Raw genomic sequence first — 70,467 nt, 5'->3', positions numbered from 1 at the left:
ATAAAATTCCAGTGACTGTAAGAGAGCTTACCTTTTTCCTTGTTCTTAGTGCTGGTCTGATGCACATAGACAAACATGCTACAGTAGAGGGACCCCTCACATGCACTGTGCTCCTTAAAAAATGGCAGTGTGACGTCAACTAAAGCAAGAAATGTTGTGAATCAGTAGCCTTGAGGGAACATGTCATACATTCATGCAGGATTTACACTTCTTTGCATGCGTCATTGGCTTCTGTACCTCATGGATTATCAGTCATCAGTGAGGACAGCAGCCTTTGAATGGCAAAGCAGTAATATCAATCTTATTGAAATATTGACTGATTAGAGACATCTGAGTTTGTAACATCCACTGCAATATACATACATTGTAGATTACTACCACATGCACACATAGACATAGATGCGTGCAGTAAAACCACCCTCACACTCTATCTCATTTCTCAGTTTTGCAGAATCAGCTGTAGCAGAGGTGACAATATGATGGTGAAGGTGAAAATGACTGAAACCTGGCAGAGAGAGTGGACTGGTGTTTGGATTTACTGTCACCTTTTCACACTGATTAGAGTGGAGGTTAATGTTGTTCTGGGAGGAAAAAACATCATGAATACTAGCTCTACTAGTAAGCAGTACTGTCACTTCTGTATGAGGTAAGCAGGTCAAACTGGTTGACCACTGAATATTCATTTTTGAGCAGAATGCGAGAGTACAAATAGCACATTAACTGTAAAACTGAGGCTTTTAAGAACATAACATTGATAGCTATTATCATAGATTTTCCATCAGGCCTAATTTCTTCATTATTCCCCAGCTTGTACGGTGAGCATGGAAGCTCTAGATGACTGTGGCCTCTGCAGAGCTGCCACGTGAAACCCTTTCACTGTGCCGGAACAGAGAAAAGCAGTTTTAAAACAGCCAATTACTACACTCTAATAGTCCAGACTGCTTAAAATATCAGCTTTGATGGAAAAGGGCTCTTTGATGGAAAAGTTAGGTGTGCTTGTCTTAATAATAATAATGCATCCAGAGCAAGAATTATAGAGAAGATCATTTGTGACAGTAACTACAAGCATTATCTCCCATTTTCACCTGGAAAGGCATTGAATGAAGGACTTTTTTGCCCATGTCCGCTTTAGCTACTTTGACTGGATCTGGAGTCATTTTTTTCCCTGTTCAGTCGCCATCACTTTCCCCCTAAAATAGCAGACGACAGCAAAAACCTCTGTAGCCAATGTCCTCTTTCCTAGTTGGTCAGTATCAGCCTCTTCCTCGCTCTGCCTCTCACTTTCAGCAGAGATTAGGATGTATGAATTCATTGGGCTGGCTGTGGCTGTAGTAGTAGTATAAAATGAACACATGTGAGCTTTGCATCAAGCCATGTGTGCTACTCATGCACGGATACACTGTCACTTTATGTTGACCCCGTAATTCTCCATTGTCCATGATTTATAACTGAGAATTGCTACAAACCCCCCCCACACACACACACACACACACACACTCTGCATTCACATACAGAAACCAATGAGAGGCATGTCATAGCTTCTTATGAATAAAAATTGATAACATTATGGGGGCTTCATTTCAACCATGAAATGTTGCTGTCATTTCTACTTCTCGGAGCACCATGTATGCCACACCAGAGAAATATCCCCCAGATCCCATGAGAGAAATGTCATTCTCGCACGGCCATAAGTCCTGCAACATCCTCAGAATATGCAATCAGCCAGGGGGGCGGGGGTGGTGGTGGATGGGAACAAAATTGCTACAGGCAGACCTATTAAAAACATACTGCGGTCATGGGAGGAGTTAGTGTTGTAACAAGGTCAAAGCGAGGGCCAACCTAATTTACTCGAGCCAGTAATGTTGCCTAGAAATTATCTAGAATACTTACCTGACAATGTTGTGAGGTGAAAGCCTCTCCTAATGCATTAATAGCATGACATTACTAACTACTACATGACCTGTTATAAAACCAGTATGGATAGGGCCCTGCCAGGGATTTGACCCTTACAGAGAAACAGATTGGCAGAGTGACAACAGCATATGTGTTGGAGAGGGGGTTGGGGGGGGGGGGCAGAGAGACAGAGTTAGTTTTAGACAACACAACACAACAGATTAACAAAGCATCATATTAACCTTCAGGTGCATCTAATTGTTGGGAAATTGAATGCAGCTCTCAGTGAGGGGGGGATCAATATATCGAGCTTGCCAGGCTTACAACCTCTAATCCTGCAAATCTTCTTGAGGTCCTGAAGTGCTGTATTGAATATCAGAATGAGTCGGAGAGCACTGCTTAAGTATAATTTATGTAATGTGTCTGCCTTCTGTCCACATTCATTCCCACTAGTGCCCGGTGATTCTTTAAGATCAGTCAACCTTTCTCCCTTTAAGATATATTTAGCTGCAGTTTCCACTGAGTATGAGTTTAGATTACGGTCACATATCAAACATTAAAAATAATAATAATAATAATGATGGGTATCGTTAGGATTTTATCAATACCGATATTGATACTGATACTGCTTATCTTTTTTTGTTATTAACATTTTTTATTTTTATTTGTTATTTATTTTTAACACAACATACAGAACATACAATTTGCCTGCTTGGTTGTTTTGGGGAATGATTGTAAAGATTAACAAAGAATATGTTAACGGCATTTCCTCTCTAACTGGGACGTTTGGGACCGATTGGTGGGATTGCTGTGGACGAAGTACACACAGCGATACACTGGTCAGAGCAAATTATGTTTAACCATGTATCCAGCTAATTTAAATAGCTCACATTACTTCTATTGTGTGAACAATTAACTTTATTTAATATTGTATGTGGCGTTTTCTTTTATCCAGGTGCAAATGTTCCACCAAAACAAGTTCCTTTCCGAGACCGTTTTGCAGAGGCACCGTCGCTGCGTGCAGAGCTTAGCGCTGCCCAAGACCATTGCGATTGGTTGAAAGAAATGCAAACAACACGGAGCGTTTTTTTTCTCCTACCCCAGAATGTATGTGGTAGAGCCAGACCTTACTCCGCAGCATTGTGGAGATTGGGCTGGCAATGTGAGACTAGTCTTAAGGTGGACTAAGATGGTCCTTAGCAAAACTGGGAGGAGCAGTTGGTTTAATATAGTTTCCTAGCTGTTGAAAAACCGTCAGGAATCCTAGAATGCAAAGCTGAAAAAGCTTCTTTTTTTTTTTTTTTTAAAGCAGATTTGATTCTCTGAAAGACAGTTGAATTTGGAACATTGAAAACATTACACTGCAAACGTAAGAGTGAAGCCATTATTTTCTTATTTTATTTTTTTTTTAAATCTTATTTTTAAATGTTTGAATCCCATTTTTCAGTTTTAAAATCGTGGTTTACACTTTCAAAACTTAAGTTTAACATTTCAAATGTTTGTAGCCTTAATTTGATATGTAACATTAATTTAACCTCATAATTTAGGCTTTCTCTGCTGCTTGCCAAGACTATTGTATTCAGGGAATCTGGAATCTGTTCAAACCTTATCAGCCATCAGCTTAATCTAAATAGTCATGATAGACAGCTAGTTAATGAAACATCTGAAGCTATTGATCACAGTTGGTTCAGCCATAGACAAATCCAGTGTGGCACAGAGAAAGTGAAATATCTCCATTATCAGGAGCTGAGTAAAACCTGCACATACAGTATGCTCAACCTCCCACAATGTTTATCATGAAAACAAACTCTTCTTTGTTTAGATGCTGCATGAGCTGATATCAGAGGGGAATAACAAATGTACAGATTGTCTTACTTGCTACAGTTTTTCAAGTGCAGATCTGTTTCTTTTAATCAAATGATTTCTAATTTGTATATATCCAAACACATTTAGTATCTTTGAGCTTCTGAATTCACTGAGTCTTTGTCACTTATGCAGGGTGAGGCGCCCTAAAGCCTTATGTCTGTCCCTTTAATCACAGGTTACTGTGCCACTTGTCATCTGCAGTCAGGCCTGTTACTGATAGGCTTTACTTCAGGGCGCCTCTTTGTCTTTAGTGGCTCGATTAAATTAGAGTGACACCTGGCATGAATCCTCAGCTGTTATGGCCCTTCTATTCATCCCATCCCTTTTATCAGCATAATAGACCTCTGATGAAATATTACAAACCAACAGCTCCTTCTCAGTGCTTCACTGAACTGTGTAGGCTCGAAAGAAACAAGTCATTGTCATCATCACAGGCTTTAATGATATAGCAAATTAAAGGAATGTATTCAAATAGGTATGAATAACATCAGGAAATAGCAGTCCGTCTGCAATCCTTGCATATTAGAGTCATTGGATGAATTAGTTTTGAAATTACATGAGCACTCTAATCACATTAAATGTATGGTTAGTGACTCCTGCACACTTGTCATGTTGAGGTGGTGGTGGGTGGGGATATTTTTAACCTCTCAAAGGCAATGGTGGATATTGTGCAGAAGCTTCTATTCCTAGAAATTGAGGACTGTGTTGGAAAGACAGCCTACTTGTGGCGGTTCACAGTTACACTTTACCATATATAATGCATTGTGTGCGCCTTTGTTATGCAAAAGAGGCATGTTGAAAAGAATTTTATCATTGAGAAATGGAATTCCAGCTGCCCCTCCTCCTCCCCATGGTCATGAGTGCTGCTGGAGGTGCAGCGCTGCACACTGGAGGAAAATCCCCTCTACTCCAATCTTGTTGAGCTGACGTACATGGCCTTTTGATATTTCATGCGTCTCTTCTTTGCGTTGGAGGGATGGGCAGGGAGATGCTAAGGGGGCATGTCAAAACCTGTTTTGGAACTCATTCAGTTTTCTTGTAAACTGAGAATTCTGTGGCTGCAAAAACTACAGACTCTGTATTTTCAATGAACCCAGTGGTACTTGATAGAAGATATTAATTATTCACATAATATTATCTTTCTTACAGTATCAATGCACTTTTCATGACCTTGCACATTTTGAGCATATTTAACTATGTTATATTGTTCCACCTTCATTCACAAATGCTAATTCTGCAAGAATTGCAAGCAGTTGTATTTTAGCAGTGGTTTCTTGCAAATGTTCTGTTCTTGCTCTGCTTGCTTTAGTGCTGCTTTGGGTGACAACATAATAATTGAAAGCCTATGATGTCGGAATTAGATGTGCCACTGGTTGGTTGATATTACATCTCTCTGTTGACTCTTTATTGCCTTGGGGTGGTCAAGATCTTCTGCAATTTATCTGTCTGAGAATCCAAAGGATTCATCCTGTTTTGTTTTCTGTTTAGTTCTCTCAAGCATTGATAAATTATGCTCAATATGTCAATAGCAAATATGTCAATCCCAGCATTTATCATAGCAAAAATGTAAATCTCTCTTCTATGTTGTGGTTTACAAACATGATTATACACTTTGTTGTTATTCTACCTCTAATCCCACTGCAACCATCTACTAGATAAACATGACAGCATCACAGGTTCAGCGGAAATGCCACTGAAATGACATCTGCCCACACATTGACAATCATAGTGTTCATTCTCCTTTACAACCATGTGAAAAAACACATGAAGCATATATTCCACCTCCCCTGAATGAATAATGTTGATCCCACGCCTGTGTACATGTATGATTGCCTGCCAGTACAAACACACATTACTTACAGTCCTGCAGGCAGTGGGTCTGTTTGGGATGAGGCGCTTTAAATTAAGGTCTGATGCTCTCTTTATCTATTCATGCATAATTTCATTATTTTCATAGGACCTACTAAGCAGCTTTATTTATCGGAGCTGTCACCTGGCTTTCTTCTGTACAAAGCTTGTATAATACGTCAAGTTTAAGCTAGGCTGCCTGCGCAAGAATACAAAACACACCAAGTAAAACTCTGAAAACTTCCACAAAACACAGCACTTTTATTCATCTCATGTCCTGTGATTATTTCCAGCAGCTCAGCGAGAAATGCTTTGGTATCTCAAAGGGAAGCGGAAATAAGGGGAATGTAAGGCACGGTAAAGCTTAAATTGAGGCCATTATTGAGGGCAGCGAGGGAATAGTTTGGGGCTCGACTCAAAAAAGCATAGGCAGGAAGAGTTTTAGTTAGGTCAGGTGAACACTGATGGTAGCTCCTATAAATCTCTTGAAGGTTATATAAAGGTACAAAATACTGACCTACCAATTAGGCTAAATACAGGATCTGTCTTACATTTTGCTGGTAACGTGCAATCATTTGATGTTTCTGTGCATTGAAACCTTGACTGATTCAACATAAAGTAGTAACTTCTGACAACTTTGAAACTGGCTTTCTCTGACAGTTGAGGCAGCTGCAGCTAATTATCTTACTTAATGGTAGGATGAGAAAAGATTCTTTGCTTCACAAACATCAGATTCATATTCAGCTTGACAATTAGGCTGGGATCGTGCAGCTGCAATAATGTTGATGTGGACAGATATGGAAATGTGAAGCTGCTTTGTGAATGCAGGTGTATTACTCTCAATCCCTTTTTAATTGAACATAAAATCGCTACGTTATAACGAATTGTGCGACACATGCTTTTACAGTTTGCATTAGGACAGAATCACCTTGGTAATGTGTTTCTGAACGATGCTAATTGTATGGACGTTTAGATACAGTAAGTCCCTGTGGTAAGCAGGACATGAAAAAGGGCAGAGGAACAAGAGATAGCGCTCCACTTTTTAAATTAGGCCACAAAAGCAGGCTGGTAGAGCTCAGTTGGATTTCAAAGAACTTGGGCGCAATATCACTCTACTGTGGATGTTATTTTACTTCGTGCCATAATTCAGACAGAAATTGCCAGTGTGGGAAATGCGGTCATTTTAAGGTTACATTGAGAGAAAATATAGTCTGGCTATCACCAGACCAAGCTCAGTGTTTTAAGATGAACATTAGTCTGGGGAGTCTGATCTGTATTTTCTACTGCACAACGGGCATAGTTCAAATGACTCTGTACGCAATTGGATAGTCCTTTAACCAATCAGACCAACGATCTGGGTGACGTAGCAGCGACAGCGGCATCAACGGGTTGCTGCACTTCGGTGGCCGAATGTAAACAGGAAGCTGCTTGGTCGCTTCTCTATCGTCATCATGTTAAACCTGCCAATAGTGCGCCAGGTGGATAAGCCAGTTTGTGATTGGTCCCCGCAAAATTGTAACGGAAGCAGGATAGATAAACGTACAGGTTTCCAGCCTGAGCTGCAGGGCGAAATCAAATCGCCGGCAGATCGGGCTGGCATTGAAAATAGGCATTCAGCAAATAAAATTCACCCTTGGAAATGTGTATTCAAGGACAGGAATTGCTTTTCTTGCTTTAGCACTGTTACATTGTGCTGACTCCTAGTCTAGTTGATATTTCTGATTTGTTTGACAAAAGAAATGCCTTCTTCCCAGTATAATGTCTCTGTTGATTACCAGACTCCCTGCTGCCAAGTGATAAGATCCTAAAGCAGATAAAGACCGAATGTGAGAAATAGCAGTTAAAGCATTATTCTGGCAATAACTATACAGCGCAATTTTATTCATATTTACAAATGCAAATCATGAATGCAATCATGTAAAATCTGCCACTTCACATTTTCTTTGTGCTTAAATAATTAAACTGGAAAACCAGATTTTCCTATGTTCCTGTTTTGAATGAACGCTCACAAAGCTAGACTCCTGTGCCTCTCTGTGCTCTTTCTCCATCTCTGAATCACTCCACAACACATTAAAACACATTAGCCCTCCCTGATACAGCTCACAGAGAGAGAGGGAGAGAGTGAGAGCATGTGTACAAGTGAATCAGTGCTGTTTGTTGTACTGTTTCGGGCTCGAGCTGTTTCAAGTAGCTTATTCAAGAGAGCCGCAGATCATGTTTAGTAAGCTCACCCTCATTATATCAGACCCTGGGGAGAAAAGGGCCCTCTCGCCCCATACTATCAAAGCCATGGAGCTGCCTTAGAGGACATTCTTCAGTATGAATAGAGGCTCGAGAGTACATACAAAAAGTAGCATGCTCAGCCCTCATCACCTCTCTCAGTGGGAAGCTGCCAACATTCAAGGTTTTGATCAAGCCTTGCCATAATGGCTGTGGGTGACAGGTATACGATACCATGGTTGTGGGAATAAATAGCTTGATTAGCATAATGCATCACCAACAAATTCAGCATTCAGTGCGCGTGAATGAACTACTTTTTGCCTGAGTGCAGCATTCATATACCTTCTGGGATCGTATTTCATAGGACAAACACACAATTATGTAAACAGGGTATTTACCTCTGCACCATTGGAAGGTAATATAATAGAGTATACTTCCAGTGTGTGCCTGATACCCTGTCACTATGTTTTGGCTGATTTGAATAGGCCCTGCAGCTCCAATTGTCCACCAAAAGCGTATTTCCACTCTTTTCAGCAATCATAATTCACCTGATACAGGGAACGCTTACCTCCAGAAATCCCAGCCATATTGATCCATCTGGAGCGACATATAAACAGACTAATCTAACATAAAAGCTGGCCTTTCAATGCCCTGGCCTGTTGAAACGATTTAGCTATGCCTGATAGCAATGAATAAATAAGTAAATAGATAAATGAGACACACAATCGCAGACTCGATCCTGCAGTGCATCCCGACAGCATGACTGGAGGCACCAGCTCTGAGATAGGAGATTATTTGGAATAATATCCCTTGCATTTTGCAGGTCTTTGTCACCACAGGGTTGGACATGAGGAGGACAAAGAAGTGAATTTGGCTATCATCAGTCAAACTCCTGCTTTCTAACTGCTTCCACCCACACCTTGAATCTGAACTTTGTGACCTATTGCAATTTTAACATGTGATTAATTGCCACTTAGACTGTCCACTAATAATCTATGTGATAATTGTAAAGGGAATGAGCTCTTTACCTGAATACTAGTCAGACCAGACTTGCCACTTACCTCTGTCTCCCTCTTTCCATTCTCCTCTCACCCCCTGCCTTGTTCCTGCTTGACTGGCTGCCAGTAGGTTGAGGTTAGCGCAATAAGGGTAGTGGGGGGCTCAGATACCCTTACATCTGTCAGGATTACAGCAATTCATTGTAACCTTCAGCAGCCCTTGCCAGATGCTCTCATAACACTTACTGGGCAGTTTTTGCACTTGGAATGCACCAGTATACTATGTTGTACAGATTCATGTACACCTTTAGAGAAAACATATGTTAAAAGGGAACGTAGTAGAAAAGGGCTTTGAGATTTGTTGAATTTAAAAAAAAACGATTTTTAAATAATTTTCTTTGATGAATTCTTTAAACCCACAGCTGTGTTTCCCTCCTCTCTTTGGCCATTATTAATTCATTGACATTTTGCAAGGATGGAAATTGTTGGGATGTTGAGGAGTGGATATGTGATTGCCTGCAGTGAACAGACCGATGTTTGATATGGTAAAACAACAGAATGTGGTTCCTCTCACCATTTTCTTTTCCTTTGAGTGGTATTTTTTGCAGTTAGGTTAATTTAGACATTTCTGTCCTGTTTAACCCCGCACCACATTAATATGCCCAGTAGTCAGTGATGTGATTGTTTGTGCAGCATGTCAACCACAGAGTAAGGAAATAACACCATCCCTCCTAAGATACAAAAAGGACCTTTTGGTTCTGTTCACAGACTTGTCTGTACTTGGAACAGTCAATCTTAGAGCATTAAGAATGTTGATCAGTGGTAATCCACATTCCTCCCTCAAGTCCGACTGAATCTTTTCATCCTTAATTCGTATTGAACAGTAATTAAACCCTCAATGAGACTTTCCTGGGCAATATGTGCCCAGTCTGTCAGTATCCAACAACTCTGTGTTCCCTTTTCCCTTCCCCCGCTAAACCCTAAATTTATTCCAAAGCTTGTCTATGGTATGTACAGAACTCAGTCACATTCATGATTACTGATGAGTAGTACATGTCATCTTCCTCTATACTCCGAAAAACAGATGTAAGACTGTAAACACTTTGAATTATGTATTAAAATTTCAGTGGTAAAATCAAACAGGATGCCAGCACTGTATATGTAAGTGAGTAATCCTAAAATATTATATCACTATACTGACTTCCTCATCAGTAATACATGGTATGTCCTATACATGCATTTTATTCTTAGCCCTGTCAGAAAATAATTACATTTATTCATATAATTAAACTGGTTTACCACAATAATTGTCACCTCTCATAAAATAAAGAATACTGCGTTTTCACTAAATATAGCCTATCACATAGTGAGTCTAAAATGGATTTATATTTTAAAGGGTAATAGCAAGTGATTAGAGTTGCCAACAGAACTGCTGATTGAGGTCTTGCTATTGATCCAACAGTTGTTTTTATGCTCCATGAAGAACAGAGCTGTTTCCGTCACAGCTCTGGCAGTGAGCTGGTAGCCTCTGGCAACACTCCTGCCTTCTGAGCTGACTGTGACCAACACCAACAAATGTCAGGTCTATAGGCTTGAGTGGCAGTTGTTTTTCGGGAAAACAAAATGAGGAAAGGTCTTTTGTTTTCGCTACAGAGATGACACAAATGCTTCTTACACAGCTTACTCTCACTGTATCACTATAAACTGTACCTAAATTGTAATGCTGCTGCCATAGACCAGCTACATTTGCAAAATGGAACTAAGTGTGTCTCTGTGTGTCTGTTGAAAGCAGGCCTGCTTGTGACTCCTGGCACATTCTAGTCCCCCGCCGCCTCCAGTGCAATTAATGATCTTGCTTACAACATTAGCGCCACAATCATGAAAAATCGCACAGAAGCACCAAGTCCCCTAACATATTGAGCTTGATTCATCAAGGGCTTCATGCTCTTTGGCGATGTCAAACTTGGTCTCAGCGTTATTGAGTGCCTTTGTAATCAAGTACCTGCCATAAGCTCCCAGGAGTGATTATCTTTTTGAACATAGACTACTGTTCACAAAGAGATATGATATATGATTCGTCTTGAGATTCAATTAATGACTCATCTTATTTTGAGTTTTACTGCATACTGTATAAGGCACTCAGAAAAAGTGAAATATAAAGTGTCTTTGTTAATCCATTGCATTGTCAGTGCTTCAGCAATTGTATTTGTGATTGGAACTTTGCACTTCATCTACAACACAAATGTGCCATTTCAAGAGTGTTTGAAAGACAAAGATACGAACAGGAGTAGAAATCCTCTTTTGAGACTTGCTGTCCTTTGTTTTTATCAGCACTTGCAGACAGACACATAAGATTGACCGTGGGTCAAACAGCTAGTGGGGTATGCAGGGAATTCCACATTTTTGAGGTTTAAGACGTTCAAGATTGTAATTTTGTTCCCTCTCTATCTCTTGAAACTTGAAAACAAGCTTGCCATGTCAAGGAGACATTCTTTATGACTGCAGTCTGTAAAAAATTAAGGCTGTAGAGGTTGTTTGCCATGCTGTCAATGACTTCAGACCTTTGCAGAAGTGATTGCACATCAAAAAGCCATACTTTATAGTTGTAGCCTATTAAAATTCTAATTAAGGAGGGGGAGGTATAATGTTGTTTAGTTCAGTGGGATGCAGAATAGAGTTGGAGTTTGACAGACAAAAAGCAGGGTGTATAAGTGGCATGAAGACAGGGATCATCAATCATCAGACAGCTCTCCTTGGCACTGTAAATCACTGCAGTGCCGAAGGGCATCATCTGTCCCCATCTCCTAATTTCAGACAAAATGTGAAGTTCTAATGCTTATTACAGATGGGATCAACAACCAGACTGTACCATTTGTTTTGTTTATTTGCATCATCAACAATCATACACATTCGTTGGTCTCCCAGCACTGTAGCACGTATACACAGGACATGAACACCAGTTTGCCCATCCACTGTCATCAGCAGATAAGCCTTTGGATGTTTATCCTACACCAGAAAAAAATATCCAGTAGCACAGTAAAGCAAAAATAATCTGCCTCAATAAAAAAACACAAGCAAAACAAAATAAACAATTTGATTACAAACCAACATCAGTGCAATTCTGTAGCATATACAGTATGCAAGTACTGATACTGTATAATCACATATCACATTGGGAGGGAGTGCTCAACAGTTGACAGTTTTTAACAAAGAGAAGTAAAAGTCCATAAGATAAACAGTTGCTAACACTGAATCAATCATTGATCTTTTTGCTGTAAACAAAACCAAGGCGCCAAAACAATTAGTAGTACACGTTAGCTGAAAAGTACTGCAATGTAGATTAAACCAAACAAGTCTTCCACTCTACTGTGTAGTGGTGAACGTTGATCACTTTAAGTAAAATTTCACTGTAAACATGATGACACATATCTAAATGAAACTTCACTAGAGTGACTGAGATGAGTGTAGGTGCAGAGCAACATGCTACAGTCAGAGAGAGATGCTGTATGGGTTATGTGTCTCATTATATCTAGTGCCCCCTAATCTAAGACCCCTCAAGCCCTCTCTAAGTGCCCTGTTACTAGATTCAAAGTATCAAAAATCTGCAGAGTCAATTGAAACCACTCAAATACAAATGCCTAATGAACTTGTATGTTGGTATTGAGTATCATACAGCCTTTTTTCACACAAGTATTGCTATATACTGTATGTGCATTCTATGCAAGCATAGAAATAATACACATACTATAGCATATTAATTATATATATAATTATATGTATATTTGTCATCATATACATTTCAGAATTTACATATATGCATATATACATGCACATCTAGTGCAAGATATTTGTAATCTTTCTGGACTTTTGTTCATCTACGTATGTGGACAATCCAACATCTTAAGACATCTACCTGATCCTACTCAAGTGGACCAATTACTGAAATCAAAAACACACAAGACCCTATCGCATGTCTGAAGTAAGATTTTTTTTTTTTTTGCACAATAGTGACAAAAATAAATACCAGAAAGTGACACTATGCACAAAGTGATGTTTTACTATATTCCATAAGTGCACTGAAAATCTGTCAGTGTGTGCACATGGGTTGTCAAGCGTAGAAGATGAGCTCAGGAATCTGTCCCCCCTGAACCCCCGTGCCATTAGTGCTGTCCGAGGAGCACTGAAACTGAAATGTCACTTTCCCACACTGCACCTCTGTCATCCCTTCCTGTCCAAAGTAGCTGAGCTCATTCCCATCCAGGACCACACTGGCAGTGTAGAAGGTATCAGGCTCGATCTGAACTGGATACTCAAACCATGCTGGGAAGGTGTTGCTGGAACCATCAGAGAAGTATTTGCTGAGGTTTTGTCCCAACAGTACTCCTTGACGTTTCAACTCAATCTTGGCACTGTACTCTGCTGAGCCACAGCTGGATCCATACAGTCCAAACCCAGCAATGAAAACTCTTTTATCCACTGCAAACTGTATACTGTCACAGCGGCCCCTGTAGCGCCACTGATTGCTTCGGTAGGCACAGGACTGGAATCTGTGGCAGCGCTGGGGTGTTAGGCCCTTCCTAGGCATGCTGACAAACTGTAGCTCAGGTTTCTTGGCTGCCGTGTACCACAGGAAGATGTCATTGGTCTCATTAAGCGTCAACACGCCCGACTGGGCTGCTCCATTGGCAAAATCATCCAGGGCCATCGTAGGGATACGTATCAGGAACATGGCCTTACCCAAAACCTTACGCCTGTTGTCAGTCGACGAGGTAAGGTCCTGTCTCTGGCACTCAGCCTCAGCCCAGTTGAGTGCCGCCTCAAACACCACTATCTCTTTAGCATTGAGTGTCTCTCGCTGTAGGATACTCTCCAGGGTCTGGGCGTCGATGTCACAGAAGCCCTCTGAGCGTAACGCCAGCTCGGCCTGGGCATCAATCACCTCCCAGCAGCGCTGTGTCAGCTCCGGCTCCTCGAACAGGCAGCTCTGGGAGAGTAACACACAGGCATTCTTGGCACTCAGGCTGGTCTCCAGGAAGTTGACGCAGGCACGTGCCAGGTGAGGTACAATGTATTTCTTGGCAGCATAAAGAGTGGCTAACACTGTGTCAGCACTCAGGTCAATCTCATCACAGTAAATGTACCTGTTGACATAAAATGTGACTTTCTCAGCTTTATAGACAACAGACCAAACACCACAGAAATGACATACAATACGACATGATGTAAACATGTTTAAGAAGATAATTATATAATAAAAACAGAGGAGAGGTTATGATAAATATAACAAAGATAACTTCATTTGAAGTTTTTAGTTTAGAAAAACTTCTTTTTAGATTATGATTGAAACAGACTGATTTAACAATATTGTACAGTAAGCAATAGCGTTGCTGTATCTGTTCATATTCATGTTGGAAAACAATTAAATTAGATTCTTAAGAGAGTGAAATCACTGTGCAAACTAATCAAACCTGCCAACAAAATAGTATTCCTCCTACACTCTCATCTACCACCTACTGTAGCTAACCTGCGAGGACATGGCAAAAAAAAATTCTGAAATAAAAGCAATGGAGGAACAGCCAGAAGGATGGCTGGAGTGATTTAGTGTGAGAAGTAGAAAGTAGAATAAAATGAATTATATGAAAATAGACAGGTATAGATTCTATCTCTAAGATAGAGGAAGAAATACTTCATTTCATTTGTCTGGCAGTGTAAGTGCGAAACAGGTTTATCCAAGATGTGCCAGAGATAGGTATACAGTATAAACTGGTTTCATCAAACCTTGCTTTTTTCCACTAACATCAAATTAAAATAGCAGTTATGTACATAAAGATGACACTATTTGTTCAAAGATCATTGTAGAAAACACACATGAACAGGGCCAGTTGAAGTAAGTTAAGACAGGGAGAATTCTTACTTCAGCATTGCCAGAAATGCTGCTGGTTCCACATCTGGAATATGGATTTCATCCGTGTTCTCAGCCAGTTCACCATAGAACATGGCATGGAACACTGAGCTGCCCACAGCCAAAACATACTGTTGGAGGAAGAAGAGAAAACAAAGTGATAGAGTTAAAAGAGAAATGAAAACATGCCGTAGTTCATCTGGGATTTCACTGGAAACCACATGACATGTAGTAGCATTCGGTGAAAGGAGAACGATTATTTGAAATGAGAATTGTACTAAATCCAATTAGTTCACATGTAGCTCTTACTGTACATAAAAACACACAAATCTCTTTGTGGATATTAAACAATGCCTCAATTCTAATCACTGGAGAGACTGAACGTGTTGAGTTTCTCACATACTGTAATGAGCAGAGCTCAGCCAGTTACTGTTTCCCCTGAGGACAGGAAGGCAGATTTCTAATGAACAAGATTGCCTCTGATTTAAAAAAAAAAACAAAACAGGGAATCTTAATAACACAACTGAACAGAGTGCAGCAAAAGTTCAATTTACTGAAATTAATGACTTATCTGAACTTATGATGAAATCCGATGCAACACAATGCTACTAATAATTCCAGCGATAAGCACTGTATACAAGGCTATGAATTCTGTTATTATACTCAAGGACTGTACTTTAGTGTGTGTGTGTGTGTGTGTGTGTGTGTGTGGTATACATTTTCTAAAAAAAGGCACACAGATTGTCTCTTAAAATTGCAGTGAACCCAATCTAAAATAGACCTTGGAAATAATGTTTTTCGAAAACCATGCTGTTATTGTTACACACAGAAATTCATTAAAGGACGAGTATATACAGTAAATACTGCGTATTAGTATAAGATTAGTCCCACCTCTTGACCCATTGGATTTTACAGATGTTCACATACGTAAATCCCTCCTTTTAGCTGCTAGCAGCATCTTCCATCTTGTAAGGATATAACTTTGGAAATGAAATCATAATGCACATCTGAGTTCCTGCCAAATGGACACAATAAACATCGCTGCGCTGAACATCATTATATCCCAATGGCATAATGTCTCAGCATAAAGTGCAGTCAAGTCATCCTCAATGTCCTTCCATAACTGCTTTCTATAAAGAAGAAGTGCACTGCAGCTACCAATCATAGATAATACATTTGGGTCCCATATAAAAGAACTACAAAAGATGACCCATGCAGGGCTCTTCTGACAGTGTAGATGTGGAATGGGAAGCCAAAGCCAAATTAATGGCTGCAAAATCACTTACCAGATTTAATGTGAGTGTTATAATCAACAGAGTAGACATTATGATGTGCCTTTAGATGAGGCACATGGTCTCTCCAACTATAAACCTTAATTATGTATGTGAACATCTTGGAAAAAGCAAAGAAGCATGTGGACCTGCATATTACCACTGGCATAAACAGGATAAATATGGGCCCAATTATAATAATCATGGCTATTTATAGTAGATTCATTGTGCTGTCAATCCAGAATTCAAAAGCTAATCAAGTTAATTATTACAAAAGTAAACTAGGATGTGAGATGCAGAGTTGAATGCATCTTACTCTATGCCTTATCATTGTAACTGTGTGCTGTTGGGTGTGTTTGATTAAAAGTTGAGTAATTGCAGAGCTGTCTCTGAAAAGGTGAGCTAAAGCAGAGACAAAGGTGATCCATTCTGTGTGAGATGACTGCTAAAGAGGGTATCCCTTCCTCCTTTGCTCACTCTGTGCCTCTAGCTGTCAGCCTCATTTACATAAATAATTGAGGACTGTCTAGAAAAGACACATGGTGCGGAAGTGAGAGTGGAGCACAAAGGATTTCACTTCCAGTACTGCTGGCAATGAGGAAGATTATTTTTATGCTGATACGACATGAACAACACTAGGCCAGGCTTGCTGATTGCTTGTTTGATCATTTCCTCCCTGCTAACCGTGACTTTACTGGTTGATGAAATTCTTACTCGGTGTCCTGGCAGCCGCTGGGTCTTTCCAGGCTGACCCACCACAAAGTGAACATCTGCCATCAGCTCATTGTTGAACATAACTGAATTTCTAAAAAGAGAAAGACATAAAAAACACCGGAGAAAATTAATTTGACATATTTTACCCTGTACATTTGTTTTAGAAGAGGAGAAAAAGCTTAACTTTAAAATATTAGGGTTAGATTAAAGGAAAACCAATGCACATAAACAACAATTATATGTTATGTGAATAATAAATAAACTAATTAGTCTTTGCCAGAAGTTCAAACTAAAATCGTAAATTACATGTATATTTATCTTTTCTAAGACAAGAATTGTATGATTGAATAAAGTGTCCCAATTGCTTTCGGACAACACTTACATTTCATTGAATTAAAAGTCTTACATAGCACACTTAAAACACACTTAAACTCTTTACATCTACATAAAAACAGGCAAACAAGACAATGAACGGAATGGAAAATCCCCACTGTGAAAGAATGGGACCAACAATAAAAGTGCGTTCATATATTATTGAATAGTGGAAAATGTCACAGGGGTGGGTAAACAGCCTCATGAATTTCTGGAGAGACAACAAAGCCAGGTTGGAAAGCCCACATTTTGCTCTGGACAGCTGTGGTCTTTTACTGATAGGCCAAGGTAAATATTTTGCTTTTAGTACAGAGCAGCCTCTGCCTGTTGTGCATATCAAACGCACCCGGTGGCTGTCCACCCTCTGTTATGTCAAAGCGGCAAAGTATGCAGGAGCAGGAGAGGGTGTAAACACTGATACCCCCAGCAGATTGAGGGCAGGGCAGAGGGAACACCCAGCCATACTCTCTCACACACACACACACACACACACACACACACACACACACACACACACACACAGACCTCAGTAAACAAGAGTAATTACCTTACTTGTGTTTTGGGATACATTTATTTATGTAATGGAGGTTCCGTTTAGAAAACTGGCAGGAAAAATGCAGTGGAACATGCAGCTCTCATCTATTTAACTTTATTAAAATATTAAATAAAAAATTCAGATTCTTCTTCCCTGAATGTACTGTTGATGAAAACTGTTGGGAGAAGCAGTAATGGTTCCTGGTTCAGAAGGAGGCTTGCTGGTTGTACCTACCTTTCTCTTATAGTGGAGTAGAGTCCTTGCCAGTTACAGTTCTGTATGGTGTTGTTGTTGTTGAGGTTCTGCTGCTGGTACTGTTGGACTGTGGTGGTGGATGCCGGCTTTTTGGTGGGAAAAATATCCGCTGCCATCTTCTTCTTCTTCTTGCTCCTCAGAGTGATTATCTCATAACAGACAGGGGGCAGCTTGGGGCTGCCACTAGCATTCGCTTTCTTGGAGCTTTTACTCGACTTGCTTTTCACGGACTCTGGAAGCATTAAGAAGAAAGTCAGACATTTCATGTTCCTTCCCTTGGCATCGACCATGAGTGTTATTAACTGCCGAGCAGTGGGATTGCACGAAGAGAAGACATTCACCAGGAGCCAGCAGGTGTAAGGGAAGACCGAGGGGGACAGAAGAGACTTGAGCTGTACTCAGCAGTGTAGTAATCAGAGTTCCTGTACGAGGCTTCTCCTTTCAGGGAACTAACAGGACAACTCTCTTTTTTTGCCCTTTTTCTTCACTCATCTGAAGACTCTGAATGTGATCCAAAGGCACTTTTCCTGAGTGAAGTTTGATCTGCTGACGGAGAGGCTCTCGGGGTTCCCATCCCTGCTTGTCCAGAGTGATGAGTTCAGCTCTAAATCACTTCTTTCTCTCTTCTGCTCCCTTGCGTCTCTCACTCACTGCTTTGCTAAGGGTTGGCCTGACAGCCCCAGATTTAGTACAGCTGCAGTGGTCCTCAGGCAGGCAGCAGTGTTTACTCAATTCCTTTTATTTCCCACTCTTACTCCGTCTGTGCTTCTCTTCTTTTTTCAGTCTCTCTTCATCTGTGGGTCTACCCTTTTCTCTCCAACACTTGTTCTTTTTTCCCCTCTCTCTCCTCCATGGAGCACAGTCATCTGCAGGACGCTGTAGCCGTGGATGGTGTGCAGCTCTGCTCAGCCACTCGTTCTGCTGACTACAGAGGTTGAATGGGAGAGCGCAGAGGAGATGGAGAGCCCCCCTCTCCGCCGGTCACAGCACAGTACACGGCTCTCTCTGTAGCTCAGCCAATGACAGCGCACAGCATTTATGATTGGCTAATGCAGCCTAGTGCAGCACAGACTTGAATATGCAATAGTCAACGTCTCAATTAAAGTGACAGCCATGCCCCATAACAATGATATATTGATCTACAGTTGTGCTTCCTGTGTTTGCTTTACCTGGAGCCACAGCATTCAGTCTGCACTACAGTAAATATAGACTCCATTTTATATTTTAAAAGGGCAATGCAAATTTACATGCTCTTTTTAAGGGCATATTTTGCTTAATTCATGCATCCTCTGACAGTCATACTTCTTTTTTTAATGAGCTTTTTCATAAATACATACAATAAATACATACATACATTGGTCTTTGTTGCTTTGATTGAAGTTATAACCTCTAAACAGTGCAAGACCTTTTTAGATGCAAGTCCACATAGGATTTATAAACACAACATTCATGTGAAAAATAGACGTCATACACAAGCTATACTTGTACTACTAGAATTTGATAATGTAGCAAATAGCAGCGTGCTTATATTCCTGTATCTTTAAATATTTTAGATTTGAATGAATGTCTAGTCTTTTTTTTCTCATTTTAAATATGTGAAATCGCTATGAAATCGCTGTGAAATACCAGAGACTTTCTTTTAAAAAGCCAACTGCTTCCCAACCAAGAATGTGTGCTTGTGCTTAAGCTTTCTTGTTAAGTCATCGCTTCAGGAGAATACATGGGGATATAAATGTAATGCACTCTTTGCACAATGTATAATGCATACTGTTCCTTTGCTCTTCTTGTCTAGTTGGGCCTCTGCACAGTGGGTATTCTATTTAAAGCGCTGGGCTGATTTAGCTTTTTGGTGGTGTAAAATTTTGTCATATTCACTGTAACACTGTAATAATAATAATTTAATTCGATTTTTTTTTTACTTTTATGGCACCTCGGTTTTTCTACTGCTATTATGTACATAGCATTAATAACAGTATTGTCTTAAGCAGCACTATTACTACTAATATTAGGGTTCATTTGCATATTGTAGTTAGTAAGAGTGAAAATCAAACTGACAAAAAGAGCAGGATGAGGTGAATACATTTAATTGAGGATGTCTTCCTTAAACCACTGTCACAATATAGATTTTTCCATAAACCCTAATTAACTGTCTTAGTGTTTGCTGCGCTGAGGAGCGTTAGCCCACTAAGCCCCCTTGTATAGTGTGTGCTGGAGAACAGAGACATTTGCTATGGCAACATGGAGCCAGCATTACAGGGCACCATACTTTTAAATTGCTGGCCACTAGAGAGGTTACCTTGGTAACCACATCCACAAGCAACAGCAGGACAGAAATGTAGTACACAGACATAAAAACAATGATGGTAGTAAAGGAAAGGTCCTAATATGATTCTGCATCTTTTGACTTAAGAAGGAACCTTAACTTATATATAAATATGTGCTGTGATTATTCCACAGCAATCCAGTGTTATTTGTTACAATCAGCAACCTTAATAACTGGTGACAGAATACACATGTTAAACTAACAGATTTGTGATTTATCTGGCATCCTTGTCTAGCAGCCTATATGATAAATAGGATATCGTTATATATCAACCTAAATGGCTTCCTGCTTTCTTTAATTGCATTTTCTCTCCATTCATCAGCAGAAAATGTAATCGTGTTATTCACACATTCAGAGCTCGGAGTGAGAGGAGGAAGTAGTGATGGTGTTGTCACAGCGTCAACATCACCTTTGTCTCACACTTTGTCATCACATAATCACACATTTTTACAGAAAATGAAAACACTAGCATGACTGTAGTAGCATGGCAATCAGCATTGGGGTCGGCAAAGGCCGTTAGTCCTTAGTTAATCCTTGATGCTGAAATAATGTAGAAATGAACACAAACACTGACATAAGTATTCACTAAAAGCAATGTTAACCATTGAGATATAGTTCTGAACATATCTCAACTGTCATTCTTTTATGATTTTGAGATAATAGCACTAAAACTGTGAACTTGTAAAGCTACAATAGAAGATCATTTTATTTTCTGACGCAAGTTTAAACATTTTCGACGCATTTCAGTGCCTGGCAGTACGCCAGCATCTGGATATTAACTTCAAAAGGTGAAGTTAAAAAGCAGCAGAATTCCAGCTGTGCCTTTGTTGATTGCTTCTTGATGACAGTACTCAGTCCAAACCTTTATCTTCAAAGTAGGTATACCAAGACACCTTCATCTTTTAAGAATTAACTACAGCCAGGGGGGGAATACATACAAGCCAGTAAAGGTAGAAAAAGTAGAAATAGTCTGGCACCTTAAACGGAGAATACTTGGGTAAATAAGGTTTCTTTCTGTTAATTTCTACTGTACTGTAAGACATCAATTTGTAATTCAAACAATAAATGGAAGCACTGGGTAGTAGTTTTTCCAGTGTAAAAAGCTATATTAGTGTTTAGAGGTGCAATCTTAATGGAGTTTGGTAGAAAGAGCCCCGGAAAAATTCTCCAAAACCCATTGAATGCAGCGCGCTTTAGTTGTGGCGCGGAAGTGACTGCTTGCCGTTGTGAGTTTGAGCCGAGAGATGCACCAGTAAGTGTGTGTGACAGAACTCTTCTGCAGAGAGACACCTGCTGAGAGGCTTGGCTGAGAACAGCAGAGGAGAGAGGAGGCTGGGAAATGAACTGTGATGCATGCCTGGCACATGGAGGCAGGGACAGGATCCAGCAGCTTGTCCAGTGTTCACCCCCACCCCCACAGCCGCCTGCCCTCTCTGCCACCACCGATAAAGCAGGCAAGGGCACCTGACAGGTGGAAGGGGTGGAAGTGTTGGCGTCTGCCCAGAGACGGGGCTTAGAACTCCTGATAAAGAGAACTGTTAGTCAGCGGGGTCTGAGAGGGAGCCGGCAGTCATGCACAAGAACAGTGTGAAGCTTGTCTGTGTATGCATGCGAGCGTGTATGTGTGAAGTGTCCATATGCAAGCTAGTGTGTGTTTTTGAAACGGAAACTTGTGGTTTATTCAAACTCTCTTTCTGACACTGCACTCTTTCTTTATTTTTATTTTCTGCTTGTTCACAGACCATAGCCTCTTTCTGACCAAGTAGTTAAAGGAACGTAGTTATAGGAACACTCCACTTCTAAACAGTTCTACTAACTGCTCTCCCCCAAAACCGGTTTTAGCCATTTGCATTCGCACTGGCCATGTGGCCATAGGAAATGGTAGGAGGGGTAAGGGAATGACGCAAGCATGGCAACGGTCTTTATAGCATCGTCACTTGACTTTAGCGCCACATACAACAACAAACCAGCATGGAGGAGGCCATCGGAATGTTCGTGCCTTGCCGGGATCCTCATAACGGAGTTAGAACGGCGGCGTTTAAAGAGTAGGCTGGAGTACTTAACAGAAAAACACAGAATACAAATGCTCCAGCGTAACATTATCCTAATTAATATGATGGAAGAAGATAGAAGAGCAGAGCGCAACAGGCAAACAAAACAACGGGTAAGTTTAACTAGCATTAACAATTAGCTGGTTGAATGCGTGATGTTTGTCTTATGAGTTAGCATACGTAGGCGAATTGCAACAGACAGTGAAGAATATGTATTGTTTGTGTTTCAGACATTGCTAGGTCACTAAGGGTTCCGATGCGGAAAAGGGAAAAGACCCTGCCCTGAAGTAGGAGCTGAAAGAGTTACAGGAACTGCGGTCAGAGGAAATTAATAATCCCCAAATTGGTCCAGTCGGAACACGAGAAAAAAAGGGTTCTAGGAACGTTATGTTCTAGGAACTGCAAAAATCCCTCCCGTCGGAAAGGACAGCGTAAATTCAGCCAAGCGTCTCGGATTTCCAAAAAATTTGAATAACAAGTTTAAACGATCCAAATTTATTCCGAAAAAACAACAATTTCTTGGCAAACAAATAGCCTAACACTTTAACCGACCAGAGACGACAACAACACCATAGATCAGATGATAGCCTCTCCTTCGGCTCACAATCAATATGTCACTGTCACAAGATGTAGAGGGGTAATTTTAAGCACAGAGAAGCCAGAGACTGTAGGAGGACTGCAAGAGCCACCAACTCCTGGAATACATGCAAAAGAGCAACCGTTAACAATGGCTTTTTCCACACATGCAGTATCTATCCATCCATCCATCTAATCTTGCAGCCGTATGTATGTTTGCTGCTGAGTGCGTGGACACAGTAATGACAGTGTAGAGAAGATCTTGTAACCCCGGCCCACCACGTGCTGAAACGTCGACTCCCACACACTTTCTAACATTGCTCTCTCATCGCCCTCGCTGTCAGATAAAACTTGATAGCCACAATTTCCAGTGTGATTAAACATTTTGGGCGTAGTATGAGTTGGTCTTTGCAGATGTATTACATATTCTGCCCTGTGGTTAATTTGCTTTATTTGTTTGAGCGTTGTTTGGTGCCCCTCCAGCCCCCCTTATTTTCCAAAGCCTGTTTTTTATTTGTACGTGTATGTACAGCTAATTGGTGCTTCACATATGAACTGCACAATTATACTGAAAGGTTACAACATTTATATTGGTGACTGGAACACCTGGAAGGGTCTGACTAGGAGGAGCTGTACCCAGGCTGTGTAAGAGGACAGTTTTGTAGGTAATTAACAAATACAGTACCATTTTCAGCCTTTCCAAAATGAAAAACACAAGCAAAAGCGCAAGGAATGGATTAAAAAGTTCCCCCATCTTCCTCTATGTAAGCGAAAAACATTACTGTAGCATGTCTGGTTAACTCGCTTACTACTTGCAGTAAAAATGCAAATGTATTGTTATTTCTAAAGCCTTAGTTATTAGCTAACTACGTTGTTTTGTGGGGTTTATTTAGTTATTTGTTCATTATTTGCAGCCCCTTCCCTGGTTAGGCTTTTAAATGTACTCTGACAGATTAAACCATCAGAGTACATCTACATGTGTATGTGTTGTACATGACTGTCAATACATTAAGGTGTGATAGTGTACGTATAGCATGTATACTGAATGTCAGCATCAATTTGATAAGTGAATCCAACAGTCCAATCAAAAGTTGTTCAGTGTTCACATCTTTGTTGTTGTTGAAGCCAGTGTTTCTCTTGTGTAGTGAAAACGTTATGTTCCAACTGTGATTTTAAATCAGGTGGAATGGTGGTCCATGATTGCCAGCCTTTTACTGCAAAAGCTCTCTCTGAATGGCATTTATTGCTGTTAGAAAACTCTTTTATTGGTGAGTTCAGGTCTTGTGAAGATCAAGATTATTTGTGATTATTACATATTGCGTGTCCCACACAGGACATACGGTTACTAGGATCTCTCTTACACTCTTTCTAATTCTACAACCATCTGGATCAATATGTGATTCATAGATTCCACAGACTTTTGGCAGCAGACTTACTCTGAAGTCTGACTGGAAGGATATGCTTCTTCACTAATTTATGAGAGTAATAAAGTACAACGTTATGAGCCCATATCGTTCATTAAAATCACTGTCTTGGAATGCACTAAATAACATAACTAACATTGATTGTCCTGCAATACTAATCCATTCTGGGCACCGGTTATCTCCTTTGCATACATCACGGAGGCAGTATCAGAGCTCTGCAGTAGAAATGCTTGATGTTCTGTTGATATGAGTTTTAATGTCAGGCTAGGACTGTGTTCTCTGAGATCTTCACAAAAAGATGCTACTGAAGTGTGGGTTGCTGGGGCACGTACAGGGAGCTGCTACCCAGTTCTTTTTAAACTCAGAGTGGGAGGTGCTTTAAAATATGCAGCTTTCAGTAAAGCTTATTCAAAGTTGGAGCCAGTTCCACAGAATCATTTTCACAGACACAAATCCAGGTGCATTTTTAGCCTTATTTGACTGTGATTGCAAATGTGCATCAGAGTGTTTGCCACTCAGGTGGGGAGGGATCAGCTTCCTCAAATGGAAGTCCTCAAGTCGAGGATAAGCTGTCTCTTATCTGTTGTTTTTTCTTGTGGAGCACTTAAAAACAATATTTCAAAAAGATTTTCGGATTAGTATTAGGCAGTGTATTAGTAATGTTGACACTTGTGAGTTCAACCCTTACCCTGATGCTCCTCACACACAACATTTCGTTTCAGTCATTACTCCACAATGTTCTTGTGATTAATTCTAAATTATTCACCACACCTCCCCTTTTCTCTATGGTTACTCCCAAATATTTTTTTCAATCAGTGAAATCCCTCTGTCTTTGTGGTTACTATCAAATAATTTAACAAATCTGCTTGCTTTTGTCTTTTTCATGCGGACATAAAAAATAAAAAAAAACACCACATCCTCCCTGCTCGTACTGTATGCTAGATTGGCATGTGCTTGTCATAACGCACACACACACACACACACACACACACACACACACACACACACACACACACACACACACACACACACATACATACCTGCCAACCAAACATCACAGCAGATGATTTCACTGATAAGCAAAGAATTATATTTCATATAAAATCAGCTGTTTAGTGATCATTAGGTGCTGAAACCTGCATATTCTCAGAACTACATGTACATGGCACATGGCTGCCTATTCCTGCAGTACAGCACAATGATCTACTATAAACTAAAATATGGAAAGCAAGGTGTTGACAAAGCTGTTTAAATGTTGGCAGGAGGCCAACCGATGCAGGAAAGGCTGACCATATGGTTCGTCCTAGGATGTGATTTACAGTAACATGTCTGCAGCCCATGCAGATGCAGGAACTGATGTATTTACACAAGAATCCCAGTCATAATGTATACCCTTATTGTACCTTCATATGCGCATATTACCATAGGACTTGTGCAGTCTTGGATTGTGATAAATATGTATATGAGCATCTAAACAGACTCTTCATGTGTTCAAGCTGTGCCAAAGAAGCCCCAGAGGAGCAGAGTGCTGACCAGGCACATACAGGCATGGAGAAAAACAGAGAGAGAGAGAGAGAGAGAGAGCGAGAGAGAGTTTGTAATGAGGGTCCTTTTGTCAAGGGAGGAGGGGACGTCTCCTTACTGTCTAAATAAAGCAGGAGGAGAATAGCAGTGGGATAACAGTAATGATGTGCTCAGCTGTCTAGATCATACAGATGGCATGTATATAAAGATAGAGAGCGAGAGAGGCACGGTAACATGTAAACATACAATAAACATGTTAAGGAAAACAGATATCTACATGTTATTTAGCTGAATGATCACTACATTACTATATAGTTAGTCATATTTTAGATCCTTGATCACAGTGAGATGCTGCTATTAAGATGATGTAGCATTGTGGTCAGATGCTGTAGACTGTTGCAATGTGCATGCTGTCATGGGACCCCAATGTTCCATATTGCAACATGAAATTGTATGTGGGTGTGTGTGCAAGTGTTAATCAACAGAAACTGCTGGGCAAGAGAAGGTCAGAGAGGAGATTGGGTTTTCTGAACTGAGTGAAAGCGGTCCCTATAGAAAGCTGTGGAAAAGCAAAATGTGAGATATGGTTCTGTGGAGCACATGGGAAAAGCCCTTCAAAGCTGATTCTTAATCCTTTTCTACCCCTGACCTCCTCCCTTCTCCTTCCCTCAGTTTAATCTCTATCACTGCATTCAAATTTACATTTTTCACAGCAATTTGAATCTAGTGTATGCCATGACCACCTAGATTCATTCATTTACACTAATTACCTGCTGCTGGGATGGGAGTGGATGGTTTAACCTTCTCACAGCTAATTTCTCATGATTTCTCCGAAGCCGCACCCAGCCCCTCAGGAGCAAAATATAACCTTTTCCTATTTTATTATCAGCAACACAAACAAAATGACACTAATCAGAATAATGTGGTGGCACCTTTAAAAAGCTTTTCATTCCATTTCAATTTGTAGCAATTGATGACATAATGAAGATTGACCATACTGTATGTAGAATAGTTTATTTTATTTGGCTTTATTTTACATGTTTGTGTTTTTTTGGTGTTTTTTTTTTTTGTCATCAAACATTTTCTCTATGAGCCGGCCAGTGTGTTACATTCACAGGGTTCGAACAACTGAAGCACTAGACCTGTCACAAAGAATGGTGTGGAAGATTGTAAAGTTTTGCTGAATTGTCTGTCCATCTAGCCACCCACGATGTTATCTATAAGACAGCATTTGATTTGTTCCTCCAGGCAAAGACAAAATAATGTCTATTGGAGACAAAAGGACTTGTGTACCCTTGAGAACCATGCAATGTGTGACAGTTTCACAAAAAGCATTGGATAAGTGACAAGAAAAGAAGCCACACATGTTCAAATGAGTTTCTTGAATTTTATTATGAACCTATTTACTAAAATAAAATACTATGTTAACCGGGGTTAGTCATAATGGCAGTGATCGGCCGAGTAAAAATTGGAATTACTGTCAGTTGGTGGAGGACTGCAAGGAGTCTTAGAAACAGAGCCACTTAAACAGTCCTGAAGGCCAGTTGCCCAGATGGAGAATGTCTTCCAACAAGTCCTCCAGACTAATTGCTTAAATAGGTCATTTGTCATTGCCTTCCAAAATGACCCATGTTAGCTTTTTCTGATGGTGTCCCTTTTGGCAGGATGGCATCTTTTGTCAGTGAGTGTCTTACAAAACCCATGTCATCGCTACATAAAAGGTTTCCTATTACATCATGTGACAAATGAGATCAAGTGTTTTCTGAACTGCCTCCTCTGTTGTCACAGTTGGGTTGGGTTTAGGCACCAAAACTATTTGGTAAGGTTAGGGAAATATTGGGGGCAAGGTAGTCTTGCTTTGCCAGACCATCCTCCACAGTGCGGAGGAGGGTCTGGCTATTCCACATAGCATTCCGGGATGGGAGAAAAACGTGCTCTGGTTTATTGGCATTTATTTAAACCAATCACAATTGTCATGGGCGGTGCTAAGCACCGCACGGAGCCGCTGCAAAATAGCCTTGAGAAGGAACTTCACGTTTTGGTGGAACATGTGTACGTTCAAAAGTTGTTTTAGTTGTGCGGGAGAAAACTCACATTGGACAGATAGTCTAGCTAGCTGTCTCAATTTACCCTGCAGAGATCTGAGCAGCAGTTAAGCCTAGTCCTCATAAATCCACCAGTGTTTAAAATTCCAACACAAAGCAGTCCCTCCAGGATTTCGCGGCCTTTTTTTGAGATTGTTGCGGCCCAAAATGCCTGATTTCGCGGGAGCTTTTGTAAAAAATTGCGATAAAAGTTGCGATGTCTTTTGTATGTTTGTTGCAATGAAGTTGCGGGAAACAGTGAAAGTTGCAAAAAAGTTGCCCTTTTTTTTTGTATAGTTCTTTCAAAATAAAAAGGAAACTTGTTTTGGGGAGAATAAAATTACTCTGGGCTGAGTTTTCCTAGTAACCTCACCAAAAAGGCTCAGGATGCTGTAAATGTTGGTATAATATGAAAATGGCTGGTGGATTTAAGACAAAAAATAACAATTTATTGAATGAATCAAATTTGAACATATCTGTCAGTGGCTTGTTGATCTTTACATTGTTAGTTATTTTCCTATCCTGGCCTGGGCTGGGACACACATTCATACGGTTTGATAAAGTACTGACTTTAACTTATCATTGCACTTACAATAACGAGCGTAGCTGTCCTCAATTTAGGACATCATGTCGTCTCATCTCCTTTTTCTCCTGTATCCACCGTGTGTGTGTTGTTTGTGTGTGTGTCTGTGTGTGTGTGTTTGTGTGTGTGCAAGCGTCAGTCGCAGGGGGCACGGAGCAGCAGCCCCGCCCGCTGCAGAGAGCCGACAGCCAGGATGGAAACGGCAGCAACTTCAGCGACTTTTAAATCATTAAAGTATACATTGATGTTAAAATCTATCGGACGGTCTGAAATGTTTTGCACGGTATTTCGCTGTACGTTTTGTTGGTAAATGAGTCACACACACGTCTCATCTTCATATCAAAAACAAGGAAATGATCAACCCGTTCTCACTCCCGATTGGTCATTGGCTCTCAGAGTGCACATGGGACTGCTGTGATTGGTTGAAGTCGTGGAAAACTTCAGGTTATTGGTCAAATGTGCGGAAAAGTTGCGGTGATTGGTCAAAATTGCGAGTCGCACCATATTTGCGGTGATTGGTTGAATTTGCGTGAATTGGCGTGATCGCGACGTCGTGTAATCTTGGAGGGACTGACAAAGAAAGCGGAAGGTAACGGACATCGGCGAAAATACTTGCATCTGGCGGAATTTCCTGCGGCAAGGGTACAACTGAAAGACAACAGTTTGCTTAGCCACAAGATTCCCTTGTTAGGTAAATGTAAACATTTGTTGTTTTAGATATTTGGCCGCCAAACCATACAACGATATAGGTCGTTTATTCCCACCTTCTTATATAACCCACAGGAGCATTTTTCATTTTTTTAATGGATATTTATTACGTAACATCACCTCCGGTAACGCACGTGATAGTTCCGTCAAGTACAAAAAAACTATTCAAACATTCAAGTCCTGTGTTTGTTTGGCCTATCCACTACCCCAACCTTCCTTCTTGCACTGAATTTGACGGTCATTGTGGCGCTTCTTCACCTTACTCCCTACTTTGGTACCGTCATAATTACTACGTCCACTCATATTTCCTGGTACCTTGCTCCAATCTGTATATTGTTTTCTGACCCAAGAAGTCCACCCACCCAAAGCAACAGAGGGAGGGGTGTCACAATGGACAATCATAGACTAACCTTTACGTGTATGCAAATCAAACATATGCACAGTGCCAATTAGATTGCCAACTGAAAGATTCTACATTTTTCCTTATTTGTTCTGTGTCCCAAGCCTCTGGGCATCCTGTAATTTCTCAGCACAATTAATTTGAGTAAACTGTGTTAAAAGGTCAGCAGTGAATGATGGATTATGGCTTGTTCTAATTAAGATTTATTTTTTTCTGTGATGCGATTGAAAGAAAGATAGTGAGTCAAAACAAATGCAAAGCATCTTTTTTTGCCTGGCATGAAATATTAAATAATTTGGATCTATTTGCTCATGTTGTATGCATCTCACATGATATATTTGTGGCTGCACTGATGGACATTAAAACACTCGTTTATACTCCTGACTGCAAAAAGATTTCGGTTCACCAAATTTGTGATTTAACCCTGAAGCAATGTCATATTTGTGGTGTGAAAAACCTTTATATTCTCAGAAGTTCTAATGTCAATCAAATCTAATGCCACGATTGCTCCAAAACAATCTATTCAGACCTTTTACATCTTAATTTCTTTCGGAAGAGGAGCCAAAGCTGCATGCTGCAGTTTTGCTTTCTGATTTCAGATTTGTCTGACAGTGGTGCAGCCCATGTGGGTGGTGTAAATGCCTGGCAGCTCACATCCCAAGCCAAGAGAAAAGACTGCACATACTTATTATAAGACAATCTTATTATAACGTATTTTATTATAACAAAAGTTTGTATTGGTCATGTAATAGATTAAATAACACATAACACAGCACAGAATGGAATCAAAAAGGATTAGCACACACATTTTGATATATAATATGTTGAACTTTTTTTTTTAAATAACAATTTAGAAAGTTCCAAAAATCAGAAAAAAAACATTTTAGTAAATGTAATGTACAAGTATGATACTTCTAAAACGATCTTGATGCAGTAACTCCATCTGCCAGAAGAGTAGAAGAAACATTTGCACAAACGGTTTGCTGCAGGGTTTCTTGTTCTGTACAGTAGGTGTGGCGCAGCCTGTCGCTGCTGTATTCCACCCCTGAGTGCTGTGAAGCTGATTTATAAGAGGGAGGGGCCCGTGAGCTGCAATCAGCCCATTTTCATCAGCGTTATGGCTGCCTGACAACATCCAGCTGTCCCTGATGTGCTACCAAGGGCCGATGGTGCGCTTATCCGCTGTGCTGTTTTACTGCAGCGCTCACTGAGACAAAAACGTATACACACATGCATACTTGCTCACACAGTCACACATAGTGACACGCATGCTCCCCCACACAAAATCACCAAATGAAATCCATCATTGTCTTTCCCAGTTTTGTCACTAAATGAGATCTGAAATCATGATTTCAAAATGTAAATATGAGAAATACAGTACTTATTCATGCCAGGCAGAAGAATACTTTATAAGATACAGGTCAACCCACAAGAAGTGGAATTACTGGACAACTTATTTTACCACAATAGTGTCTGATTTAAATCAACTCCAAGACATGATAAATATAGAAACATAAAAAACAAATTGTCATATAACAACTGAAAATAATTAAACATTTTACAGTGTCTTCTTTGCATCCCACAGTGCCCCTTACAGTAATTGCTATACAATGTCAGTATCTTTCTACTGTGCATACAGTATGTAGTCTTTATGGACATCAATGTTCCATATTATGAATCCCAAATGTTGCATATCATGTGATTTCTTTCTTTTTTTAAATATTTATTATAAATTTAGCATTTTCCTACAAATTGTAATGCAAAATTATTATAATGCACCCAAACAATACCTTTTCTCCAATTGACTTGTAATGCACAAGGGACTTAAAATGAGCTTCTCCAGTGAATGAGTTTCACAAGATGATGCTGTGTTTTACTTTCAGACTGAGAGCACAGCTAATCAGAGCCCTGACTCAACAATGCATCAGTAATATGCCTCATCAGTGCAATCTCTCTCTACCCTTTTTCCTGATGCCTTCTCTCCAGCTGCTCCCACTAACTTATGACATAATGACATTATACTGTAACCCGATAAATTGTGAACCCAGCTGTCTAAACCCTATTTTGTTTTTACAACAGCTGGGATGCTATGTGCACTGGGCACCCACCATGCTGCCGGGTCAATGCGTGACAACAAAAACCTACCTTACTATGTCATTCTACTTTAGTGAGTTAGACACTCAAACAGGACAGTCAGTGCTATTTCGGACTGCTGTTTCTCTGACACATGCTGCTCTCTGTCAGAGCTGCAGAAGTACAAATTATACCCTAATAGATGTGACCATCATGATGCTGTATACTTTATATTTGATTACATTTTTGTTAAGAGAGCATGATAAAGACACCACACTTGTTTGGTTGCCATTGGACTCATTAATGTTAAAACGCAGATACATTCACTCATGCAACTGAAAGACAAAGTCTGTAGCAATGGTAGGAGCCCTGTGAGACTAAAAAAAGGGTTGGGTGGATGAAAAATGGAGTTTTGTCAATTCTTACTACTTGAAGGGCAAGAGAAATTCACGTTTGGGCTGAGAGTAGAAGAAATGTTATGTTGTTGCCTAAATCAAAATGGTTTATTCTCTGTACAGTTTTGGCTGTACCTTTTCAGCATTGCAATTTAGAATGCTGCCATGCTAAAGTATGCTAATATGCTTACATTAACATATTAATGTTTGCATTTGCTGGGTCTGAACATTTCTGTAACTTGTGTGTGGAGGAGAGAAAGGTTACCAGGGTTTGAACTTCTCCTCTAAGCCTTCTTCAATTATTCTTTACACACACCTATTTCTGTTACTTTTTGAGTGTATAACTGCGCGCAACACCATGAATTCCTTCCAGGAGAGACTGTCTGAAAATGTGCTCTGTTTGCCCAATATTTAAATTATTATTGCATCTCCCCACTCTCTGTGATGGCCATTGTTTCACCCCGCCTTCATGTGTAGCCATTCAGAACAGCTATAAGCTGTTTTGCCTTTCGATCGACAAGTTGTACAAACTAGTATTTTTATCGTAACTCTCCCCTTAGAATAGCATGTTAGCATGGTGTGTCAGAATTACGCTTCAAGTACAGCTAAGGCTAATAGGAATATGGGAATTAGTTTTATGGATTTCTCAGTGGAAAGGGAAAGAACTAAAAAGAACAAGAATTGTCACATATACTGTCAAGTGGATGATTTTATTATTTCATCACATAAATTACTTTTCCTGCAGTTTAGTTCTATTTAAGACGTACTATCTTTATCACTTCATTGACAGTTAACGCCACCTGACTCTGGTACATCATTTATTATGGTAGTAATTTGCAATGCCTAAGTAATCAATTGCAATTCTGACGTTTTGTGATCATACGTGTCCATGTATGTGGATGGAAGACCCGCGCTGAGCACTGTAAACAGAGGACTGGTTGGCAGAGAGCGTGGCCACACGGAGAAAGTAACCATTTCAGTTAGGGCTGGGCGATATGGAGAAAATCAAATATCATGATATTTTTGACCAAATACCTCGATATCGATACCGCAACGATATTGTAGTGTTGACTATTGATGCTTTCACAAAATATTTACACGATCAGATTTTTGATAAATAATCATCAGTAATGTGGATATAATGACTAAGTGGGTAAAGGCAAATAATAAAACAGATATCTAGTCTCATATCACGATATCGATATAATATCGATATATTGCCCAGCTCTAATTTCAATGTCTTAACTTAACCATGGTTAAACTCTGTTCTCTTTGCAATTTCAGTTTTAGACAGAGCGTGAAATGAAAAATGTGTTTTTCCGGTCTGGCAGGCTGACAGTGGAGACATTTATTGATTTCTCCCATTTAATGCATTCAAGATATAAAACTATGGCTGCACTTAGCTAAATAACCTGTCTATCTTTCTCTTATCAGGCAAACTAACTGCTTACATTTCATTTGGAGCATTTTCACCACAGTTGGATGATCGTCGTCTAAAACAAGTGCACCTGTTGAATTGGTGATATGCATACTACAAATACAGTATATGTCACATTTGACTTTAAAGCTCTCATGATTTGCAGCATTTTCATCCCTTTATTTGCAGTAAGATATAATCAATAATGATTAGAATAGACACTGAAGTAAACAGGTTTCAAACAGATGTAATTCAATCAAATGAGATCAAAAGCAACAAACAGAAATCTGTGTAATTTGGCGGATATTTCTAACCATGAGAGGAAATTTGTGGTAATAGAAATGAAGTGACATTTGGCAAACCGCTGAGAATCAAATAGTTCTTAAAGTCTTACTCTCACTATTGTTTTATATCCTGTTATATCATCCAAAAGACAGTTATTGCTCAGTTGCCTCCCAGAAGAAACTTTGTTTAAAAGTAAAGACAATATTCCCTTATTCTTAAACCGAGGGGTTCAGATCAGGGTGGGAAATTAACTTTTTTGCCCACCAGCCACTGTGGCTGGTGGATGCTCAATTTTACCAGCCACTTTTATTTTTTACCAGACACTTTTCCCGGAATTCAAATTTATAAATTGAAAGTGCACTAGCATATTTTGAATTGCTTCAATACGTTATTTTTTATTATTAATACATATTTTATTAATATAGGAAAATAAAAAGTGATGTGAAAAAAACCCTGCGAGAACATGGTAAAATTGTTTGGTCATATTCTACAGTAATTGTAAGCCTACATGTTTAATTAACAAAAAAAATATTGACTCATCTCTCAGTAACATAGCATTAAACAGTCCCTCCAGGATTTCGCAGCCTTTTTTTTTTAGATTGTTGCTGCCCAAATGCCTGATTTTGCGGGAGCTTTTGTAAAAAATTGCGTTTTTTGCAATTTGTTGCAATGAAGTTGCGAGAGACAGTGAAAGTTGCTTTTTTGTATAGTTCTTTAAAAATAAAAAGGAAACGTATTTTGGGGAGAATAAAATTACTCTGGGCTGAGTTTTCCTAGTAACCTTACCAAAAAGGCTCAGGATGCTGCAAATATTGGTATAATATGAAAATGGCTGGTGGATGTAAGACAAAAAAATAATAATTTATTGAATGAATCAAATTTGAACATTTTTGTCAGTGGCTTGTTGATCTTTACATTGTTAGTTAATTTCATTTCCTGGCCTGGGACACACATTCATACGGTTTGATAAAGTACTTATTGGACTTTAACTTATCATTGCACTTACAATAACGACCGTAGGTGTCCTCAATTTAGGTCATCGTGTACATCTCATCTCCGTTTTTTCCTGCATCCACCGTGTGGGTGTGTGTGGGTGTGTGTGTGTGGGTGGGTGGGTGTGTGTGGGTGTGTGTGGGTGTGTGTGGGTGTGTGTGGGTGTGGGTGTGTGTGGAACTGAGCAGCAGAGAGCCAACAGGATTAAAACAGCAGCAGCTTTCAGCAACTGAAAAATCGTTACAGGGTACATTGATGTTTAATACAGGTTGGCAGGACGGTCTGAAATGTTTTGCATGGTCTTTCTCTGTACGTTTTGTCATTGCGCCACTTGTTCGAAAAGTAGGCTACCTTCTCTTTTTCTTTACTTCACCCTCAACAGTTTGTACATTCATAGCTAATGCTGACTCCGCGGCGGGCCTCTTAACACCGGGGATATGTCGCCACATGTTTTTAACCGATAATTTTCGTTTCGTCTGTACCTCAGCTCAGCTACATGGTGTCACGGACGATCGCTGAAAACTACTGGACAAAAGTCTGGAGTTCACGAAAATATGCGTGGTCAAAGCCCCGGCTGTGAACGGTTTCATTTCCTATAAGTTCTTTACAATAAAAGTCCTCCATTATTTTGGTATTTGAATGTTTTTATTATGAAGCAGCAAAATACGGAAATGTTGGGCATTCATTAGCAGTAACGTAACGCGACTCCTATAAGCATTATGCATTGTTTCTTAGCAACAGCATTCTTTGACAAAAGCTGTCCAATCCGTTACAAGGAATATTTTACAATCCACCCACCACTGTGGCTGGTATACAAGGCAAAGTCACCCGCCACTTTGAAAAAGCACCCGCCATTGGCTGGTGGCGGGTGCTAATTTCCCACCCTGGTTCAGATCACAGTCTAATCAGATTTAAATGGTTGTGAAATGAACCACAATATCAATCCTGTGCCTTTCTTTCCTCTGAAATACCACAGAGATGTTGCTCTGATAGTACACACTATAGCTGTTATTGTGCCTGATCTACCACATGAAATTGGTTTGTGCATTTTGCTTCTCGCCTATAATTAATGGTTGAGAATAGACAATATAAGCAGACCCCTTGCCTGAGTAAGTCGCCATGACTTTCAAGATTTTGAGTCACATTCAAAGATAACATGTCCTTTACCCTGCCTTTATATATCAGTTTCAGAGTGCTTATTTGACCAAGCATCCATGTTGGACTCCTATAATCCCAGTGGTGATGACTGGTACTGATGACACAGACAAAGTGCCCTATCTCCGTTTCTCTTCAGTGATAGATAGAAGAGTGGAAATGATAGAGCATGCTGTTGTGGGAGGGAAAAGGCCAGTTACAGCCCCTGGGCTCCCTTATGCCTCCTAGAAATGGAGCTTTACTGATCAACACAACCACACATCAAATAATTTGTGGTTGTGTCCCAAAATTGAGCTTGTTAGATTAGATGTACCCATGTCTTTTCGTCCAGGTAATGGCTGGATTATTGCCAGGTTTGTAGGATGTAGCTGCATTGACATTTTACATTTCTATAAATGGTTTTGCCTGATGTTTTCATCCAAAGTGACTCACACTAAGAGAAACATGTCCACTATGGAGTAAGAATCCTTGGTTTGTTAATCATCCACAGTTATAAGCGGAGGTTTCTGTCCTCTCGTCACATTGAATATCATAGCACCACTTTGAGAAAAGGATGTTTTTAATCATGCCACAGAGGAATTAGCATGGGTATTTCTAAATACTTTGAAAAGGCTTTTGAAAAGACACCCTGCACTGCTGCGCATTGTGTGTTGTTTGTGCCTAATTCATACTCGGTGTCTGCGGCAGATTGGCTCACAGGGGCGGCTTGCAGACATTTGAATTAAAGCTGCAAAACTATTAAAAATGTATGGTCTGTATGAATGCATGACCTATATTTTCCATGCAAATAAATAAATAAACAGGGTTTGGGGAGGATGATGCAAATCTTCAAAAGGGGGACACAGGATGAGCTAATGACATTATAACAATAAAGACTTGGGATTTCACACTGGTAGTGTAATAGAGAGCCTTTCCCCTTCGCCCATTATCAGTCTATCCCACAATGCCGCCTGCACTATCTGTCCCAGCATGGCTGTGTTTTAATCAGCCTCTCCCAGTTCAAGTGTATATTGTGACTCACCTCTCTCTGCACACTTAAGGATTGCAGAGAGAATGCCTTCGCTTTCATGTCGTGGTGTATTTTTCTTGAGCTGGGACATTGACACAAGGTGGTGTTTGGAGTCTTTGTCTCACCAATGGTGATGTGGCCTTTCTCCTTCATTCTGTCCCTAGACCATGTCTGTCTATCTTCTTGTTTCTGCCTGTCTTTATAAGCTCCTCTCCACCCTGTCTGACTCCCTCTGTTGTCTCAGTAGGTTTCTTCTTCCCTCTGCCATTCAGACGATGTCAGGGACCATTCCAGTGTGAATAAAGGCCTCTGGTTTCTCTCACTTCATGATGAACTGTCGCTGTCTGACTGAAGCAGCCTCTAAATTCATGGAGAGAGAGAGAGAGAGAGAGAGAGAGAGAGAGAGAGAGAGAGAGAGAGACTATCAACAGCAACTTATTTGTGTGAAACTTTCAAAGGCTGAGTTGTTAAGCCTGGGCTGCAGTAGTTATTCTTGTTAAGAGAACCCCGGATGTTCAAAGGAAGAGTAAAGGGGTTTTGAGTCAAGGCATTAAAATCAATTTGTCTTTGAGATCCTGTACATGGAAAGGTCACCTTGTTATCTCTCACATAGTCTCACGTGGCATTAGTTTTCAGCCTAACATCGGTGTATAGACCACTGAACCAGGGACGTAACATTGACCCACACTCTGTACTGGTGGAGTACACTTTAACCCGAATGTTTTCAGCAAAGTCCATCCTGTCTCTGAAGCAACTCATAAACCAGTGTTTTATACTCTCTGTGTGTATGTGCCTGTGTGTATCCATCTCTGTTTTGTGTGTGTGTGTGTGTGTGTGTGTGTGTGTGTGTGTGTGTGTGTGTGTGTGTGTGTATGTGTGTGTGTGTGTGTGTGTGTGTGCGCGTGTGTGCGCGTGTATGTTTGTGTCTAAGTTGAGGCGAGGCTGTTGGCTGTTTATATGAAGCAGAAGAGTGTATCCATGCTGAACTGACTAATTGGGAAATATAGTGTACAAGCTCATTTGATGCACCAAGCAACTTATTCCCTTTGCATGAATAACTGCAGGTTTATACCCTAAATATAGTTCTTGTGCATAGCTTCTTACTACACTGCAGCCACTGTATTGTTGACTGTAAACCCGGTGATAGATTATGAGAATCTCTACACAGCATTATGTTTTATTTTTTTTGCCTTCTTGTGTCCATTGTGTTTTCTACCCTGAGGGACTTCTTCCCCCTCCTTCTGCACCTCTGCTCTGGCTAGTGCCACAAGCTTGGCATCAAAGGGCCATTAAAAAGGCTTCTTCTAAATGAACTTGACAGCAAAGCCAAGGCGTGGTGATATGGGTGGACATGCAAATCAATATTTCACATCATCAGCCACTGGTTGGTGGAGAATGGGGACAGGATGACGAGGTGTGGCAAATACTGTCATTGATTTAGACCGCAAAATCAAGGAGGTCCAGTTAGGGCTTAGCAGTTGCATCTTACACGTGTACTGGAGGTAATGTGGAGGTAATCAAAAGCCAGGGATCATCAGGGAGCTTTTCTTTCTGTTTCAGTACTGAAACCACATTCTGTCGTTCTGTTCCATGGCAGTTCAGCTCACAACAAGCAGCAAGATGAGTTGGGAGGCTGTTGATCACACTGAAATGACATCTGTGCTTTGTTTATCCCCCCATACATGCCATAACTGTTTGCAATCTCATTTTAGAAAGAAAGGATCAGTGTAAACCAAGCAGATGGAAGGCATAATGGAAGCAAAGACATTTCCCCTCTCACTGAATTGTACCGTTTAGTTCTACGGACCAGCTAAGCAATATGTCACTACACTAGCACTGGTGATGCAGCTTGGCAGCCCCATGAACAGCAAACATGTCATTCAGTTGTAAATTATGTTACACGCAAGGTCACCTTGTGTAAAGGTTGGGAAGGAGGAGGAAATGAGCTGAGGGTGTAATTCATCTCTTCATGTCAGAGATATATATCGCACGGTGGAAACACATGCAGTTAAACTCCCAGATAACACAGACACAAACATGGCACAGATGTCTTTATTTATGAGGCCTGTTAAACCATACATATAAAGACTGTCAATCCTGTGTTTACCGCTATAAATCAAATATCGTTGTTGATTCCACTTTTATCTGCATCACTATAAAACATATCATTTAGTATTGATTTGTTAATAGGGTGAATCACAATCAACCAATGTAAACAGTTATTTAAACTACTTTTTGCAGATGCAGCACTGTATGTCAGGACTTGTAGCTGGTATCTTCTTCTTGTTGGCCCTGCTAAACCTCCGTCCTTGTGTGACTTTCAACTTCAAGCCATGCTCCCTCAAGGATACATGTCTTAGCATAATACAGACAGCTTAGGAGCCATTGAGATGTGGTCCCTCTACTCTGATAGGCAGACACTGCCAGGCAAGGAATCCCCCTCCCCCAAAACCAGCTCGTTGCCAGCACAAAGTCAGCTCTGTGCCTCTCCAGCTTTGGCACCCTTGACCGTTGACTCTATCTCATTTACACCTCCCCCTCCCCCAGACACACAGAGTGTGGCAGTGTATGGTTCATACACTTTAACCATCCTGTCAGTTACCATCACATAGATAGATGGACTTTGCAAAGGGATATCATGCATTCTCAAATTGAGTTGCTCACATTTTTATCTTTTTTCCCCAATAAACTCAGTTTTTATCATTTAATATCACCCTTTCGTTTGGTACTGTGCCAGATATGAAGAGACTGTCAAGGTCAAATCTATCCCCACAATCCCCAGCTGGCCCAGTGACAAGGGTGTCTGGGAGAGGGAGATGTTTTCATGCTGGATGCACAATTTGTCTAGTGTTTACTCTCCTGTCCATTTGCATCACCGACTGTAGACCTGAGTGACATCAACATGAAGCCGCAGTCACAGAATGCTATTGCTTTTTTTTTCTTGGTTAGCCTGGAAATCCTCCCCTAGATTCTGCACATGATGCATGCATGATTTCCCAGCATACATGTAACGTGCAAGCATGTACACACAGTTTTTTATTATGTAGACCTTTCATTGATGACATCCACTCTTTAACTTTAACAATAACCACTCTACATGTCTAACCTAAAACTTACTGTAACCTTAACCTAAACCAAAAGTGTACAAGAGTACAATGACAAGTTGTGTTTTTTTTTTTTGTTTTGTGCTGGACTTTGTCTTTGTCTAGAAATAGTCCAGCACTGTGCAGTGACTTCCTTGAACCCAGACTAGAAATAGTCCATGTAGAGCTGAAGATCTTTGCCCGGGCTCTGGCTTGCGCTCCGGCTTGCACGGTAAATGAGCGGCCAGGTCATGCGTTTCGATTAGCGTGAAAATGGATGCTGAGGAGGTGAAACGGAGGCTGGCCTCTGGAGGACTTATTTTATTTCTTTGTTCCAACTTCCAAGTAGCCTATAGCCTACGTTAGTCATGAATAAAGGCAAAAGAGCTGTGTGCGTGCGCACATTTGAATAATGTCGGGCTGTAAACAGGTTTGGGCTTTTAAAAAGCTGTCAATCAAAATGTACTTGTCGGGCTCGGGCCGAATTCTGTCGGGCTCAGGCCTTGTCGGGCCTAACTTGTAAGGCCCAATTACAGCGCATAAACTCACATAAAAACACAACTTGACATTTTTACACTTTGACTATACAGATTAAACAAACGAGACATAATGTCTTAAATAGGGAGCTTTAGATGTGCTGGAATGGGATTTTTTATTTTTTTTTTTTTTTTTTTTTACCTTTGGACAGAGCTAAGCTAGCTGTTTACATTCTTTTTGCTAAGATAAGCTAACCATCTCCTGGCTGTAGCTTCACATGTAACCAACAGATTTAAGAGTGGTATCAATCTTTTCATCTACCTCTGGGCAAGAAAGCAAACGTGTATTTCCTTTAACTCTACAACTCCTGTCCTAGAAGTCCTAACACCCCAAACAGCTAAAATGCCGTCACTTTACAAATATATTTTTTGACTCTGAAGGTTTGAGACACAAATTAGAAATTGGTAGTACATGTATACATGTTGATTTGCATCTTTTCACTTGCCAAACACTTAAATACATCACAGCAAAGTAATAGTGTTCCTACGTCTCTCCAAATTGTTCTGCTCCTCACATGCATCTTTGAAAGAAATCCCTTAAATGTCAGCAAATTTAGCAAAGACATACTACAGTATGTGTAACCCATCTGAGCAGATTATTGAGATACAAAACTGTGAAATTAGCTCACTGGAGACGTGCTTATTCCCACTAAATGCTTCCAAGAAATGCCCTAATCCATTGATTTCAATCAGTTGGTTTTATCTTTCAACCTTTTATGTCACTCCAACATCTTTCCTTATATTTTCACAGGTATGGTACATGGCACAAAGTATGGTCCTATCATATATTACATAAGCACAACAGGGTTCCTCAACCCTGCTAGCAAATGTAGTATAGTCACACCTGATGATGAACAGGATGACCTGATTTCCTGTGTCTCCAGAGACAGATGTGCAGATGAAGGAGCACGGTGCATCAGGCCTCCATTTTCCTTCTTCTACAACCTGTCATGGAATCAATCCTGCCTTTAGATGTGCTCTCTATAGGGAATGAATCAGTGAATATACTGTGGTCTAACCTTCTCTGTCTTTCTCTCTCTTTCTATTTCTATCTGTGAATAGATCTATCCATCCATCCTTATATTTTGTCATCCTTTCTCTTTTTCCTCCTCGGAGATTAGCTCTCTGTCTCTTTCCGCTGACTTTCTTTCCGCCTCACTCTCTCTTTTTTATCTCTTCCCCCCCCCGCCCCGCCCCGCCCCCCCGCCACACACACACACACACACTCACTCTCACTCTCGCTCTCGCTCTCTGTCTCTCTCCCCTTTCTTGGTAGCGCGGCAGCTCATGGAGCTGAGGGACTATGATTAGGACAGAAGAGAACTGGCTGTAAGACAGAGACAAACTCAGAACTGGGTCATCATTGTTTCTGTGTGAGGGCCCGCTCTGCAGATGAAAAGCTTGAAGACAAGGGGAACAAACAACGCTCAATACAGCACCGGGAGCCCTAGACATTTCTGGGCTACAGAAATACTCATGCAAAGGAGGACTCGGAACTGCAACACAGAATTTATGTAATAAGAGTTGAATAAAACATGCTGCTGGCCCGTTTTCTATCTCTCAACCCTTCAAGTTAGTAATCATCCATTGTTGGGCTATAACTGCATAGCTGAGATGCAGCACAATCACAGAGAAGTGCAGCGGTCATGAAGAACAAGACATGGAAAACCTTGGTTGTAACAGAGTAATAGTACTTTGACATTGATCATCATTTTTTTCCTGCTCTCTCATGCTTTATCACTCTTCCTTGTCCACTCTGCAGTCATCTCTCTCTCTGTCTTCCACCCCTTTAGCAGACAGTCTGACAGGGTCTGTCCCACTGGCCAACCATTCAGCACTCATCATGCGCATCATTTCCTCTCATCATTCCCCCTGGTGTGTTTCTCCTCTGGCCTGTTCACTCGCCATCAACCACTCCCCATAAACCCTTTTGTGTGTGTGTGTGTGTGTGTGTGTGTGTGTGTGTGTGTGTGTGTGTGTGTGTGTGTGTGTGTGCGCGTGCGTGCGTGCGTGCGTAGTGTATGGGCAAAACTGTAGTATATACACCTATGCATCCTAGTACATGTTACCTGCTGCTACACATTGTTTAGTTGTGGGTTTGTGTGTCAGCGTGACTACACATAATATCGCAAGAAAAGGTTGTGTCACTGTGTGCAATGTGAGGCAAAATGGGTTGTGATATCAGTTTGAAACAACCAGAGCTTGTCATATTTTTATGTTAAAGCAGCAAATTACGGTTTTATTTAACACTCTATACGTCATAAAAGCAACAAGTATCCCGCCATAGATTTTTTCCATTACAACTTAACATCTGCTGCTGTTAGTAAGAGCCAGAGTCTTCAGCTTGTGTGCAACTGAGTATTTTATTGAATCAGAAGAGACACAGCATTTATTGTACTCTTGCTTTATTTGATGGCAGTGGCTCTAAAATAAATAAATTAAGCAAGAACATGTATAGTCTTTATACTGCAAGCAACATAGAAACCTTTCTCGATTCCCACAAACATCAACAGCATTGAATATCCTGCATTTGCGTGTTGTTCTTGTGTTTTCTTCAACATGATGCATTTGATGTATGTTGCCTGTGTCAAACCTTTACTGCAAATCAGAATTAGTGGTGCCTTGGCCTACTTTCCAAACCATCGAGGAGCAAATAATCAGCCCGAGCTGAGGATTTGGCTGGCAGTCTCTCAAACGTGGATTCTTGTAAAATATCCTTTTCTGCAAATGTTGGGTTTCAACTGAGAGACTTTCAAGAATGTTTCTTTGACAGTGAGAAGACTGAGACTTCTACTGCCATCTAGAGTGTAATCGCAGGTGGTTCATGGGAGAGAGCTGTGTGGTTAAAAGGGTTTTCTAAAGATGTTTACTGCACTAAATGATTTGCATGTAATGCATCAAATGAAATAGCTCTACTGTGTTTGAGCAAGGCCTAGGTAAAAACTCAGACATGCATTATTTCGCTACTTTTAATTGATTTACCCAAGTCTGAAAAATACTGCTTACAGTATTTACTCCAACAGACAATATGATATTGGACTTTTTTTTCCTTAGTGGGCTTTCTCTTTCCTGCCTCTCCGCCCTCTTCCTAGACAAGCCTACTCCTCACAGCACAGAAGTAATGCCAGAAAGAGTTCCCAGTGCCAGAAATTGCCTGGTGGTTTATAAATGAAGTACTTGTTCAGAGTGTGGGAAGATTTTTCTTTTTACTATACAAATAACCCAACACCAGCTTCTAAAAAAAGAGAAAGCCATAGATCACCAGAGGTTTAAAACTCTTTTGATGTATTATCCACCTCACTTTTTTCCATTTCATTTCTTCCTCTTGTAATGAATAGTAGTAGTCTGAATACAGTAGTCTGCACTATGCTACCACTCAATTTGAAAATATCCCAGCCACTCTTTGCTGATTGTATTCCACAATGATTTTTTATAATCACCATTTTCATCTTGCTTTAATTAAACCTTTTATTGGACAGAGACACGGGCCATTATGCCCTCTACATTTCAGAGAGAATGGATTGGAAAATGACTAATACCATATGCTGACCTTTCTCAATCACTGCCTGCTGGCAAGGCTATGCAAAGCAATTTCACCAACATATTTATCTCATCAAAAGCACACCTTAGACGTAATCCTAATAGCCTTTTCATTAGCCTTATAATTGAGCAGCATGGAGTGTTAAAATGGCTCTCTTGAAAAGTAGCCCCACACCAGATCTAGCCTATACACATTAATTTGGGGGTAGTTAAACCCACGTTAACCTCCAAGTGTGGTCATCAATCACGCACGTTCTCCCTACTTTATACTTAATCTGACTGTGTGACATAGTAAATAACCTGCTGACTGGAAAAGGGTTTCGGGGGAAATAAATGTAATTACATTTATAACAGTAATCTCATTACAAAATATAACATATAATAAATATAATTCTTTTTAAACTGCTCAATGCTTGTTGATTGCTTGGATTGTATGGTGCGTTGTTACTAGACTAGAAAGGTGATCCATTTTGAGATTTAATTTGTTAAATACATTCTGTGATAGATAAAGTTTCTAAATGATGACGATAACACTTTAAATTACAGTTAAAAACATGAATAAATATCAGTATGAGTATTTCATTGAACTGCATTTTATATGAAGGTCAGACACACAAAAATGAACGTAACCAAGAGTAATCAGATGAATCTGATACATGGGTATTCATCCATTCATGGAAGATAACTGATACATCGCCTGCTCTGTATCAATAATAGGATCTAATCACAATCACTTCATAATCAGCCCCAAGAGGCATTCTCATCTGTACACCAATTCAAGACAATGGTGTGAAGTTTCTGAGTCGGCCAGTAGATGGCAGTGCCTCCCCAGCTTGTCTGGACTGGCAGTGAATGCAGTAAGAATATACCAGGGACAAAGGTTAAATAACACTGTTGACCAGGAGAGGGTCAACACATAAATATCTCCAGGGACTTTCTCAAGTGCCTAGTGCGGCTACTTAGTGTGAGATTTGCCAGAGGAAAAGGCAGAAGCCCCATTTCCACCTCAGCAAAATGAAATCAGAAGCCCCTGGGATTTGCTTCTAACCTTCCTGGCTCTCACTGCTGCTGAATGATTACTGAAACAGAAGAGGCTAGAAGGTGTATGGCGATATCAACTACATAAAGGTTTACAGGACAGAGCTACATGAAAATGTGAGACGACTTACATATATTAATCTTATCATATTAATAAATATTAATAAACGATTATCTTCTAATTAACATCTTACTAACTACCTCATTAACTGTCATTTTGAGACTCATGGAGCAGTCGCACACAAACGCACAAAGGGATTATTATAAAAACAGGAAGATACAGTAGTGTCTGCTTTAAGCAATGCTTCTTTATCATGTACAGTATAATATAAGGCCAACGCCAGTCTTGTTTGTTTAACGTTTAGTGGACAGGAATTCCTTTGGCTCGCTTCAGACCTGCATGCATTTTATTGGGTTGTGTGGGATTTGGGCAGGAAACCAGAGCTTATGCCCCCTCTCCCACTTCAAACGGATGCCAGGCACCCTTAAATGTCATGGGGTGGTTAGAGAGTTGAAGGAGGTGGGAGGGAGGGGGATTGAGGAGTGAGAAACTGGGGCTCGCTGGGCGAAAGAGCAAAATCCAGCCTCACCGGGCTCACCTCACAGCTTATCAGTGTGTGCTGGATGTAGCTTTACCGAGGCTGCTAAGGCAAACCAGATGCAGTGTTGGTTGCTCTGTGCCACTACGTGTCAGGTACAGCCTGGGTCAACCTGAGGCGCCTTGGTAGTATAGAGGCCACTGTACAGGTTAAACTCACTGCAGATGTTCCTGACTAGCATACAGTAGAGTGTTGGGTCCTGCGGTTCGTCCTCTTGACTTGACAACATCTTTGAAAATGTTTTGAAGGTTTCATGGTGTCACTTCAATTACTCACCCTGATAGATTTCCTCTGCGTTTTAGATTGACAACTTGCAGTGGTTTATAGCTGGAGTATCACAGCCTGTTAGTGTGTGTTCTAGGGAGGGATGGTCACTGGGAATCCCACTGTGTCTTTCTACTCATGCCAGCAGCAGTGTTTATAGGATTTTGTCTCATTTTCTCCAGTGTTAATTTATTTCCATAAAGACAGCCATGACACATTCTCTCCTCTGCCTTCTGTCTCTGTGTGGCTTTACTTAACTGTGCTATTAATTTCTCTCTTTCATTCTGTGTTGAATGGAAGAATAGACCTGATTGACCTCAGCCCCTATTGCATGGTTACTTTGACAATGAGCATCATCACTATTGTCAATTTTTCTCCATCTCTTCCTCTCTGTGTCTCTCCCCTTTATCTCCCTCCGTCTCTCTCTCTCAGCTCTACATGTCTACATCCTGCTATTGCATTGTTTTGTGGTTTTGGATAACTTCTCACTATATTGTTATGCTTCCTGAGGTATGCCATTATGGTTCATCTGTGTCAGTGGGTAAATGAACATGTTGTGGCATGGTTGACTTTAATTTCCCTTGTCTGCGACTAAGTCTCTCAAATCTCTCTCTTGTCAGTATCATACTCCTCCCTCCCTGTGGGTCTGTTTGGCAACCAGAAAATACCATCTCTGTCATCATCGAGATTTTATGGAGCTCATTTGCCTTTGATTACAAAAACATTAATGCACAAATGTGTTGGTGACTGACCTGTGACCTTTCTCATCAAATGACAAGCGAAATGGATCTCATCACTTCTCCTCTCAGGCTCTTTAGACCCCAGGGGTCTGGGTCAGGGTTTGGTAGTGTTCGTGCTGTCTTTCTGTCAGACTTGCATGATCCACTGCCACTTAACGAGGGAGAACAAGGCTAAGAAATGAGGCATTTCCGGGCCCAAGGGTTTATTTTCTACAGCACTGTGGATTACATTACAACATACAAAGGGAAGACGTGACTCGTTTTTTAAAAATTCTTCTGCTCTGAACACTAAACCAGACCATCCTAGTGTCTAATCTTCAAAGAGAAATCAGGATATAAAGCTTTTGGACGTGTTGTTGTTATACCTTTTTTTACTCTATCCTGTTCTATCTGTACTTTAAAAAGGTGGAGCATTCTGTGTCCACTTCAGGCTTACATTGTACCCTCAGATATTACCCTGCTGGATGCTAAAAAGAACTGCTTATTACATATCCAGTGGAGTAAAGCTCTGCCTCTGTGTTTCTTCCTTTTACTTTTTATTTTCTCTCATACCACAAATATGCTGTAGAACAAGAAGAGATCCAAATAGGAAAGTGAATGTAGTCTTTGTTTGTGTTCTTTGTTTTCTTTTCCAGAAATATGTTTTTCATGGGCATTGTTCTGGACATACATTGAAACAATATGGATTATACACTACGAGTAACTACCAAGAAGTTATGTACATGTGGTGAGGCTTTAAAGTAGAAATACAAGTCACAAAAACACAGCCATGTTACTATTTGACATTCCTAACTACAAGGCTTTTGGCAAACATCTACAAAGAACATTTCATTAATACAGTAAACATGTTGACCTACGGAGGTAAATAACTAACAAATAAAATAGGAAATGGCATTTCACATTATGGGTCATTCTGCAGACCGACATCATCAACACTCTGCTCCATCCTCATCACCACTGTTTCTCTCAGTCTCTGTAGTTGTCTCTTTTCTCTCCGTTGTATCGTCAGATGGCCATTACCTTCCACTGTGGAGGGGTTTCCATGGTGATCACATCCCTTTCTGGGCAAATTGTTTGCATGGGATTAGGGTTGACGATGCGCTGCAGGACCAGAGGGGACTGCTGGGAGGTGGGGGTGGGCGGGGGCTGGCGAAGGACAACAATTTTAGCGCTGGGTCCCTGCAGCAGGATGTCAGTCAGCTCTTCCTGTGTAGAGTTGACCACCGGCACACCATTCACCTCCACCAGTCTACAAAGCCGATTATTACGCACGCACGCACGCACACACACACACACACACACACACACACACACACACACACACACACACACACACACACACAGGCAAAAATACAGGATATTCTCTACAGGTAAAGGCAGGACCTCTGTAAAGCTTATTTAACAAGCAATAAATAATATCAGTACAAAAACATTACCTTTACACAAAATTTCTCTTCATTAGTTTTTATTTATAACCAACCAAATAAAACTGACAGGGAAATAGCAACCCTTTGTATTTTTTTTAATAGCTGCATAAAGAGCACTGGCACAGATGCTATGATAAGTGAACACACACTGACTCTTTTCAGCTTCTGGGGTTCTGTCTTGCAGACATCTCTTTCTTTGGCAGGATTGTCTCTAAGAGATGCAAGATGTCAACTGTGTGTGTGTGTGTGTGTGTGTGTGTGGGTGTGGGTGTGTGGTGGGTGCAAATACTTAGTTTGAGAGTGCTGCGATTCTAAGCATGTTCTTATAATGCAGTAATTGCTTAATTATATAAAGTATTTTATCTGCTCCATTTCACTCGCTTCTGCATCCAAGTATTACATTACAGTGTTTGCTTGCTTTGGGCCCAATATCTGATGGGTTCCCATAGCTACCAAGCATAAAAAATGAGCCATGAAAGAAATGGGTGCGATGAGTGACATACTGAATACTACTCTCACTAACTAGGTGGCCAATGTGAACGCTTACCAAGTAATCACATAACTTGGTTTTGTATGTGTCTGTGTGTTACCTGTCATCCACACAGAGGTGAGCGTTGTCCACCTTGACCACTACTAGTCCGCTGTCTTCTCTGTAGCGACACGTAAAGCCATAATGGCCATCAGGGTTGTGGTTCTCCTGTACAACCAGTAGCATGGCAGGAGACTGCTGTGACACCAGCTGGCTCAGGCTACCAATGTCCAAACTCTTTTTCCGAGTTTTCTCCTAAATGTAGAAACAGCAAGAACATTTACACACATTGACAAACAGACTGCTTAAATGCAGATGTTTCAGATGTTAGGCCATAGCCTATTTGTGGTGGATTGATGTAAATGGCATGCACAATATGTTGTGCGTGACACTAGAAGTAGTATTTTTATAGTATATGTGTATTAAGTAAAGTGACTTCTCTGAGTATTGTCATAACTGAGTTTGCCAACCACACTGTGATGACAGGAAGCCCCCTGTAAAACAATATTTAGTTGTTTTCCAATTTAGTTTTTTTGTAAAGCTTAAACAACCAATATGTAACATGTACATTAGTGAGCATTAGAGGTGCTGGTAGGCAGATGTTTGGACTTTGGACAGAGCCAGGCTCGCTGATTCCCCCTGTTTCCAGCCTTTATCATTTAACTCTTGGCAAGAAAACGAATAAGTATGCTTTCCACAATGTCGAACTGTTCTTTTAAGGTACTGTAAATGGCAGACAGTTAAAGAGATTCAAAAGTAAACGTGCAACATCTTGTATAGTTATCTTTATCACAACCCTTTTGAATCTTTAAAATTTTCAAAGGTATGTTTCTGTGCTTCTGAAAAATAAACTATTGTCATTTCCTTAAAATAAAATTGTAACATTATTTCTTGGAAAAGGATTACAAATACCACTACACGGAGGCCCCCAAGAGATAAGACTGAGGCTGCGTCAAAGCCAGAAGACCACCAAGATGTAATGATTAGCTTTGGAAGAGATCACATCACAAGTAGCTTGCAGGGATCAGAAATAACTTGTGAGTCTGACCACTAAATTCCAATGTTCCCTTATCCCGCCTCTTGGCATACTCCCCCCTCCCTCTGAATGGCATGTGAACGCCTTGCAGCAATAGATGCCGTCTTGCCAGGGTCAGGGGTCAAAGCTAAGGCTTCTCTCTCCTCAGACAAGTGGGCCAGACAGGATATATCCACGGAAACGCAGCCCAAGCCCCTTGAGAAGCACACTCTAATGCGCATCATTTTCCCTTTTAGTTTGCCTCAATGTTGGACACACGCCAAGAGGCCGAGGAATTTTCTCTTCATATTCTTCTTGTTTATCCACAAGATCTCATCAAATCCTACCCTACCTGGGCCAGACATATCCCATATACACAACCAATGGACTGTTAGTAGGCAATTAAACACGGCTATTCAAGATCAAAAAGGTCACTCGGGGGAGAAATAACGGCTCACCTATTTTCTCATTAATGAGAAAATTTGGATTTTAAGTTGCAAATTTCAGCAACACACAATACTTTTCCTCCATCACAGGGAGCTACAACATGATCTTTGTTTCACCCAATGTGAGAAATGATCCTCTGACAGCTCAGACAACATAGGTGCGAAGTGGAAGTGATTGCATTTAATTTATAATGGTGTTGGTAGTTCTAAATTCAGTGCTGTCGATCTGAATGCTGATGCCTTGGCTGCTCCTACAGCAGAGATCTTTAACACAATCAACCTTGGTGTAGAACATGGAGGGCAGAGTAATGGGATATAATCTGACCACATTGATCAACTGGAGGCACCCTATTCATTTCTTAAATTCAGGGGCATGCCATGGCAAAGAGGCGGCACATTTTTCTCAGAACTCAATCTATCCTCACCAGACATGTAAGACTAAAGAGTGGGCAAAACAGTAATTCCAATTCCAATTTCCCCTCTTTAATAGTCTGTCTGAAGTTTTCAAGTTGTCCAAGCTAAACTGCTTATTTAAAATAATTTCCGCCAGTTTCTGTCCTTCCCCTTCTCCCCTCACTCTCTCCCTCTGTTTCTCTTGCTCCTTCCCCCTCGGCTGCTTTATTGATGCTCTCCAGTTGCAATAGATCCTGGAGATTAGACTGCCGATGATAAAATATTTCCTTATTGTCTGTAATGCGGGGCAGCCTACGAGACCAAACACGGCGGTCTGCTCCTTATTAGAGCAGCAGCTCCATCAGTTCCCAGGCTGCTCCTCAGCTCTGACCTGTGTGTTAACTCTGATTAGGTCATATGATAAACATTAGCGCTGCTGCTTTTCCCACAAACTCAGCACCTAAAAAAGCGTGGCCCCGGGGCGGCAACGTGACACGGGGCACCTTTCAAAGCCGAAGCCGCGTGTGTCCTTTCATGGCACCTCGTTAGGGCTTCTCCAACGGGATAAAAGAGCCACATTAAAAAAAGAAGTAGGCTCCTCCGGGGATAGATGGAGATAGTTTTACACATGCTGGCCCACTTCTCCATTGCACTCTCCCAGTGGCTTTTGTCACACACATTCCATTGTTGGTATGGTCACAGGCTCTCGGATGTCAGCGCTAAACATAATTTTCTCAGAAAAAGTGCATGTTCAGCCAAAAGACTTTACTCAGCCTTGTATACCCACTCTCTAACTGCACAGCTTAACAAAACAGAGTAGACTGAATGGAGCATTGTGTTGTCACTCAGGACAGTAAAGGCAAGATCAAAGATGATGGACCTAATAGTGTCAAGTAATGAACTACCACATCAGGAAGCTATTACCACCTTTCCTAATGTGTGCTAATTCTATTGTAAACAAATATGTGAACTTCACATTCTGTCGATTAATTTACCCTCTAGGTCTGTGATTATCACAACATGGCTTTCATTAGTGACGAAAAGGCCAGTTATACAGTGTACATTACTAGGTGTTCTGCTATGGTTAAAGACATAGGGGACAGCATTGGCCACAAATTTGACTGTTCTTTCTTCAGCAAAAGTTTGATTTCAGTATCCCGTATTACACATGCTACTCTCAATAGTGTCGTTTTGATGCAAATATCAGTTTCTCATTGTTTATATCAAAACATTCTCTGACTCAGACCATACAGCTTTCCCACATATTGGTGTGACTGTGTTTCACATGCTATCGATTAAACTCCACTGACTAAGCTCCAGGCCTTCAGCTTGTTGGTTAAATTCAGCAGCAGTTCAAATAATCCATGAAAGGTGTTTGTAATTTTGGATCAGTAGTACCTTAACATAGCTTTCTTGCAAAGCATTTTGGAGGTGAGCCGCCTGCCGGTTGAGATGTACCATGGAAATCTCCTCCTTAAACACTTGGCAGTTCAGCTTCATCTTTTCCAAGAGACGAACGTCCAACTGTCTGAATGGCAGGAGACCACATTTCAGAAAAGATCACAGATTTACATATATATGTGGTTTATGAAATATGTAGTTCAAATGTAGTAAGGTTTTATGTGAATTTCACCAGAGTTAAATAAACACAGCCGTTTATTTTCCTTGGAGTAGCAATGCTGTCTCTGTACCCCTGATTACCTTTTGGTATGCAGCAACATCACATAGTCTGTTTGGGTGGATGGCAGTCTCACACAAACAAGTAGCACAAACAACAAGACATTGATTGAACAAGCTACTAATTAACAGAGGCAGTCCACCTACTTCTTCTTGTGAGCAGTGGAGTTGTTAACGGTGTCTCTGAGGGTCTGCAGGCTCTGCCTCTTGTCATTGAGTTGGCTTTTAACCAACTCCAACCTCTGCATCAGCTCCGCAGAGCCGAGCCTGTCTACATCCAAATCTCCATCCATGTTCTTTATCTCTGAGCAAAATGCCACCAGGCCGTGGTGGAGCTCCTGGACCTTTGGGTTTCAAAAGAACAGTTGTTCCTGCATGATTATATTCACTACCAAGCTGATAACATCACCACAGTTATGGCATCATTACATGTAGAGCAAATGTTATTCTGTTACATATTTACATAGATGTAGTTGAAGACAGATATTGACCTGAAGGATGACATTTTGTAGCGAGTCCACCTGTTGGTTTAGCTCCCTGATCCTCTCTTCTTTAGCTGGCTGGTTCACCTCGACATTTTTGTTGACATTGCTGTTCTCATTAGAGCTGTTGACTTCTGGATTATTGTGTGAAGCAGTACCTGATGACTTCTCCTATGATGCAAAAACATACACAAATGTATCTTGTTAATGTTATATGTCAGGTGAAGCCTGGTACCTTACATTTAATTGATCAGTGTTACCGTTTTACTCAAATGCAGCTCCAATTGTCTATTCTCTGATGTCAGTAGATTCCCAATCTGCTGATCTGGTGGGAGCTCCTCTGATAAACCTTAAAAACATAGCGCATTGCAGTATATGAATACATATGTCTGTTTTTTTTGTTTTTTTGATAAAGACTACATGATGTGCTGTGCACCTTGCTTTTCTTTCAGTATGAAAAGGCTCTTATCTTCTGTCATTCCCAACATTTTGATGCATGACTCCATGATTTTTCCCACTGTTGTTTCCTTTGGGGTTCTGAGATGAACTATCCGCTCTGATGCTGCAACACAACATGTCAATCAGAAGTAATATGGAAGCCTGATTTATTCTCACATACGTGTCCTTTTATGTATATGAAAGCAACAGCCAACCCACAGGCTACACACTGCATAATGTGGCTATATATGGCTATATGTAAGTGAATATTACATATTCACACCCACTTGTATGCTCTAAATGTACATAGTTTTTCTTTATAGTGTATTAGTTATAATATACTGCATATATTTAACCTTTAAACAATTCAGTTACTCACCATTAATAGCAATCTCTATCAGTTGAGAATTCCTCTGCACCTTGTAGTTTTGGCTATTGTTTCTATTGTGGAAAAAGGCCAAGAGATTAAAACAAAGCTTGTTTTTTTGTTTTTTTGTTTTCATTGTATACTGTAAACGAGAGACTGTACCTGAGCTTGAGGGAACGGCGATTCATGCTCAGGCAGCTAACATGAGGAGAGGACTTAGATTTGCTCATTGACGCTAATGTTGCAGTGAATGTCTCAACATTATTAGGACCTAAGGATTCTGTAGAAAAAAAAAGAAACATCAGTTAACATCTTCTTGACATTGACTTTATTTGCAAGCTGTCAAAGTAAATGTTTATTTGTAATGTTGTGAAGATAAAAGTGTACCAAGCAGAGAGTTGAGTGTCTGGGTGATGGTGCTGGGGGGGTGCAGCTCATTATAAATGGCCGACAGTAGCAGCTCCCTATCTTCCAGTGTGGCGATATGGAGGATGTCCAGAGTCTTCACATCCACCAAAGCAATATCTGCTCCACACAGTTTTACTTCTGAAAGAGAAACATTTAGAATGTTTTTTTTTTTGTCTAAAGGTAAATGATAAGTCTTTGCATACCTGAATGCCATTTCATTAAAAAAAAAAAAAAAAGTGGAAATTGGACATGTAGTAATACACAAGTGACATCTTTATGAGAGAGAAAGTAGAAGAAATCTGAAAATTAAAATGTAACTGTTAGCATTTACAAAAATATATAAATTTTTACAGACTTATATCAGCTTTCAGCTATTAGCTACTTTACTACATTACAAAAGGAATATGACAGAGGTTATATAAAATAATTAGTCATTTTTGACTAAATGAAATATGAAGGATAGTAAGACAAGTTTATTATTGCATACACCTCTTGCATATTGCAGTTAAAATATGATCTATGCAGTGATTATGTCAGGTTTAATCTTACATTATCCTCATCTCCTTTTCCACAGTTATTGACATTCATTAAAAAAAATTTTTTTTGATTTGATCTGCGGTGGACAAAAATCAAATTGGCAATGTCTGCCTTTGTTATATAACCACAGGGCTGGGAGAGGAGACTGTCATAAAAATGTGTTTTACCTCTGATGAAAGGAAGACATTTCTGCAGTCCAATACTGGTAAACCACTGGCAGACTTCATCTGTGTTCAGCTCCTGAAGACATTTGGCCACTTGCCTGTCAACGTCCTGGGGAGAAGGAGAGGTTACATACCTGCTGGTTATACCACATTCTACAAGATGCGGCATGGGAAAAACTGCTTTCATTACTTTTATAAAACCTCTTCACCCAAGTAACATACTTTTTAAACTATTGTTTTGAGATGTGATACAGTTATATACAGTATGTATTTATCAATCCAAAAAGTAAGCAAAGGTTGGGAATTTCAAACAGAGTGGCACATGATGACGCAAAGAGATGATTCTGACTCAAACGGCTGCATGTTAAAACCTATTTAATGGGAGGCAAGACATCCTGCTTAAACTGCCAGGCATTTGGTCATTGTGTGTGTTACTGATTCATTTAGAGTAAGTATGACTGTGTTGGATATCCATGTTTCGACATATCACAGCAAATAAACACATCTGTGTGTTTAACTGTAAGCAAGTGATTAAAAATACTGAAAAGAAATGTTTACCTAAACACATGTTTCTATGTCATCGTTGCCTTAGTCACATATTCTCTGTTTATGGTGTTCCTGAGAGAAAAACTAGTCTTCCCTGCTGCCAACAGAGGCTTTTACAAGGTGACTGTGGAGTGATTAGATAAATTGAGGTTAGGTTGTCTTAGGGATGTCATTATTATGTTATAAGACAGAGACTTTTAGAAAAGAAAAAACCCTATTAGATCATAATTTACCAACACCACATAAATAATCCATAGTTACAGCCATTTTGTCTAATTTGGGGTCCCAGTGTGGGGCTCTGGTGTGAGGCGTGGCTGCTTAAGATACACGTTGCATAAATTTCTCTTATGTAGTTGATTGGGTACCAGAGGAAAATAAAACCGATATTGCATGGAGGTAATAAGTGCAGGACGTGAGCAATTTGCCTTTAAGAAAAAAAACAAATCTTTCCGTTTTGTGTTTCAGCTAACACATGGATCGCTAAGGATACGAGCAATCTTGCTTGGCGAATCCTGGACACAAACGAAGATTCTGAGACTATTTGCAGAGTCATTGCTTTGACAGATCAAGGGAGCTGGGAAATATAAACAGAGCATATTCTGTAATTGCGGCAGGGCTCTGGGCTGTGTGCTGATGCCACCCTGAAGGCCCTTGCTTTAATGGTTTACAGTACCTTCTCAGGGAAGTTTCCATTCTGATCCTTAGACTGAGGCATATATGATGCTGCATGAAAGCCATACAAAAAAAACAGAGACATGTACGGTTATTTTTGCATTATGTATTAGTCCAAACAGAAATATTATGTAGAACAATCTTGTTTGTCCATAATATGATATTACCAGACTCACCAACGGTTATGCGTCGTTGTCGTGGTGACCCCTCCTCTTCCTGGTGCTCTGTGGTCTGGGTTAAAGCGTGGAAAGTGGCGCTCCTGGTTAGTGGGTCCCCAAAACTGCAGGAACGCGTTACTGGCCTCTGTCACGTAATACAGGTTTCAGTTAACATTAGATTGATAATTGAGCCCAGTCAAATCAATTCACAGTCAGTAAGTATTTTGAAGTCGTAATACGTGGTCATAGATAGTGTAAATCAGATGAAGCACATTTCTTCCAGGAATTTGTAGTAACTCTCTGTAGATACCTTTAAATACATTACAGGTGCATATGCAGTATGAAGAGATGATGAAAAAATGTTAATTGCATGGTCTTCATACCCTTTGGTGAGTAAATGTGTCCATGTTGGCAGCGTGAGGAAGCCGACAGAGTTCAGCTTTCAGCATGTCGGAGCAGCTCACATCTCTGTTGCTTAGTTCATCTGCATAGTAATAATAAACAATAAGTCGATAAATGTATAAGAATTGATCCCAGTTATTCCTATCTTAGATCGTCCATGTATGGGAAACAAACTATTTAATGAAGACCATATTTTCACTCTTTGAAGCCACTTTATTCTTATGGCTTCAGGCCTTCTCAGCCTTTTTCTGGCGTACAGGTCACCAGGTCTATTTACAATGCATTAGCTGGTGCTGATACTGGACGCAGCTAGATGGGGTTGCTTGGCAACCCGTCATGCACACTAATGTCCGTCTGGTTGATGACATACTTCTCTGACAACCCAAGTTCTTTCCCACAGAAAGCTCATATTCTTACATTTTCTAAATGTCACTTGGTCAGCGAGCAGATATCGTTTTTTCTGCTATCATAACAAGCAAGACGAATGAGGCTGAAAATATGGCATCCAAGCTAGGGCTGGCTTTCTCAGGAAACACAACTCTATGATGTGATAGATGTTGGAATGTTTGCAGTTCTGATTTGTAACTACTTTAAGTTTTATATCTTCACAGATTAAAGCGTAACAAGCCCCTTTACTGTTTAAAACAGTAGTCTTTTCAAGTAGTTTACCTAACAAAAAAATCCAGCCTAATTTCTTAAACACATGTTTTTCATTTCAGGGGCCTGTTTCTGAAAGGCTGGTTTGACATGGATGGGAGTTTAGATGGAGTCAGAATCAGATAAGATAATGTAATTGGTTTATGTGTGTCAGCAGTGGAATCTTGTCTGGTTCCTTGAGAGACAGTGGAGTACAAAGAAGGGGGCAGTGAGCTGGCACTCTCTTCATCACCTGGCTGGCCTGTGAGTCACTCTGTAGAGGATCATATTGTCTGGCCTACAGCTAAGCAAATTCAGAACACTGCATGCAAAACACAACCGTCTTGACTAGAACAGCCAAGTGAGAAAAGCGATGAGTCTTAGCTATAAGATCCTGAGAAAATCATTTCCAGTCTCGCTCTGTGACTTCGTTTCACCATGCATGGAGAGAAGGGACACAAGGTGGAGAGCTGTCTGAGAATGCTAATGGAGGGTAGCATTACACCCACCCTACCACAGCCATGTTCAGACTTCACACAGCCTGCGTCGTCCAGGAAAAGGCCAATCAAAACAAAGGACAGGAAAATTTAGGCAGGCTTAGGGACGCAGCCTGATGTTGCCTTAAAGGGTGAAATCACCAGTAACGGAGAGATGAACATCATTCCCAGTCTGAATTGGCTCAGTCAGGACAAGTCAAAGCATGAGGGAGTTCTCTTTCCCTTGACTGGTTAGCACAGACAAACACATTGCATCCTTGCACGCACACAATACAAACACACTGAGCAATCTAGGTTTGGTTCGTGACAAGTTTGACAACTAGTCACACACAGACACACACAGGGTTAATGGCAAAGCAAAGCTTTAGAGTCAGAACTTTTCAGCACATTTATGTAATGGATAGGCAAAAGTGATGCTTATCGTTTCCAGTATTATTGTCCTCCTCTGGTTTGAAAAGAAATTAAGCTCTTTGAGAGACGACTGAGGGAGGAGAGCATGCTGAGTCACAGGAACCCAAAACCTGGGAACCGCCTGCCCAGCCACACACTGGGAATATACACACAATGGCTAAAAAGGGATTCCAACAAAGGGGAACTTCTGCAACTCCCAAAGGAGGCGTTCGAGGTACTGTAGCCATGTCACATAATGACTGCAATTTCATCTGAATGGGGAACTGAGATCAAAACGAAGAGGCAACACATGAGCTCAACAGCTGGATGAAGCGAACCATCATCTGGTGCCATTTACCTCTCACCTAGAGTTTGCCTAAATGGAAGCAGAAAGGTTTAAATACAAATACTTGCAAATTCACTTTAAGAAAACTCACCCAAGTTGTGCTCAGTAAATGACAAAAGATTTATTCCAGTGTTGAAGCTTCCTATGACAGAGAAAGAAACCAAGACAACCTTTGTGACCATTTCCTTTAAAATAAAACATGAACATTAAAGTTCTCATATTATGCTCATTTTCAGTTCCATAATTGTATTTAGAGGTTGTACCAGAATAGGTTTATGTGGTTTCATTTTCAGAAAACACCATATATTTGTTGTACTGCACATTGCTGCAGCTCCTCTTTTCACCCTGTGTGTTGAGCTCTCTGTTTTAGCTACAGAGTGAGACATCGCACTTCTATTCCATCTTTGTTGGGAGTTGCACATCCGCAGTAAGTACTGCTAGCTAGTCAGTTGCAGAGTATTAGGGCGTGCCACGCTAGCAGCTAGGCGAGCATTATAACGTGTGTTACAAAGTTTTTATGCTCAGCCTTTTTTAATATAAACAATGGCTCAGTTATATTCAAATGTCCTAGTAAGCCATGACAGTGCAAATCATTCTGTGCAACAGCTCAACATTTTGTCTAATTAATGTTTTATTTTGTTGGCTAAATACAATCACCTGGGTTTTGTTCAGTGGGTATAGGTTACAGTAAATGTATAATTTCAAATAGTTAAGGTAAGACTTTGGAGTTGCTGTATACAGTCACTGGGCACAGTTGCTGCTAATTGCTCGTTAAACCACAATGTCTCATTTTCTATTTCTACACGAGTCAAACACACAACCGGTAAATGTGGCAGGTTTGGAGTCGTTGGAAGGTACATATGACAAAGCTAAGCAGTGTTTTTGCTAAGCTCTTCTAAACATCACGGAGGTACCTCGCTATTGAGCTCACAGAAATTAATTTAACATTAATCGTCTCATCTACAGTATCTCCTAGTAAGAAAGCAAACAAGTTTTGTTTTATTTGTGGATTTCATTGAAACATCACTGGAGATGTTATCACTGTTAGACTCACTTTTCTGGGGGTACTTAGGGAGAGGAGCCACCTGGTAGGCGCAACGTAAGAAGCTGGGCTTTTTTTTCTCTTCGTCCCCCTCTTTGGCTGTCACAGCCTCTCTCTCTTCTCCACACTCATCACTTGGGTCCTCTTCAGGCTCAGCTGCATAATCAGCACTGACCTTATTCTCAGCCCGTGCGAATTCCTCTGTTGACTCCTCTGCCTCCACACTCTCCATCTTTTCCTCATAACTCTCCTGGTCACCAGCAGCAAAGCTTCCATCACTGCCAGATGTATGTGCCACACTTTCTTCTGAATTCCTGTCAAAGAACTGATCATCATCAACAACTTCAGAGGGAGTGGGAGGGATCAGCTTAATTACAGGTGGTGTCAGGAGGCTATCGCAAGATGGTGTGCCATCAGTGCCACTCACAAACAGCAACGGGTTTTCCTCCTCTTCTTCATCATCTTCTCCACTGGTAGAAGTGATAGCCGGTTGGGCCTGGGACTCTATAGGGAGTGAAGACAGAGGCTTCAGGCGTTGCTTTTTCAGAACCCTCCGGCAGGCTGACACAGAGCTGGCTGAGCGGGCCATGGTGTTCCTCGAGGTCACGGGGTCCTCCTCGAACAGGGTGAAGCTGGTGTTAACTATTCCCAGATCCTCTACTGTAATCTGGATAGCCTCCCTCTCACCTGATTCCTCTTGATCCAAGTGTGGATGCTGAGGGCCTGCATTCATCTTCTTTTCCTGCTCCTGCAGAGTGTCCCTCTCCTCACCTTGCCAACATGAGCAGCAGAAAAGCCTGCCTGTAAGACTTTGAGTGCTCTTCCTCCATGGGCGCCTACGAGGCCGCTGTTTCTCTGCATTTGGACTTGTCATAGCAGTGGCTGCCTAACCATACGCTGGCTATACTGCTAAACACACCATTCTTCAGTTTGATCAGATAAACCTCTGCAGACTAAAGAGAAGATCAACAACCATCCACACCTCGGAGATATAATACTGTCCCTGTGATAGGTGCCTAAGCATCTGCACAAACACTCATCAGCAACATGTGTTGCTTAGCAGAGGAGTGAAATAAATGGACCAATTCATGCCGGGTCAGGTGAACACTTGAAATGAATGCTGGGCTTAATCAGCAGGCTTTGATATGTTAAGCAGCATCATTGCAGATACAGCTCTGGTTTCAAAGGGCTCTTATAAGACAGCAACACCCTGCCAAAACAAAATCTTGGCATATGTAATGTAGATAATAATAAGGACAGTAAATTGCATTTGTATGATTATACTGTGTGTGTGTGTGTGTGTGTGTGTGTGTGTGTGTGTGTGTGTGTTTGTAATACAGTATTGCACGTGTCCATACATGACCGTGCATGTGTCAGGGCATGTGATTATATTATTACAAGTCAGTGTTCAATTTCGATGGGTCATCTGTCGGGGACTTAGACTTAGCATGTACTATATGGAAACTGGTGAGAATATTGGCTGGCGGATGCTTGGCTCATACAACCCCTATGGCATCAGATGATGTTTTCTTCATTCCACAGGCCCAGTCCTGTTCTCTGCTACATGATAAGTCATCCAGCATCATCTTAAAACCTTTATGCCACACCACCCACATCGAGAGCTTGTACGAAAAGATAATATCTGTGTGTTTTTCTCACGCCCATAAAGTGACAGTACAGTGATGGGAATAATTACTCACATTACTTCACAAGTAACCTCTCATATTTCAATTTCTCTTCAGAGTGAAAGGAAGCTGCTACTGTGTGTTTTTTATTTAACTCTGTCATTAACTCAGTTTCTTCTATTTTTACATCAGCATTTGGTTCTCCCCTTTTAGAAATGTAGCTCTTGTGTTTACAAGCCACTTTCCAATAGGCAAGATGTTTACCTGCCCAGAGTGTGTAAAATCTAGATTAACTTCCTTCAGTTTTAAAGTTATTCTTTTTCTTTTTATTCATATATTTCTTCTGTATATGCATTATACTACCCACATTCATATGGAAAACTCAGCTCTATGTTTAAATTAATTTAATTAAAATCTACCACAAAGGTTGCCTTTATTGGGGTTTTAACAACACTATGACTATTTTTTCCCAAGTAAAAGCTGATCTCAGACACAGTAACTATTCTCAAATTAGGCTAAACAATTTGTTGGTGTGCAGTAGTATAATGTCTGCACACTGGCAGCAGATAGAAGCAAAAGTAGTGCTTTCAAATTTTTCTAGACACCCTGAGCATTTCAGGTGGTAAAGTTCCAGAGAGACTTAGTTGCTAGGCACAAATTACACCTCTAGGTGATTTCAGTGGGAGGCCAGCTGACTATTGACAGAGTTAGTGCAGGGCTGAAGACTCTTTGTAGTGGAATGAAAAGTGCTTTTATACCCGTGTCACTCAGAAACCCACACGATTGTTTCCACTGGGAGAAACATGGCCTCAGAATTAGCAGCAGATGAGAAACTATTTGAGTTCAGTTTAGCTCAGATTTGAGCATGACACGGCAAAACTAAAAGGCCAAGACACACACAAGCTGAGAGCTACAGTACATTTAGAGAGGTGAGGAGGACATGCATTAGAAAAAGGAAACTTAGCCCTCAGCTGAAAACCATTTTTGGAGTTAAGCATTTAAAAAAAAACTTTATACAGTACTGTACAATGTTTTAACAATGCACACTTGTTCTCAACACTGCAGAATCATACAATTTACATATATTGTATATGTTTTGCTCTTGAAGTAGGGGTTGGTGACATAATCCTGGTCAATACTACATGCCCAACAAAGGGGGGCAGTAGAGAGCAGATGCACAGCACTGACAGGACATAAAACAGAACCCACCACTTCTTAGAACGACCTCCTCTGGTATTCACAAGTCTGGATAAAGTTAAACCACACAAGTGCTTTTCATTCGCAGCCTAGTGAGGCTGGCTTTCATGATATCTTGATCTGGTATTTGCAAGAATATCAAGTTTTGTCATAATCCTTTTTACATGTTGTTTGAATATACATAAGCAGTAGGGGAATGAAAAGATATATGTAGGATTAATGTCCCATCTCCTTTATACGGGATATGTTTGAAATTAGCTGAAAATCTGTGACCTTACTAGCAGATTTATAAAAAATGAGTTCCTTATGACAAATGTTGAGAGACACCGTAAGTGACAGACAGACAAAAATGAATTTTTCACAGCTGCCGTAGCCTGGGGCCGTCTGCGGGAAAGATGACTGAGACAGACATGGAACCCCACCAGTCTCCGCTCTCTGAGTGACAATGTAAATTTTACACTAAACTAATTATTGATCTTTAACTTAGCCTCTTTGGCTTGTTTGACTTTCTCCGTGCATTCATGAAGTTACATCACCCGACTTCATTGCACTTGGTGAGTTAGTCTACATGTCCAGACATAAGTCTGGGAGTATCTGAGCATGCTCTGAGTGTGTTGTTGCTGGTCTCACTACCAGAGAGTGGTAGATTCTGGACAGCCCCCAGATGGCCATGCAGCCAACATCAACACCAGCCTTCAGCTCTGGGAGGGATCCTTTTTAAAACACCCTCACCTCTTGCTCAGTTGCAGCACAGTGAAACATGTTGAACATTTCCTGTGACAGTCATGTTTCCATAGGCATCAAGACTCTGGGTCCATAGTCAGCGCCAGCTTCGGTGGTGAACATAACCCTGTTTGGCCATACAGAGAACTCACACAGGCACACAAAAAGAACCAAATAGAGCCTTTTTTCTCTGTTGAGGAGAATGCTTCAACCACTCTGTAATTACATTTACTAAACAAGACAGCAGCATGAGTCACTTTCCAAAGACAAGGAATGTCACCTCTTCCTGTGAAACCAGGAGGAATGATGGGAGTTATTACTTCAGAATAACATCCCACCCCCCACCCTCCGCGGTCTCGAGGAAAAGAAAGAAAAAATAAAACAAAAAACAAATAAACAAAAATAAAAATAGAAATCACACCTTGCTAGTCACTCTCCTCTACTTCTTATGATGCTGAGGTCATTAGGACTGATACCCGTGCTGCTGCACCTTTCCATAGGTCTATAGTAGATGATTTGGCTTTGTTAATCCTTGCTGTAGAGAGCTCAATACGCCAACCACTGTTTTATACAAAGCGAGTGGGGGTGGGGGGGGGACCAGCGTTGAGTCCACAACCTTCTTTATATTGTCAAGGATGTGGAGCAACCGCGGAGGGCCAAACAACGTGGCGGCATTCTTAGAGCAGCGAGGGGGGTCTGCAAAAAATAAGCACATTCAACCAAGGATGTTGAGTTCCCGATTCAACAGATAAATCAACACAAATTGCAAATTGAGTCTTTTCACCAACGAGTTTCACTTAAACAGATGCATCCATTTTGCTTACATAGATCTTCCTGTTTGTGCACGCCACCACCAAGCCTCTTGGAAGTCAGACTTAGTGTGCCAAATATTTGCAGTTTCCCCTGTGGCTGATACCTAATAGCATGAGAAAAGGAGTTTGGTGGGGGAGAAAGAGGGCACTGACCTTGAGAACTTCTGGGTTGAACTTTCCCCTCCATCCCCCCACCTCACCCGCCAGTCCTGTGCTCCCTAATCAATTACTGTTGGCAGTCAGGAGACCACCAATGATTAGCAGCAGCAAGGCAGACGTGGTTTGGGGGTTGGAGTGTGGGATGTGGGAGGGTGGCGCGTGGGGGAAAGGAGAGGAAAGAGGTCCTACAAACGGCTTTGATCAAAACGCTGCCTCGAGAAAAGCGTAATGCAACAGGACCCCCCTGGTTCAAATGACCCTTGAACAGTTTTATTTATCTATGAGAATGAAAGACGGCATCCTTTTGTATTCTGTCTCTCAGACTGCTGCACGTGAGCGGGCAGCTGTAGATGTCAAATCGTGTTTACACTCGCACATGCACAGTAGAAACCAGCCGAGACCAACAGGCTCAAAGACAACAACACAAGCACCGCACATAAACACAAACCTTTTTTGTTGTTCAGGTCTTTGAAGCAGGGGGGGGAAATAATTTACAGGCTCTTTTTTTATGAGAATCTGTGCTGTTCCCACGCCCAGTGTGGCAGGAAAGCTCAACAAAATCATTTGTCTTAGATTGGCTGATTGGCTTGCTGGAATCTGAGTATGTCTTTGACGGAGATGGAAGAGAGAAACTCTCCCACCACACCCACCCCACAACTGGCCTCCTCTCACTTTTATTATTTAGCTCTCTTTTTTTGTCTCTCTACTTTATGTTTATAGGTTTATCTTTTTATAGAGTGAGAGTGAGGCTGACTGAGAAAAGGGGCCCACACTCCTGCAGACATAAGAAATGTTTGTGTCATTAATTCTCTCCATCTTGTTTTATGGTCGGGGTAAGACAGAGAGAGACAGTTTATGTGTGATGGGGAGGGAGAGAGAGAGAGATAAACAGAGAGAGAAAGATTAAATAAAGAAAGATAAAAGAGGAAGAAAGAATAAAAGACAGAAGAAATGAGCCAGAGAAGCCCTGACTCCATACAACACAGCAGACTGCGGCAAGCTTACACAAACCTGCTTTACAAGATGTGGCTTCCTCCGGGGCTCTCCATGGCTAACCCTTTCTCCAACTCTCCCAGCACACAATTAATGGCATTATGAGCACCACTGGAAGGCTTCAACTAAACAGTTGTGTCTACAGTTTTCCCATGGGAACGCCATTTTGTGTCGATGCCAAGCACTTTGAAGCGATAGGGTTATCTCTTTTCACTGATGTTCTCCTTCGGGACTTCCACTGTTGAGATAGCTTTGAGGAAATAAAGTAAAATCAAATAAAGTTTTATCTGTAATTTCAGAGCCAACAAGGATTATCATGATACATCATTGAGCAATGTGGGCTGGACTCTGACTCGGGCTGTTTTGGAATCCGGTCCGTGGTATTGTTTGGTGCTCTGGGTTTGTCTTTGTCATGAGATGTTTTTCACAGCCAGACAAGTATGGTCAATGTGATGTCCGCAGCCAGAGCATCTGAGCCTAATCAGGCAGGCATTTCAAAGCTGCTGTCATGGGTATTTAGAAATGGGCAGACCAAGGACAAAGGCCGACTATTGGCAACTTGTCCATTTTGTAGCCCCTTTGAGGTTTCCTAACGATGCCTGTGCCGTCATAGAAATCACTGCAAATTAATTTTAACACTCAGTGAAAAGACAGATTAGTGCCGAGAGGATGGCACAAAGGGTGTTAAATATGGTGAGCAGCAAGCTGGACCACAGGCCAGGCCTGGGACACATTACCCACAGCTGCCAACACTGACCTATTTTCACCAAACCAGCTTAAAGATTTTTTAGCATCCCCTATTGTGCAAAGGCACTGCAAAGCACACCATTGAAGTCTTATCTGCATGACCCCCTTTGGGTACGGTGCCCTTTGATGCCTCTCATAAAGGCAGTGATGGGGTTTAAATTAAGTGTAGCAGGTGATTAGATGGTCCGTATTGATCTGAAGGGTTAGGGGCAGATGTTGCAAGAGACAGCCAGGGGGAAATGGCTCTATAAAGAACACAAACAAGGGTCCAAACTATTGTAGTGGAGACTCCAGTGACAGACACGACCCTCACTCTTAAACCAAGAGAGAAAAGTGATTCCAGATTCTATTATCTTCTTTGCAGGAGGAAATAATGAGCAGATGGCAACAATAGTCACGGGCCTCAACCTGATCAGCACTGTTCACGGACATCTTTTCTTTGGGACAAATTTACCGTGGCCTCATGAGGTTTTCATTGAAGTGCTAACACTAGGAGGTGAAGCTTGCCAACAGGTCAATAGCATTAGAGACATGACAGAGGTCCAAGAACAATTTATGTAAACTCCGTCTGACACCATACCCTTTCCCTAAAAGATTTGCTTTGTTTGTATTTTGTCAGTTTGATTCTTTGGGGGGAAAGTGATTTTTTGTTTGTATAGGAAATGTGCTTAATGTCCTTTTACTTCCTTTACTGCATATCATTTTATGTTAAGCAAGTATTGACATGGTCGACCAACATTTATAAAAGTAAGTGTGTAGGTCAGTCAGGAAAGATTATTCTCATGTCATGCTATGTCATGCTATGAATCATGATCTAAAAGAGTGTAAATGCCTGCTAACCAAGTAACAAGGGTTTGTGTCAATGATTGATTGGGTCATGAGATGACTAATTTGTAGTTTATACAGTTCATGGGACAAATTTATGAAGACAAAGACTTGGAGGCAAGTCTGAGTTTGTCTGCTGGCTGCCACTATGGGAGCAGATTGAGAACCATATTTGAATGATGACCAAGATTTTTTTAACACAAATAAATGACCTCCATTTAAGGGTACATAAATCGGATCTTTTGGAAAGGCAGTGACCCTTTTGAGGGAGCACAGGCTAAACTTCTAATTCGATTCATGCCATGGCTGAATGAGAAGGGAATGTGTTTACTTTTTTGGAAATAGCCATGAATAAAACAAATGGGACCTGGGAGAAATCCTAAAACTTTTATTGAGGAAGAAGTAAAGAAAGATTCAGAGGGTTCTAGCAGACACATTATCTAGAAGACTTTAAAGTGAGTTACGATCAATTATAAAGCAGCTATTATACTGTGTTTATCCCTACCAAAGCTCTGAGTAATAAACAGTGGCTGAAATATAAACAGCAGCTCGTGCAACAGTCTTCAGTCTAATGCTTATTGTGGATCATCACTCATTATTATCAATGTGTGTGATTGTGGTACACAACAGTATCAGTGAGGAGTGATTACAGTTACAGTAAAGAGTGAACTATAGGCAGATTTTCTTTGCCACAATTTTGTTCACACGCAAGTGAAATCAGACTAGATCTAAAAATAAAGGCTGTTTCATAAAAAATAGGTTTGAGCCAGTTTATCCACTTCACTGTACCAACCTGTCTGACTGGTGTCATGATATATGCTATAAACATTGAATGCAGCGTGTGCTGTGTTATTGTGCTTTTCCTCTTTGGCACATTAGTTACTTCAATTTACTCAAAATGTATTTGATTAGATTTTTTTTTTTTTTTTTGAATATTTGCATATTACATCCAACACACACTTTGTTGTAGTGTGTGCCTGTGTGTTTGCATGCTTATCTGCACATATCTTGGGGTGAGGGAAGCTCGGTCAAGAATGGTAAAACAAACAAAACAGGAAAAAATCTATTTGATAAGTCAGTGAATAGGAAAGGGACACGCTTCATTTCTCTCTCCTCCCTCCATCTCTCACTGAAAGCTATTAATGAAGGTCTGGCAGCGATGGTGCAGGCTGGCACAAAGGCCACCTTTGAGAGCGTAATATCCGAAGTAATCAGCACCTTGAATGGCTTTAACAAAAACCTGGAAACACAATGGGATCAAATGTACTGTATACTTATTAATCACCTGTGACAACCGTCAGTGTTCATGCAGATTGCCAACATTTGAGGAACCCGGGCAGTGATCCTTTGATTTTACAGAATGAAGTGTCGACAGGAACCTGAGCCTTCTCAGCAGCTAAATTACCAAAAGGGCAACACAATAGTTGCTCATTTCCTGCAATGAATAGACTTTTGAAATGACCTCAAGCTTTTTCGTCCTCTTACCATTATCAGAATTAGCATACCACAAAGTGCCATTCCTGTTAGTAACTTGTAATGGTCCTATTTCTAGAAATTACATTCTTGTCATTTTGCACAGGAAATGACTATCTGTGTAAATGAATTGTCTGATATTTATTAATTTAAAAAATCACTAACTCATCACATCCAGGTTTATCTTTTGTGTCAGCATCAATGTACACTGTACCATGAGATACAATATTCACTATGTCCAATCAGCTTCCACTTTGTGAAAATTCTGTGTTAGCGTGGCGCATCAAGGTGAGCGATCCACTGGGGATGAATAGTTATCTTTTATGTCTCTGCTTTCATTTAAAGGATGAGTTGAGCAGTAGACCATTTTCCTAAACTCTTAGTATAATCTTTTAAACGGCACGCTTCTCATGTGCTGTCACAGACATATAATCTCTTCTGTCCTCTGTACTGCTGGTGTGTGAGAGAGGAGTATTTGTGTTTTTTTCCTCCTGTGCTGACGGTCCTCTCAGGAGGCATTAATGCTGAGTGTCTAGTCACGCTAGACAGCAGCAGGCTGTTTTAGTACTCAGGTTGCTGAAGGTTGCTCCCTCACCTTGACCCCACTGAAACAGGAGAGCTTGAATACTGTCTTCCCCCATTTCTTCAAATAGCAACATTTCTTTACACCAGTATGGTCGTAGCAACCGGAAAGCAACTGCTTCTGTGTATTTAATAGAACTTATAATCACAATATATGTCTAATTTTCCATTATTTGTTGTTCTTACCTTATTTATCCTTTGCCTATTTTCTCTGTTTTTCCTGGTTGTTATTGAGAGCAATGTAGGGTTTAGCATATGGGTACAACAATTAGCCTCTTCCTTGGTGCGGCCATCTTATATTCCAGTGTTTGTTGTATCAGCAACCTGACCTGCTGCTTATACACATGAACACACAAATAAATGGTAAAATATTCTTTAATTGTTGTTAAATGTACTTTTATTAATCTCTGCCCTCATGCAGTACTTGAGTATTATTAATCGTACAGTACCCTGCAACAAGACTAGGTGCCTAGCCTTCATTGAAATAGCTGGTGTCAGCACTGTGAAACAGGGTGTTGACCATCTCTGAACATCTGTTTAAGCACAGGAAACCAACCTCACTACAGTTTCAGCTAATCGCAGCCTGTTCCAGCTCCCCGATAGACAGCAGCTCAGACTGAGGGTCAGCTTGGGGGTCAAAAGAAGGGAACAGGTCCATATTGTCAGTTTGATTAGAACTCGTACTCTTTCACAAAACCCTGTCCCCAGCAGCCCCCTTGTCTCATCCCGGGCCCGGGTGGAATGCAGGGGAATCTGATGGCAGACAGGAAGTCCTTATTGTACTAGTGCAGAGATCCCGGAGCCAGACAGCATACGGGAGCGATGTCATCCCTGGCCCGGGCCAGGCATATCTTTGTGCTTGCTCACCGCGTAACAAAGACGTAAATAAACACTGTTACCCCCACCGGTCTTTAACTGTCATTTCAATTAGGCAGAGTAGTGATCGAAAGCCACAGCCTGTGTTTTTCCCAGCCATGCCGTTACCTCTGACCCCTGCGGCTCGTGCCTGAGGTGATTTTCTTTATTAGTCTATGGGGTCAGTATTTAGCCCCATAGCCATCAGTAGCTGGCTTAAATCTGCAGAGTCAACACTCTGCCTTCCTGGCTGTTAGCTGCATTAGCACACTGAAGCCCCACAGCCCTCCCACTCCCACTCCCCAAACATCCTCCCTAAGGCCAGATAACATCTCTGTCCTGTGCATTCATGAGCCGGCCAAAAGCCCATGGTCTGAAGCTGGGGTTCTGCACATGTTGATGCAGAGAGGCTCTCTAGGAAGTCTATTCAATTTAAATATGTGACACTAGACAAAGGATGTACCAACAGTAATACGTTTAGAGTTGTGAAAGATAAGAAAACCTTCTTGACAGGTTGTAATGAACTTATTGGCTGCTTAATACTGATCTAACTCGCTGTGGTTGCTGATTAATTGTCTTACCTTGAATTGTTTTTTGACATGCAAAAAAGTTATTAATAGAGAAAGGGCAAAAGCATACCTAGAGGCTACAGTCTCATAGTTTTTGTTTAAATAAATATATCAAGGTCCCCTTACACAAGCCATATAAAATTGTCTTGACTTTCCCAACGTGAAGAAGTTAGCAGAGCTGTGACCAAATGATACATTTTCCAGGAAACCAAGCCTTTGGGATTGAAACAGTAAATGTTTTGTTACAGACAATAAATCATGACATTGTTTAATTAGCATCCTCCAAATTCTCATTCATTGTGGTGTGCCTCTGAGATGTTTCCCTCTTTGGCTTATACTCACATATTTCTCAAGATATTCCACCCATCAATTTTGCCACTGAGATAGAGGGAAACAGTAATTACACAGGAGGGAAATCTGGTGAGAAATAAAATGGGCCATTGTGATAATCCTCTCATGGGATTTACAACCCATATCAGATAAAAAAACAGCCATTTGCTTATCTGGCTTCTTTCTCATTACACACATTTCTTTTTATACCATCCAGTAAAATGATATACGTATATACAACATCTGTCGCAGATACAGAGATGCAGTCTCACTCAACTGTCTTCCGTTCTCACAGAAACAGCCTAAAACACTGATCAAATACAATTCCTCC

General features: G+C 40.8%; 2 protein-coding genes and 1 long non-coding RNA gene across 3 annotated transcripts in view; 1 reads left to right on the top strand and 2 right to left on the bottom strand.

The window, feature by feature from the left end:
• Positions 1-22,052, top strand: part of LOC116051381 — a 23,345-nt gene extending 1,293 nt beyond the window's left edge. The window contains exons 2-3 of the long non-coding RNA XR_004105340.1: positions 11,640-11,651; positions 21,938-22,052. This is a non-coding gene — a long non-coding RNA (uncharacterized LOC116051381). The remainder of the gene's footprint in view (positions 1-11,639; positions 11,652-21,937) is intronic.
• On the bottom strand, positions 11,692-18,838 carry btbd3b (BTB (POZ) domain containing 3b). Its single transcript, XM_031301739.2, has 4 exons — positions 17,854-18,838; positions 16,713-16,803; positions 14,740-14,858; positions 11,692-13,966 (listed from the first exon to the last, which is right to left on the bottom strand). Exons 1-4 carry the CDS (start codon positions 18,162-18,164, stop codon positions 12,934-12,936), a joined length of 1,554 nt encoding a protein of 517 aa, XP_031157599.1. The 5' UTR covers positions 18,165-18,838; the 3' UTR covers positions 11,692-12,933.
• A 24,808-nt stretch (positions 22,053-46,860) lies between the features above and the next one.
• Positions 46,861-60,961, bottom strand: LOC116051362. The gene is made up of 16 exons (XM_035992523.1): positions 59,259-60,961; positions 58,296-58,346; positions 56,317-56,417; positions 55,952-56,078; positions 55,777-55,826; positions 54,561-54,666; positions 53,836-53,994; positions 53,611-53,728; positions 53,461-53,522; positions 53,080-53,205; positions 52,904-52,992; positions 52,653-52,814; positions 52,309-52,505; positions 51,883-52,012; positions 48,692-48,885; positions 46,861-47,923 (listed from the first exon to the last, which is right to left on the bottom strand). Exons 1-16 carry the CDS (start codon positions 60,118-60,120, stop codon positions 47,680-47,682), a joined length of 2,778 nt encoding a protein of 925 aa, XP_035848416.1. The 5' UTR covers positions 60,121-60,961; the 3' UTR covers positions 46,861-47,679.
• Between the last annotated feature and the right edge of the window lie 9,506 nt (positions 60,962-70,467).

Source organism: Sander lucioperca, chromosome 15, assembly GCF_008315115.2.
Source record: "Sander lucioperca isolate FBNREF2018 chromosome 15, SLUC_FBN_1.2, whole genome shotgun sequence".
Taxonomy (NCBI): Eukaryota; Metazoa; Chordata; class Actinopteri; order Perciformes; family Percidae; genus Sander; species Sander lucioperca.
Note: the sequence above shows the minus strand (reverse complement) of the source record. Positions and strands in the feature narration are given on the sequence as shown.

Bases quoted from the DNA above. Each gene is read 5' to 3' on its own strand.
- btbd3b (XM_031301739.2), bottom strand. From the start codon at position 18,164: ATGGTCGATGCCAAGGGAAGGAACATGAAATGTCTGACTTTCTTCTTA. The intron at 16,804-17,853 runs GTAGGTACAACC...TTCTCTTTTTAG, and splicing joins TACTCCACTATAAGAGAAAG to AAATTCAGTTATGTTCAACA. The intron at 13,967-14,739 runs GTAAGAATTCTC...TTATGTCAACAG, and splicing joins GCATTTCTGGCAATGCTGAA to GTACATTTACTGTGATGAGA.
- LOC116051362 (XM_035992523.1), bottom strand. From the start codon at position 60,120: ATGACAAGTCCAAATGCAGAGAAACAGCGGCCTCGTAGGCGCCCATGG. The intron at 54,667-55,776 runs GTACTGTAAACC...CCTTCTCCCCAG, and splicing joins ATGGAAACTTCCCTGAGAAG to GACGTTGACAGGCAAGTGGC. The intron at 53,729-53,835 runs GTACACTTTTAT...TTTTTTCTACAG, and splicing joins GACACTCAACTCTCTGCTTG to AATCCTTAGGTCCTAATAAT.